The 72,089-nt window shown below is 41.2% G+C and overlaps 1 protein-coding gene across 1 annotated transcript; it reads right to left on the minus strand.

The window, feature by feature from the left end:
• Nucleotides 1-21,184: 21,184 nt before the first annotated feature.
• TLX1 (T cell leukemia homeobox 1) lies at nucleotides 21,185-46,499 on the minus strand (the record flags this gene model as incomplete). Its single annotated transcript, XM_081329919.1, has 3 exons — nucleotides 21,185-21,407; nucleotides 40,989-41,190; nucleotides 46,016-46,499. 3 exons carry the CDS (start codon nucleotides 46,497-46,499, stop codon nucleotides 21,185-21,187), a joined length of 909 nt encoding a protein of 302 aa, XP_081186045.1.
• Nucleotides 46,500-72,089: the final 25,590 nt, after the last annotated feature.

Consider the following 72,089-nt stretch of genomic DNA (forward strand, 5'->3'; position numbering starts at 1 on the left):
GTTGGTTATAGGAAATGATGAGAAATACGGTAATGAGATGGTCAGAAATGGGACAAAATAGTAAGGGGGGGGATAGAAAGAATGGGGTTTTCACCTGGTTTCACTTGCTGCTGTCTATCAATCACATCTTCCAGTGGATGACAGGTTCCTGCTAGGAGCTCTGGAACCTCTTTGATCAGGTTGCTCCCAGGCTTGGCTAAACATCAGAAGACTTCACAGTTCCAGTGTCTATAGAAACCAGAGACTGTGAGTTCTAGTCCTGCCCTAGGACTGAAGCCAGCTGGGTGACTTTAGGCCAGACATTCTCAGCCTTGGAAGAAAGCAGTGGCAAACCATTTCTGAGAATGTTGCCAAGAAAACTGCAGGGACTTGCCACCGGAATAAAGATTGACTTGAAGATACACCCACCCTCCACCCCCACCCCACCTGCCAAAGTTATTGTAGCTATTAGCATACAGTAAATAGAACAAGTAATGCTAGGCATGAAAGGAAAGATTAAAAGGGCTAGGATAAACACTTGGGGCAGAATAGCGATCTTGTGAAAGTTTTTAAAAGTAACAGGAGAAGGAATTCAGGAGAAAAGTTGGGGGGGGAAGAGAAGAAAGAGAACAGTGTTGAGGAGTGTATATACCTGCTCAGAAGAAGGGAAGGGGGGGGAACAGCCGGGGATCACTGTCAAAAGAGCTGAAGGAAAAAGAGATGATGGGAACCTAATAAGATGGAGAATCAAAAAGGAAGGAATGTGAAGGAGCAGGTAAACAGAGGCTTATGGGTGAGAAAGAGGGAAAGTGAGAGTGCCTTGTATCCCCAGGTTTCCCTTCCCAATTGTGTCAAGATCAATTTCCAGTTATTTTTCTATGTTAGCTTTTAATGTAGTTGTAATTATCCAGAAGAGATTTTTGCTTCATTTAGAAGTCCCCTTATACTCTTGGCTCTTGCTTGAGGAGCAAGTGGCATCCCTGGCCAGAAGAACTTTGGCACAGATTAATCTGATGTACTGGTTATGCCCTTTGCTGAGTCAGGAGACCTGTGTCATGGCCATGCATGCCATAGTCACTTTCCATTTGGACAACTGCAGTCTGCTCTGCATGGAGTTGCTCTTGATGGCCACTCAGAAGATACAAAGCTTCTATAATGTACAAGTGGAAATAGCGGTGGGCATATCTTGCTTCACCCATGTAATTCTTTGCAAGCTGCACTGACTGTCAAATGGCACCCAGGACAATTCAAGGGGCTGGTTGCCACCTATAAAGCCCTTCAGAGTTTAGGCCCTGGCTACCTACGGAACGACCTTTCTCTGTTTCTGCGTATTCAGAAAGATCTGGAAGAGTCATCATGTTCCAGGTCCCATCAGCAAGGCAGTTCTACCTTGTAGGATCTTGGAGATGGCCCTTCTCTCTGGCTGCCTGTCTTGGTACCGAGGGCCTGATCCTGGGAGGCAGGAGGGAGAGCTGCAGATGGGACAATCAGCAGGTAAACGATCTCTGTTAATCTAACCTTATAATAAAGATCAAGCTAATTGTTCTGTACCAGCCTGCTACCGGCCTTGCAGAAAGGCAACCCCTGTACAAACGGCAGAGGCTGGAGAGCGTCTGAAGCTGGAAGGCGTCTGCCAAGATTTATTACACAAACAACAGAACAAGAAACAAAACACTGAAACTGTGATCCTCAAACGGAGCGGTTGCTTTCAGCAACCAGCCCTTCCCCAAACACTCCCTTTATTAGAGTTCAGGGCGTGGCCTCCCTGTGCCTCCTTCCGAGGAGTCCCACAGCCTTTCTCTGCTTGTTCCTGCTTGACTGCCTCCTGCGTCGGGCGTCCTTGAACAGGGCCAGCTGTGGGTCATCATCCGCACTGTCGGGCTCGCGCAGCTGAGAAGAGGGCCCTGGCTGGGGGCTCTGCGAAGCCTCCAAGCCATCATCAGCAAGTTCGTCTTCAACACCCTCCTCCTCCCCCTCATCTGAGTCATCCGAGACATCCGAGCCGGCTGCCGGACCCACAGGCTGGCCCTGAATCACAACACTAATACTCCTGGCTGTGCTTCTTGTCTGGATTATTTCACAGGGCTAAGACTGTCCCATCCTCTGGCCCTGACTTCACTGTGTTTTCAGAAGGCCTTAAAGACCAAACCTTTTTCAACGGGTCCTGATTTATGGCGTGTGTCTCTCTGTGTGAGTGTGATTTATGGCGTGTGTGCTAGAGTGTGTAACAGGGTTTATTATTTCCCTGATACGGATTTTAGAAATTTTACTACTGTTCATTTGAGCTGTCCTTCCTTCTTCTTATTTTAGTCTATGCTCTATAAGCTGTCTAGAAGTATAACTGCGGCCGAGGTCACTCGTCTTGACTATTGCAATGCTCTCTACATGGGGCTTCCCTTGAAGACCACTCGGAGGCTCCAACTGGTACAGAATGTGGCCGCGAGAGTTGTCTTGGGAGTTTCCCGGTACTCCCATGTTACACCTTTGCTCCGTGAGCTGCATTGGTTACCAGTTGTCTTCCGGGTGAGGTTTAAGGTCTTAGTGATGGTTTTTAAGTCCTTACATGGCATGGGTCTGGAATACCTCGGGGACCACCTGCTGCCGGCGTCGACTCCCCTCCGCCCCGTGCGTTCCCACAGAGAGGGCCTCCTCAGGGTGCCTCCAGTCAGAGAATGTCGGCTGGTGGCCCCCAGGGGGAGGGCCTTCTCTGTGGGCGCTCCGGCTTTGTGGAATCAGCTGCCGGTTGAGCTCCGGATGGCACCGGATCTCCGCTCCTTCCGGCGCGGGTTAAAGACCCATTTATTTGAACAAGCTGGCCTGGCCTGATGGGGAGTTACTTAGGGTTTTAATATTTATATATATTTTCTATTGTTTTTACTGTGGACAATAATTTAATTCTTTTTTAACTTTTGTATTTTTGTAGTTTTATGATATGCCCTGTTCACCGCCCTGAGTCCTTCGGGAGAAGGGCGGTATAAAAATTTAATAAACCTAAACCTAAACCTAAATCCTAACAGGTTTTCTTAACCTTCTCATTTCAGTAAAGCAGTTGGAATAGTATTAATAATGCAGCAAACCTGTTTCAGTCAACATTAAGGAGGTTGCTTTCTTTTGGGGGGGGTTTGAGTCTCCCAGGGATGAATTAGAGGGGATTTGCTTTCCAATTTTTGTGAAGTCCCATAGTTTCAACTTCGTTGACACAAAGCTCTAGGAGCTGAAGAGGCCCCAATGGACTGCTTAGAGTAGACCAAAGCAACTCCTTAAATCAGAAATCCCCAATTAATTTGGGGGAATGAGAACCAGTATATTAGTATATTACTAATTGCCCCTGCAAGTAAATTATTGACTATTTGCTACAGAAAACACTCTTATTTTCCATTGTTGAGGTTGAGTCAGTAACACTTGGATCTTTTAGGCAGATAGACAGTTTTGAGAACTGCTATTTTCAAAGCCATATTTTCCATGGTTGTTTGTTCGATCTGTACTGAATTGTATGCATATTAAGAAATATGGCAATCCCATACTTTTCAGTTTGTTTTGATCACTTTTTTATTTTTGGATAGATAAGTCTTGGGGTTTCCCTGGGAGGCATGTAGAGAAGACTGATGTGGCAACTTTTTTTTTAAATGATCATGGGAAATTTGCTGAAGATATTTCAGGTTATATATGTCACCAATATTGTTTTATCTTTCTGAATCCGATTATAGGAAAATGGTAAAGCTTGCAGAATAACTAATAAGATGTTTTCTCCCATAAGCAGGTCAATCGGATGGGAGCTGCCTGGCTCCAAAGGGGCCTCCATGGGCCAGAAGGAATGAAATAGGAGCTGACTGCTAACATTTGAACTACTCCAGCACCATGTGCAGAGATGCTTATGGCATTACAGTGAAATTTATTGCCACAGGAGCTGCTGGGCAGCCCTTCCAAAAGATTGCTTGCAATCGTTCTAGAGTTTATACCTAGTTCTCTGCTTCAGGAAGGATTTGCAGCTTTGATTTGTACTATGTGTAGCTCTATAAATACTGATCCTAGCCTGTTATATATGATGACAGCTGTAAACCTCTCTGGTGATATATCTTCTGCCTGTGCATTGTCTGGAAGTACTTTTGCTTTGAACTGTGCTGCGCTGTGCTGCTGAGTACAAGAGGAGATAAAACAAAAAGGGTAATCCAAGAACAAGATAGTAGAATAAGCCATATCTAAGACCGATGACAACCTCCCAAGCTGCTGGACTCTTGGCTGCAGTCTTGGAGCAAAGCGGGTAAAGCTTATAAGAGTCATGCTTGCTTATTCAGGCTTGGGCACCTGCATCCCCACCACTCCCAAATTCCCGCACTCTCCATTCTTCAACCTCTCAAGCTTTGTTCAAAGTGGGATGATTTAATTTCAAATTAAGTCAAATTTAATGCTCATTGACAAGAGAGGGGTGATTTGGGAGGAAGTCCTCACAGACATTGTGCAGATTATAAGCAATGTGCCATTTTACAAAATTATTCAGAGTAACAAAGTTGGAAAGGACTTTCTAGATCTTCTAGTCCAACCCCCTGTGCATGCAAAAGACTATATTACATTCTATACATGGAAATTTATCAACTTTCTCAGTTTGATCCGGCACAAGCTATAAACCATGCTTTGGTGTGTTGCTGATGGAATGTTACACATATCTGGGCTGGTCCTGCCAAACACATCTAGGATTTCAGCTCAGCACTCAGCTCTCTCTCTATTAATTTGTGTCTGACCAATCCAGTATGATCCTTGGACCAAGCTTTATTCAAAGCTCAACATGATTAGCGCATATTTAACACTATTCATAGAGTCTTGATGCTCTCTGAGCTTCATTGTTTTCTTGCAGATGTTTTATTACCCGACTAGTTAAGATCATCAGCATCAAGGACCCCATTATTCACAATGAGTGAATGTGTGTTGTTCCCAGTGTTTCCTGTTTCTAGAATTGGTATGGCAAGGCTATAAATACTGTTGTTGTAATGTTTCTGTCTTTCTCTATGGCAACATATCTGATATCTATGCCAATCTGCTTTTACTTACCAGCTGACTGGCTGGCTGACTGACAAATTAATCCAAAGGGTTGTCAGCAAATCAAAGCCCTCATGCTACTGAGTTCTGCCAGTGATGAGGAAGTCCTTCCCAGGAGCCATCAAGCTTATTGACCAACGATGTCAATTTCATGGCACCCCCAAAATTCCACTGATCCAGAGGTAATAAATTCATAATATATAAGGAATCATGCTTCCCAGCCTTGTAAAGAAGAGGTCACGTTTTGCCATTTCTGCCTTGCCCAACTGGCCTTCTACTAAGCCCAGTAATGAAAGGACCTTCCCCGGGGGCAATATTAGCTTGCATGGGGCCACTGATATTATGCATGGGAAGATAGAATAAAGGGGTTAGAGTGTGACAATCTGGGTCAACAGAACACATTTCTTCAAAAGTAGCTTTGACACTTCTCCTCACATTTAAGAGCACTCCCCGAGTTTTCTGCTTTCTCCCTGGTGTTCCCTTGCAAGAAAGAAAGAAACAAGAGAAAAAAGCTTGGTTAGTAACTAGTAATGTCTGCTATGTTTTGTATCCATAGATAGGAGCCCCTGTGTGCATACATCTCTTTCTCAGTGTAAAATGGGAGTATCTCTGGCATCGAGGCATGTTTATTCAAATGGGCTGCTAGTATTGCTGATCTTGTTCAACCAGGCAGCAATACTGAGCTGTTAATTAGCTCCATGGGAGTAGGCAGTTGTTCAGAGAAAACGAGGAAAAACAAAGATAAATCCCCAAAGGCTTTATATGAAGACTTGGAGTTGGATTGCAAGAAATTCATCAAGAATCGTCTATTCCTCGTATGCTTCAGGGGAAAAGGTATTTGTAGAGATACAGTTCCCAGAGCACTAAGAATGGGTAACAGAAATAATTTCCATGAATTGGACATTATATTCTTCCTTGCCTAGTGAAGCCCGAGTACTTTTCCATCCACATCCGAGGGTGGACAGGTATCTGTCTTATCTGTGGGGAAAGGTATCATGGTGTGTTCAGTGTGTTCTTTCTCTGTGGAAATCCTTGAATTTGATGCAGTTTTGATGCCTCAAACACCATATAGTCTAGTTTTGTAGATTGGTTTCATAATTTCAGTTGAGGATGTAGACAGAGGACTTGAAATGGAGCAGGTGATCATCTACTTCCTCAATACTTCCACTACAGTCCAGCTGTGGACAGAAGAATGGTTGAGTCTTTGAAAAAGTTAGCTCCTGGACCACCTCCTTGGACCCAGCTAATTTGGATAACTACAATCCTGTTTTATATTAGCTTCTCTAGAGCAAGAACAATTCAGCTCCAAGCACTACAATTGATCCTTTTAAATCAAAATTAAAGCTGCTTTGCTTTTTGATGTCCCAAAAAACATAAAGGCATTTATAAATGGGGAAAAATGCACTTATTTATTTTTATTTTTTATTTTAATCCCATTTATATCCCGCCCTTCTCCGAAGTCTCAGGGCGGCTTACAATTTAAGCACAAACCAATGTGCTTAGCAATAGCCTTCATTCTATGTATATGCCTGCTTATTAGGGTTTTCGCCTCCCCCAAGCGGCATTATTACAAAGTCAGCTTATTGCCCCCAACAATCTGGGTCCTCATTTTACCTACCTCGGAAGGATGGAAGGCTGAGTCAACCTTGAGCCTGGTGGGATGCGAACCTGCACTAATTGCAGGCAGCTGGTGTTCCTTAAGGAGGCATTAGCCCACTGCTCCACCAAGGCTCTTTATTTACTAAGTTTTTAATGGTAAGTTTATTTGAATGACACTATTTTTATTGCAATAGTATTAATTTACTGTTGGTTTATGTTTTGTATTATAAGCCAACTCATACAGAAAGAATGGAATAGAGAGATATAAATGTAAACATAAAAATATTGTACTGCTATTACATCTTGTTGAAAAATGGTTTATCAGATTTGATAGTACTGACTTATATTTCTATCCCTCCACAATCTGGCTGATTTTGGAAACTGACATGAAACAAAACATTAAAACATCCAGTGTAAATCTTAAATGAAATTAAATCTCCAACAAACAATATGAATAACAACAGTGAAAAGAAAGAGCAAACAATGGTAAAACTCACTAACTGCCCCAAACTAACTCTCAAAGCAGCCGAGTCTTTCACAACCTTCTGAAATCCATCAAGGGTGGGGGAGAGCGGCATTTGCTCACTGTCAGAGATTTACTGTTTCAAAGCACCAACACTACAAACAACAAAAAGCAGGGTTCCCTGGCTTCAGCTCCCTCCCCATCACAGAAATGGAGGACTACAAGGAGTTTCTCCCTGGTTCGTCTAATAGGGTGGGCTGATTCAGATGTAAGGAAAAGGTCCAGTAGGGGGTCTTTGACAATTCACCGTGAACAACTCGCTATGGTCAACTCACCACAGCCAACTAGCCACGACGACCAACTTGCCGTGGCCAACTCACCACGGGACAACTCGCTGCGGCACAAGAGTTACACTAATATCAAAGAAATGGTGGAATGATTAAATAAAGGATACAAAAAGAGGGACAGAATGAAATGTGAATGACAAAAATTAAAATATTTTAAAATTTATTTTAAATGATTCAATTGTTAAATTGTCCCACGGTGAGTTGTCCCATGGCGAGTTGCCCCACGGCAAGTTGTCCCATTCTGCCAGTAGGTACTAATTGATAAAAAGCCTTATAGGTCAAAACCAGCACTTTACATTATACTCAGAAACCAAGTGATAGCCAGTGCTGGGTACCAATAGCATATGTGTGACTTTTTTTTTTTTTGGTGCCTTCAAGTCATTTTATGCCAGGTAAGTGCCTAGACAAATCTCTGCAGATTTTCAAAAGTAGTTTGACACTGCCTGCTCCTTAGGGCTGAGAGAGAGTGACTGGTCCAAGGTTGCCCAGCTGGCTTTGGGCCTAAGGCAGGGGTAGGCAACCTCGGCTCTTTTATGACTCATGGACTTCAACTCCCAGAATTCCTGAGTCAGCTGACTCAGGAATTCTGGGAGTTGAAGTCCATGAGTCATAAAAGAGCTGAGGTTGCCTACCCCTGGCCTAAGGTGAGACTAGAATTTATGGTCTACTGATTTCTAATCAAACGCATATAAACAAATGACTGGCAATTAATAAATTATTATTGTACATGGTGAAATTTTGCTTAGCAGTACAAGTTAATACATGTCCTGGAAAGCCAAAGGTCAATCCAAATGTTTCGTATCCAGACAAAAGTTTCCCATTCTTTCATACTTTCATACTAGGCCAGTTTTAATAGCAAGAGATGGGAACAGGGGTGACAGCACAGTTTGAATGTTAAACTGATAACGCTTTATTGTCATTAGAAGTCAGTCCTAGCAACCTCCCAGTTGGAATTCCAGGTGAAAATTAGGGGCAGAAGATAGCTCGCAGAATAGGAACTACAGATCAAAGCAAGTGGGGAAAGCTAGGAGGCTTCTCAGCAGGAAGCATAAGGAAAAATGACTGGCTGTAAATAAGATCAAAGATAGAAGGCAGATTTCAATTTTGAAAACTTTTTAACACTTCCTGCATCAATTACTGTAGCTATGGACCGCTTAATTCTGGATTAACGGTTTCCAAGGAAATATTAAAGATAGCTCTAGGTACATTTCAGTAATCTATCTGGATGGTAATGAGAGTGTGAGTCACTATAGACCGGTCCTCCTGCACCAGGTAAGGGGATAATTTGTGCACCAGTTGGGCAAAGGTCTCTATAGCCTCAGCCTCTAGCTAGGGCTTGAACAGAACTGAGAGTCCCGACGGATCCCTAAATCACAAACTTAGTGCTTGCCCATCCATAGAATAGATATTGGTTTGGCACAGCAATAAACAAATAGCACCACTGTCTTTATTACTAAGCTGAACTTCAGCCTATTCTATCCCATAAGACTAGGAGAAGACCCAGGAGAAGACTGGGATGACAGCATCCTCCTGCAACTCAGGTTATGATATGTAGATGGGTATCACCAGCACATTGATGGTACTGCAGTGCAGGCTGTCAGATGACCTCCCAGGAGGCATGTATAAATATCCAGCTGTGTCCTATAATTCTTGACCACTTACCTGGCCTAATGGTTTGGGGTGTGCTGCCTCCACAAAATGGATCCCTCTTTTCTGCTGCTTATCTTTGCAATGTATTGGGCAGTGTTGTTGGTAGGTGCTTGTGGACTGAGAGATGTAGCTTCAGAAAAGTTGGCCCATATTTTGTTTATAGAGGTGTCCCCGTTGTTGACTAATTAGATGATTGTGTTGCATAATTGCAGAATGAATTAATGAAACCCGATCGTATCTATGAACATAAGCTGACTGTTGGATCAAGACAGTGTCTCATTTAGCCCAGCATCCATTTCCCAGCAGTGGGCAGATTCAAGTATGTGAAGGCAGGCACTCCTTCAGCAACTGAAACTCATTTCACCATGACCCACCTTTTGCAGTGGGCCCAAGTGGCTTTTCTGTTCATAATTCTGCCATATTTCCTCTCCCCCTATTTCTTTTGTCTTTCCTGTTGCCCCCAAATGTTCATTAAACCAGAAAAGCTGGAACAGTTCCAATATGATTGTTTGCATAGAAAAAGTCAGCATTCAGAAGCCCAGTAAGCTGTGACCCTGGACAATTTGCAGCATGAATGATTCTCGTGTGTGTTGACCTGCTCTCTATGAATTTGTCTAATCTCCTTTTAAAACCAGGAGTCATTGCTATCCCATTGCTCAAGGAAGTAATTAATAAATTAGTATCCCTTAGTCATATCTTTACGAAGTCCGTGGGTGTCTTCAAAGTATGGCCATTTTTTGCACGTGAAGCATGTGAAAAACAAGCAGAGCTTCAATCACACATTGTAGCCCCCAACTATTTTTTTTTAAAAAGAAAGAAACCTTGTGGACATCCCCAACAAAATTTCTAGATGTTCTTTCTTTACAGCTTGCTTAAAAAGTAAGGATCAATGTACAGCATAAAAAAAATAAAGCAAGAGACAGATATACTAACTCACAGGTAAATAAAAACAGCAAATGGGGGAGAAAAGAATCAAGGGAAAAAGAAATTACAAAGTCAGCATCGACATAAACATAAACATGAAAACCAAGGATATTCATTATTCTTTTTTTAAAAAATCCCATTTATATCCCGCCCTTCTCCGAAGACTCAGGGCAGCTTACAATTTAAAGCACAAATGAATGTGCTTAGCCTTCATTCTATGTATATGCCTGCTTATTAGGGCTTTCGCCCCCCCCAAGCGGCATTATTACAAAGTCAGCTTATTACCCCCAACAATCTGGGTCCTCATTTTACCTACCTCGGAAGGATGGAAGGCTGAGTCAACCTTGAGCCTGGTGGGATGCGAACCTGCACTAATTGCAGGCAGCTTGTTTTTGTTAGGTAGGATGTCAGCATACTTTGTGATAACTGTCCTAGCAGGCACTCCCACAGTAATGTTGAATAAATGACTGACAACATCCCTGTAAATGCCACAATGTGCTACCATTTATCTGATGAGTTTAGCATTGTTTATGTGTAAACTTTATATCCTGTCTTTCCTTTGGGACCTGGAAGCAGCATTCTTTCAATCTCTCCTTACAATCCTGCAAGGTAAGCTGGACTTAACCCACTTAAAATGGTCTTGCAGACGACTCCCTGATCTTATTCCTATAGTATCTTTACCACCACAACACAAGGAGAGAATGAAATGAGAGGGATAGTGCGCAAGTGTGATCAGTTTGCCTTAGTTTAACTGTGACCTCAGGAATGGCCACTAGAGGGTGCAATACGCTTACCTGTTTTCTTGCAAGTTTTTTTCTCAGAACTGGGACTCTTCTTTCTCTCCTTTGCTTGGCAGTCGCCTGGAGAAAACTGTCAGTTACACTAAAAGGTATAAAAATGAATGGCTTCCCTTCAACTCTGTGTAAATAAAATGCAGATGAAGAATGGGGGGCCTTTTCTGCCTGCCTTATTTGTAATGCACCAATGCCTTCACAGAGCCAAGGCCACAACTGAGATTTGGCAGGTAATTGAGAGGCTCCACTCAGCCTTCAACTCTGAACAGACAGACAGCCTAGGAGGTATATTGGCACATATACACAGGCACAAGAGGATGAAGAAAACAAATCAAAGAAATTTATTTTATACTCTAAACAATTGTATTTTCTTGCATTATTGGAAGAAGAAAAGAGAACAAAATAATATGTTTTCCATGGTACATACTCAAATAACAAAAGTAAACAGGTTCTAGGCCTCCCCTAAGTATGAAAGCCAGCTAGGTGATTTTGCGTCAAGTCACTTTCTCTCAGTCCCACCCATCTCATAGGGTTGCAAAAACGTAGGAGATTCACAGGCCTAGATGAACATTTCATTAAGCCATTGTTTGATCATAATTACTGATTAAACCAGAAACTAAACTAAATCGGAATTTGGTGGTTTCATATGATACCCTAAGCCAGGTGTAGGCAACCTTGGCTCTTTTATGACTTCAACTCCCAACTCCCAGAATTCTGGGAATTGAAGTCCACGAGTCATAAAAGAGCCAAGGTTGCCTACCCCTGACCTAAGCCAACATCAAGCACATACTCTGACTCAGTGAGATGTATTAACCTAGCGGCCATCTCTAAAAGTGACATCCGCACAGGATGGAAAAAGGGAAGGAAAGAAAAGTTACTCCTGCAATTGCAAATGCCGTTGAAAACCTTACAGTCAAAACCTTGGCCAGTCTCTATCACTTTGCTTCATCTATTTCAGTTGCCAGTTCTGTTTAATTCTTGTCCTTTCTTGTAAAATTATTTGATGTCCTGACATTCCTGAATGTGTTGTCTTACTGCACTTCTTGCTACTCTGCCACATCTCCTCAACATTTGCACATTCACCTTTCTGTGGCCCTGCTCTCAGCTGCCTTCTGATGTGGGCAGGGGATAATGTGCTCAAAGCAGAACTGGAACTATGTTCACTGCATGCAATATAATGCAATTGGAAGTTTGGTAGATAAAAAAACAGCAGCTACCACAGGATGTTTTACTCAATCAATTAGTTTGTGAATGGAAGTTCCTGTTCTGTACCAGCTTGCTACCGGCCCTGCAGCAAAAGCAGGGACAACCCCTTTACAAACGGCAAGAGGCTGGAATAAAGCCTGCCAAATTTATTCACATAAAACAGAGCAAGACAAGACACCAACCATGAAACAGGAGCTAAGAAACAGGAACTATCCAAGCGGTTGCCTTCAGCAAACCAGCCCTCCCACACATTCCCCTTAAATACAGTTCAGGGCGTGGCCTCTCTCTGCCTCCTTCCGAGGTGCCCCATTGCCTTCCTCTGTTTACTCCTGATTGACTGCCTCCTGCGTCGGGCGTCCTTGAACAGGGCCAGCTGTGGGTCATCTTCATCCACGCTGTCAGGCTCACACAGCTGGGTCTGCGTCGTGACCAGATGAGAGGGGCCTGGCTGGGGGCTCTCATCAAGCTGTCCAATCCCCTCAGCAAGCTCTTCAACACCCCCCTCCTCCTCCTCTGAGTCGTCCGACCCAACTGCCGAACCCACAGGCTGACCCTGAATCACAACAGTTCCCTACGTTGCTCATGTGCCGGGTTCCATATGCCACGTAAGGATCAACTTTAGAAGTAGATTGTATAGATTCATTTCATGCATACTAATTCTAAGTTTAACTGAATTGCATGCATGGTGCATTTAATTACAAATTGGTTTTTCAATTCCTTGAAAAATCTCACCAGTCAAAACCCTTCATCTTCCAAACTAATTTTTGTGTAGCATTACCAAAATCAATAGCAGTTTCCCTTACCAGCAGAATGTTTGTTCTTCATAACAAGATTGGAAAGAACGTGTGATTTTAAATAATAAAAGAAATATGGGTACAAGGAAATGACAGCTGCTTTTTCATCTGGGCAGAAGACTTTGGGTGCTAAATCTAGAGCTGAATACCTATATAGCTTTTTCTGAGCAAATCCTATTTAAAACAAAAAAACAAAAATGATAGAAAGATGTCATTGCCCTATCCGGGCTGAGAAGGGGCGTTGTCTTACCTGAACACCTTTTCTCAGCATGATGATGGAGAATCCACGAATGGGCTAACTCTGTCTTCCTGCCCAATTAGACTAAGTCGGTCAAACTTGCCACGCCTCTCCTGGGCCAGGACATCTCCCAGTCATGACGAAGGTGAAGCAAATGATGACAGTCTGACGTGTTGGCTCCCATACCCCTGACACAGGACATGACGGACACTAAGGGGTGGGTGTGGATTCTCCATAATCATGCTGAGAAAAGGCGTTCAGGTAAGACAACGCCCCTTCTCCAGCATGATGGAGAATCCACGAATGGGACATACCAAAGCTGCCCTGTCCCTATGGGAGGGAATCAGTCTGGGCCTGTGTCCCACCCTGTGGCACTACCTGTTGCAGCACTCTCCGGCCAAATGAGGCATCTGCGGAGGCAAACCTATCCAGGTTATAATGCCTCATGAAAGGGGAAGGCAAGGACCATGTTGCCACCCTACAAATGTCCTCAATGGACGCAGAAGTTGCAGCACTAAGAGTGGAGTGAGCAGTGATACGCGTGGGAACTGACAGGGAATGAGATTGGCACACCCCTGCAATACAAGCCTTGATCCACCTGCCTATAGTGGAGTCAGAAACCTTCCGCCCCATAGTAGAGGGTTGAAAGGAAACAAAGAGGGCTTCCGACTTGCGAAAAGACACTGTCTGCTTAATATAGTGGTGCAAAGCCCTGCGGACGTCCAGATTGTGCCATTGCCATTCTAAGGCAAGAGATGGATGAGGACAAAAAATCCGGCAAAATGACTTCCTACGCTGTATGAAACAAGGTATTGACCTTAGGAATAAAAGAGGGATCCAATTGAAGGAACACCCTGTCAGCATGAAAAACGCATAAGTCCTGACTGACAGAGAGAGCTGCCAATTCAGAAATGCGTCTAGCTGACGTGACGGCTATCAAGAAGGCCACCTTAATTGTCAAGAACCGCAGAGTACAGGTCCTGATGGGTTCAAATGGAGGAGAGGTAAGGGCCTGCAAGACCCATGACAAATCCCAAGAGGGATACCGGTGAACCACTGGAAGTGTGGTGTTAGTAGCTCCTTTGAGAAATGAGCGTACCATAGGATGTTGAGCCAATGCCTCTGAATTGCCCCAAGTAAATACGGTGAAGAGAGTTGCTACTTGTCAGTGGATGGTATTGGGCGCAAAGCCCTTGTTAAGCCCCTCCAATAAATAGTCCAAGATCCTCAGGATAGTAATAGCTGAAAGATCTATCTGGTTCTTATCACACCAACTACAGAAACTCTTCCAAGTGGAGTCATAGATCCTGTTTGTTGTAGGCCATCTGGAGGCCTGAATCATCGTAATTACCTCCAATGAATAAGACTCATGTGTCAGGAGCCGCCGTTCAAGTGCCAGGCGGTTAACTGGAGCCACTGGGGTTCTGGATGATGCAGAGCTCCCTGGCTGAGTGGAACACGATCTGGAGGAATCCTCCACAGGGGAGAGTGACAGACTCACAAGGTCGGCAAACCACGGCCATCTTGGCCAGTGTGGTGCAACAAGTATCACTTCTGCCCTCTCTTGCAGTAACTTGCAGATGACTGCCGGAATCAGAGGGAGAGTCACAAAGGCATACAGCAAGCCCCCGGGCCAAGGGCTGCAGAGGGCATCCGTCCTCACTGCCCCCGGAGAGGGGAACTGGGAGGAAAACATCAGGAGCTGGGAATTCACCGGAGAAGCAAACAGATCCAGTACTGGCCAACCTAACCTCTCTGATATCTCCTCGAAGAGACCGGGATGCAGGCGCCATTCGGAGTGAGCCACTGTCGACCTGCTGGGAAATTCTGCCTGCTGATTTGCCTCCCCCAAGATGTGCTCAGCCCTGAGTAATGAGAGGTTGGTCTCTGTCCAAGAACCCAACAGTTGGGCCTTGGCCATAAGGGACCTGGAACAGGTAGCCCCTTGCTGGTTCACATGGCCTTTTGCCACTACATTCTCTGTGAGGACCAGGACATGTTGTTTCGCCACCCTGTTGCGGAAGTGGCATAGGGCCAGATGTATGGCTCTGAGATCCAACCAATTATGTTGTGCTTCAGGTCGGACCGGGACCACCGGCCCTGAGCCAACTGAGACTCTAGATGCACCCCCCCAGCCAAACGGGCTGGCGTCCATAGCCAGAGTGATCCGAATGGGCTCCTGGAACAAAGAGCCCCTGGCTACCCCTGGCGAGGTCCACCATTGGAGGGAGTTTAGGGTCCGAGACGGAACCCTTACCCTTTGGTTGGAGGAGCTGGTATCCAGTCTCTGAACGGGAGCAAAAGACCATTGCAGGTCTCTGGAATTGGGAAAGAATGGCCAGGGTGACTACATGCTCCCTCTGGACCTGAAGGACCAGGGCTCTGATGCTGTCCTGATGGTCCTGAGATAAACAGACCCTGCACAGTTCGGTGTCTATGACTGTGCCCAAATGAAGAAGGCGGGTTGAGGGAACTGTCTGGCTCTTTTGAAAGTTCACTGAGAACCCGTGGTCCTGGAGTGTCTTGATAGACAAAGCCAGGTCCGATTGAGCCGCCTGGACCGATAGGGACTAGATGAGAATGTCGTCCAGATAGCACTGGATGCATACAGGACAGTAGCCTTCATTCTATGTATATGCCTGCTTATTAGGGCTTTCACCCCCCCCCCCAAGCGGCATTATTACAAAGTCAGCTTATTGCCCCCAAAAATCTGGGTCCTCAAGCTGGTGTTACTCAGCTCACCTAAATAAAAAGCAATCAATATTTGAAAACGGGTTTGATGTAGTGGTTGAGGGACCAGGCTAGAAACCAGGAAACTGTGGGTTTTAATCCTGCCTTAGGCACAAAGCCAGCTGGGTGTCCTTGGGCCAGTCACTCTCTGCCTGAGGAAGCAGGCAATGGTAAACCACTTCTGAAAATCTTGCCAAGAAAACTTCAAGGATTAGTCTAGGCATTCACCTGCAGTCAACACTGACTCAAAAGGCACCAAACCAAAAAATAAAAATAAAAATCAACATTGTAGCACAATGTTCACTAATTAGTGAATGTGGGAGAAAATAAAAATCAGCTGATTTGTGCAACCTTATGCTACAACTTCTATAATTATGCTCCTTAAACTTATCAAACTGCAAATACAATATTTGTTAGAGGGTCCTATATTGTCATTGCTATCCCCAATTTATCCCTTGTCTATATTTTCTGCACTTTCCCCTAATTTGCTTCCAAACTGTTGTTACTTTTACTACAAATGAGAAATAAAATATGATAGAGCAGATTTTCTTGTGTGTACGCACAGGCGCCCATTTCTGCATTGAAGGTATACGCATAGGAAATTTTGTGTATGACAGAAGGTTGCAGGGTTGTATTGTTTTAATGACTGCACTAAATTAAATAAAATTATTGTATGGAAATTAATTTCTTTCATTCAATTAATGCCCATTCCTAATTTATTCCAAATTTGGGAATCAGGGTTCATTGTATGTGTACGTTTTTCTGTTAAATGTCATAGATTATTAAATGAAGTAATCAGTCACTACTTGCCTTCTAAAATCTTTTTTGCCCCACCCTTTTACAATGAGACAAACACACACACACACACAATTTAAAAATGCCCCCACACTATTTAAAAAGGCTATAGCAATCTAGTTCTCAGCCTGAGGAAACTGTGCCCTTGAGACGCCCAGTGACAAGGATGATTTGCTTACTGAAAGCCTTCACCGTAATGGAGGCAAGTCTAAAGGATATATTAAAAACTCACCGTATGATATCCATAAAAGAAGCACTTTTTAAAAACTCTCGAAATTGTTTACCCTGAGGATATTGCTGCCTTCCCTCTATTTTGACGAATGTCTCCCTTTGACACCATGTGTTTTCACATCTTCAGTCCCATCTTCCTTTCTCCCTCCCTCTCCCGGTCTTTGAAATATTTTGATTCTTATTGTTTTCCATCTGGAACAGCCTCAGAGAGGCAGGCAGAGAAAGCAGCAACTGACACATTCTTGGGAGGCCAGTTAGAGCAAGTTGTCTCAAGCTTCAGCTGTTACCCCAGCAAAGCTGAAGCAGCGCTGTGAAGCCTGTGAGATGGAGCGGCTTTGTCCTCGCTTTTTCATCCTCAGTAGCTTCTCAGAAAGGAGGCTTATATTGAGGCACATCTTCTGAATGGAGAGGGGTCTCCACAGGGCCTAGCCAAAAAAGTCAAGATGCATTGCACTGATAAAGCAAATAAGAGCCTCAATCGCACTGTTGTGGCACCACTTGACTTTTCTGACCATACCCTCTGGAGAATCCCTGGGATAATCATACTGTAATCCAAAATATTAAATGGCAAAGAATAAATCAAGCCACAAAGATAAAATAAATGTCTACAGATCCTGAAAATGTTAGTGTAGGAACTTACCAGCACATCCTATCTTCTCCCAGTAAGGGATTCTTTGGAAGAGGCACTTGGGACTGATGGAGCTTTGCACCGATGCAGGCTTGTGTTTTTCTTTCTGCTCACAGAATAACAGCGCAGCAGCTTGGCCATGCATATAGAAACCATGGTACTTTAGATGAACAATGAAAATTCTCTTTCTCTCTTTGCCACAGGGCATACATTTCAAGAGATTACATTGGAGCTGGCACTTTATTAAGGACAGTTCAAGTTCAAACTAGCCCACTCTGCTTCAGAACATTGAAAATTAGGTTGAAATTATACCCCTTCATCTCAAAATCTGGGATTTAGCCAAATCTGATGCACATTCTGAATGAAAGAAACAACTGCTGACTTCTTGAAATATCTTCCTGTCTTCTCCAGAAGGCTGATTTATAAATTATCACCCTGTTGTACAGTATACACTGTACAAGGCTGGCTGATAACTAGGAATTCATCATTAATCCTCCAAAATTGAGCAATGCCATCCTCTCAAAGTTCTGTCCTCACAACTTTATGAACTGCATTCATATGAATCTAAAACGAGAAATATAATACTGCAGAATTCTGAAGAAGAGCAAAGGAATGACCACAGCAGCCATACATCAGAATGATAATTTTTCCTATTGAATTAAAGAGCGTTCTTGGCTAAATCCAACATAATTTTCCATTATCCTAACTCAACAGAAGAGAATATATGTAACTCAGGGTTGAACTGTAGAGTTGTTGGTGCTCTCTGAGTTTGGTTGTTTGCTTGAAGACATTTCATTACCCAAGTAGGTAACATCATCAGCGTCAATGTAGGGAGCAAACAACTGCAAGCAAACAACGAAGCTCAGAGAGCACCAACGACTCCACCATTATCTTAATCATTCGACAAGTCTTGTAAAAATCACTTTAAGAATTTTTCTACTTGAGATAAAGGACAAAACTGTATCCTTTTTATTCTATGTACAGAAATGAACTGGCAGGTATTGGGGGGAGAGGAAACAAGGCACAAAATTTAAAATGTGATTAGCTTTTTCAAAACAATGTAAGGCATACACATCCATTCCTTTTCTAAAACCTATAATATTCATATAGAATTGGCTAGATTCATACCACATAGTAATCTATGGTAAAAATGGAATTACCCTACATTGTTATTCAACATACTGTGAAAATTCAGTCGTTGATTTAGCACATGTGAAACAGGCCATCATTTAATATGGTTTATTTTGGCTTAATATGTTGTGGGAACACAAATCTAGCATTCTGTTAATCAGATTTATTTAGGGTTTAATACATTATATGAAGCCAACCAATGATATTCCAGATAAGGCTATGAAGATGGCTGTTATCCTTAAAGATTAAATCCCTTCATAAGTGTGATTCCAAGCAACGCTTTAATATCTATAGTGCTTGATATCCAAACTTGTGCCTTTTATTTATTACAAACATTAATTCCTGATTGATTAATTATGTTCCCAGGCTTGGGAAAATTGTGTCTGTGGAACCCCCTGTTATGTTTTTATCATTATCATTGTTTATAGTTTGGGATCCTCCATTTTGTTTCATGCTTTTCCGTTTCAAATATAGATTAGGATTTCTAAGCTGCCCAGAGTCTTGTGGAGTGGATAGCTAATAAATAAATAATATTTAATAAACTAAGAAACCTAAAAAATAAATACCTAACATTTTTTATACTGAGGTATAATGCCAGGAAAACAAAAATAATTTAATATGCAGGCAGGAAGCTTATATAAAAACAATACATTTTGGAAATTGATGAGCCTCCCCCTAGACTTAATTTGCCTGTCACTCATGGGGATAGTTCTTGGAGCATTTTGAGCTGCTGAAATTAGTGCTGTGGTAAGTTTTTCAGCTTCTTCATTTATTTACATTAATGTTTGTTCACGGTTTATGTGAACACAACAGAATCATCATTCTTTTTAGGGTAAGGTTACCTTTTCATTAGAAACAACATAAACCACAGTTCTTAAAAATTAATTTAAAAAGATTAGAGCGTTTAGCATTTAAAGTTTACCTAGTATTTAATATTTAAATATATTTTATAATTCAATTTAGCCAAAACTGAAAATCTCCAAATGTGCTAGAAAAGAGATGATGGTTATAGTTTAACGCTTCTTGAAAGTCTCAGAGTGGGAAAAACTGATTAGATGGACCATGTGTAGCCTTAGTTAATAGCCTTAGTTAATTTTCAAGTTTAATGCTTGAAATTAAGAATATGCTTAAATTCATGGCTGTTAGGATACAAAATTTAAGTAAACTAAAAGAAGTAGAGATTCCCTCTCTATCATAACTCAAAATAAGTCTTTCGGTCAATGATTGTTTTATCTTTGAAACAACATTCCTCTAGAAAAATCCACACAAAAGTCAGATGAAGAAATGCCATTTAAAAAAAGTTATTTCTAATAATTGAGACTAATACTTTGCCCCTTTTATTCATTTTTCCACATAAATTACACAAACACTTTAGAAAATGATTACACAAAAGAGAAACCTTCTTATAAGTGCATAACTTAAAAACAAACCAAAGAATGCATTTCAGAAACTCACTAAAATATTTGTTTTTGATAAACTGGTTGTGTGCACCACCTCATTTTAAATATAAATGATGCATAGATTAAAAAGTAACTAAAAAGACCCCTATATATTTTAGATATTTTGTATCATCTTGGAATTTACTGTAAGAAGTGCTTAAATTAATCACAAGCTTTTTCTCAATACAATAAAAAAAAACTAAAATTACTGTTCAAGAAATGGAAAGAGAAGGATGTCGTTTGGTTCTCATCCCGTTTTGTGGAGCTGACTTCTTCAGCAAAAGTAAATAAAATATTGAAGAATATCATCAACAATACCAAAATAATCTATCAAGTAAAACTGCATTACCCCTTCAAAATGCCACAGATGCCTCAGAGTTATTAAAATATAAGCTGATCAATGCAGAGTCTGTGGGTAGCTGTGAAACTGATTTCAGCCTTCACACAAGAGTTTATGAGGCAAGGTTTGCCTTCCTCGGTAATTCTGGTATCAACATTCCTTCAGCAGAAAGAAAAGAAATAAATCAAGGAAAACCCAAAGAGTTCATCTTGGAAAAGACAAAAGAAAAAGGAGTGAGATTTTATTTATTTGTAAAATCTAAATGTCTTTTAAGAAAAGGGCTCCAGCTGGAGATGCAGGAGTTGTTAAAAAAAAAGTTCTTATTCTTCATTCAGAACCGCAATTTGTGTTTTTTCTTGAAATGATCAGCCTGAAATACTTACATGAAGTGGTGGGAAATATGTGAACAACCAGTCCTCTGTGTGGATGCCGCTTCCGGAAGTCCGTTCTGGGCCTGGGAAGCAAAAAAATTAGCTACCAGTTCTACCGAACTGGTGTGAACCGGCCGAATCCCACCACTGCTTACATGGGAGAACAATTCCTGTGTTACCAGCAGATAAAATGATATAGCAGTTGTTTCTTGAAAGTGGCTCAAAGGAAGAACCTTGGGTTGTTTTCTCTCTTTTTAAGAAGGTGGTGATAGTGATGGTGATGACGGTGAAGAAAGAAGGAAAGCGTTGCCTTTTATTAGAACTCCACTAGACCAGCAATGTATGACCTCTGGGAGCCTTGGCTTGCAAGGGGACACTGTCTGGTTGCTGCCACTGGCTCATTCACAGGTAACCGTGTCTTCTACGGGTGATGCTGAATAAGGCCAGCCACTCTGTAATACAAGAGTCCATGCATAGGCAAAGTTAAGATTTCACTCACAGGAAGAGGCCACAGATGTAACGCTGGTGATCTTGGAAGAGTCATCTGACCATGGCTGAAGGTTCTGGAGGGCAAACAGGGAGGAATTGTGAACACAGATTGGGTCTGCTTGGATGGGCTGATTGATGGTTTTCTGGAAGGCCTCTTGCTGGAGCTGCATGAGGATGCGATTGGCTTGCTGCCGCTCTGCTTCCCGTTCTTCTGCAGTTTGCCGCCTGAGAGAAATGCACAGAGTATGTCATGTTTCAGCAGGAAAACAGATCCTAGCTGAAAGCAGAATGCCCTTTGTAAAAGTCGACTCCCATTCCATTTCATCACATCTTCCCATCTTTTGGAACATTCTTATGCTCAAGGATTTTTTCTTCCATAATAGCCAAAATGAAAAGTCACATTTCAGGCAATCTGCTGCCCAGTTATATTAAACATATAACTGTGCATAGAGAATACACGGAATAATCAAAGGGAAAACCTCTTAAAAGACCTAGCCCTTTTTTGAAACCATATAAATCAATGACCAATTTAGTGGCAGCCAATGTTAACTATGGGTTGTCTGAAGCAGCACATTCTGTTTCACCTGCATCTATCCATTAACTATTAATGTCATTGGCTGAATGCTAGATTTTAGGATTATGAGTGATCAGCTGTATATGTTTGTGTGGTTGTGTGCATCTGACTACTCTGTCCTTACACATTCATATGAGGGGAAAATGTAAAAAAAAAAACAAGCTACAGATTCTAAACATTGCTCCATCTACTGAATGTTTTGCTTCATATTTATAAAAAGAATGCCTCTTGTTTTAAAACTGCACCACCATTTCACAGAACAAGCATTTCAAATCTTCCTTCCTTTGAAAATTCATACACTAATCTAGTCCACATCCACCACTCGTAGCAACTCATATGCAGAAAAAACAGATTGGTGCAGTAGATAAAAGACAAACATGCTGGGTACCAACCTGGCTTCCTGTGGTTGGAAGTTTCAAAATCTAGCTATTGTTAAAATAAAATCCTGTTTTGTTTCCTTTGCTATAGTTTAACACAAATCTGAGAGACAGACAAAGGCTGGTATAGAAGAATGCAAACCTTAAGGTACACTAAACCCTTACATCGTTAAGAATACTTTGAATTTTGCATAAAAAGAAACTGCTAAATAGAATTAATTTATTTTCAAATTTTTAAATGGATATTCTTCTTTACCATACAGTTCAAAACCAAAAAACTCTTTTAGTAGCAGGAGTGGAAAATGAGCAATAACAATAAATTGTGAATGTGTAGCATAGCTCACATTTTCTCTCATGGCACTTCAGGTTATAAACAGGCAACCAACTCTAGCATCTTGTTTTCTCTTTCTTAAAAACTTTCAGCACTGAAGCCCAAGTTTCATTAAGTTAGAAAAATAAGAAGAAATATGCCTTCTGAATGAAGATTCATGCCAGCAAGTCACTTTTGTATGATCCAGTTGGATATGACATGAAACATCCTTAAAACAAATAAAAGGAGTTTCAAATTACACATCAAAAATCAGCCCGGTATATTAGAGGGAAGTTGGTAGTGGTTTGGTCAAGAAAGAAACTGTGTTTAATGAAGGCTTGCTTTTTCCTAAGTAGCCATGGAACTATAACTGTTGTTACTACTAGAAGTTCAGTTCAGTCTATCAAATATTCCCCATAAATGTAGTTTTGTATAGAAAAAAATGCCCAATCTTTCCCAACAATTACATATTCCCTACATATTCACAAATATAATAATACTTTATTGATCGGACAATCATCAGAAATTATCATCATTTCTAACAATTTGGCTGTAACAAATTACTTTGTTTCCAAGGGAGATTTTCTACATGGAAAGCTCGTGGATTCTCATATGAACCTGGGAATAAGTAGAAAAAGCAAGCATAACCATGTATAAAAGAATATGAAACATTTGCCAACAATGTGTGTTCACCACCATTCTATTTATATAATATATTGGTGAATCAAAAATTCCAAAATTCTGGTCCCGTGCATAAATTTCAATGGAATTTATTTTCAGCGCATATATTGAGACCCGCATTACAAACTGATGCAGGCTTACATAGAAATAGGTTCCACAGAACTAAATGAGACTTCAGACTTAAGCTGTATGCACAAGACGACCCTTACCAAATAAGGACAAAGGTTCACTGGTCCAGCATACTGTGGCTGATCAGATTTATCTGGCAAGTTTGGATACAGAACATGATGGCAATTACCCTCCTAAACTTTGCTATTTAAAAACAGTATGTACTGTACATGCTGCCTTGAATTCTGAAAATGCTATCTACCTATGAACACTAATAGCCACTAATAGACTTATCCACAATTGTATCGATCTCCAGTGAAAAACTTCCTCATTGGTGGCCACCATTATATTTGGTGGTAGCAAATAAATATATAAAAAATAAGTGCTTTGGAATATTTTTTTAATGTTTCATTCATTGGCTTCTGATACAGGTAGTCCTCAACTTACGACCACAATTGAGCCCAAAATGTATGTTGTTAAGTGAGAAATTTGTTAAGTGAGTTTTGCCCCATTTTAAGACTTTTCTTTCCACATTTATTTATTTATTTTTGGGACTTATATGCTGCCCTATCTCCCGAAGGACTCAGGGCGGCTAACAATAATAAAAAATACAATAATACAAAAGTTAAAAAAGGATTAAACTAACAGCCCCAATAATAAGATTAAAAACATTTTAAAAATCCCTGTCGTCAGTCCAGGTCAGCCTGATGGAAAAGGAATGTTTTAAGGCTGTGGCGAAAGGACCGGAGATCCGGGGCCATCCGGAGCTCAAAGGGAAGTTGGTTCCACAGGGCTGGCGCTTCCACAGAGAAGGCCCTCCTTCACATTTGTTAAGTGAATCACTGCAGTTATAAAATTAGTAACACGGTTAAGTGAATCTGGTTTCCCCCCATTGACTTTGCTTATTAGATGGTCGGAAAAGGGGATCACATGACCCTGGGACACTGCAACCATCATAAATGTGACTCAGTTGTCAAGCATCTGAATGTAAATCACACGACCATAAGGATGCTGCAATAGTCATGTGTGAAAAATGGTCATAAGTTACTTTTTTCAATACCACTGTAACTTCAAACGGTCACTAAACAAACTGTTGTAAGTTGAGGACTACATGTATCAATAAGTTCTATGGCACAGATGTCAAACTCAATTGCGTCAGGTGACGTATCATGATATATTGCGATGTTTTTTTGCCTTTGCGGAGCTGGGGTAGACATAGCCTGTGTGTCACGCATCCGGCCCAAGGGCCACCAGTTTGACACCCCTGTTCTATGGTATTACAGAGATCCAGTATCTATACTGAGGATAGTATAACTTACTAATAAGAATATTTCTATCACAGGCATATTCAGTGAATACAATTTGGGATTTCTTTAAATAATGAAAAATGCAAACTTTTGGCAGTATATGGATATCATGATGTGTAATAACCACCTGATATAAATTTTATGAAGTATCTCATAATCATCAAACTATGATTATCAACAACCTACATCAGTCATCGAAGGAGAAGAAAAATAGATTTGCAATAATATAACTTTGGAAGGCAGAAGTACTGGAAGGTGACATCGTGTATAAAACAATTCTTTGAAGCAGTCAAGCTTTATTAGAATCTTGTTATTTTTGAATGCAAACAAGGTTGACTTAGAGTAGGGATAGGCAACCTTGGCTCTTTTATGACTCGTGGACTTCAACTCCCAGAATTCCTAAGCCAGCATGACTGGCTCAGGAATTCTGGAAGTTGAAGTCCACGAGTCATAAAAGAGCCAAGGTTGCCTACCTCTAACCTTAGAGTAATAGTGATGATCATGAAGACAGTTAAAACCATGTTTCAAAGGATTTATGCTAGAGTTGTGAAGAACTAAATGAAGGCTGCACTATTATTGTCAAATGAAACATCTTCAATGAGTCCTTAGCCAAACCAGTTTACTTCTGCCAACAGATTCCCAAGTATTATAATAAGGATAATAAGCTAAGTGGTCCCAGTGCTCCAGATGGGTTGAACTACACACCCCATTTTTATTCACTGTATGACCATTGGCTGTGGGTGAGAATACATGTGGTGGGAACCAGACCAAAAGAATATCATACCAATACAAGAGAATATTTGTAGCTAGGGATTGAACTGTGGGGTTCTGAGTGCTCTCTGAGCTTGGTTGTTGACATTTCATTACCCAAGTAGGTAACATCATGAAAGTCTGCAACAAAACACAATCAAGCTCAGAGGGCACAAAAGAACCCACAGAGTCCATTATGAACTAATGTGGGTGGCACTCAATTCACAAGAACATATAGAAACTCATGCCACTGTATGGCGCCCAAAGAGATATATAACACTTTTAATCTATTTTGCTCCAAATAACTTCCCTTAATTCTAATTTATTTAAGAACTAGGGAAATAATCAAAAGGAGCAAAGAAGTCTGTAAGAAGATGGTAGGGGGGGGGAGGCAAGAGAAAAGAAAAGAAGGGACCAAGAAAAAAAACCTGAGAGAGGCAGAAAAATAAATGGGTTTACAAGAAAATGGTCAGAATAGGAAGAAATATGAAAGGTGTTAGCAGTTCTCTTTCCAGCTCTGTAACTTAATATTATGGTCTGGCATGTGCCAGATCCTGCTTTTCTACCAGAAGAATTTCAGACAAGTAAGAAATTATTTGTGTTCATCTCTCTCACTTCTTTCTTTCACAATCATTTCTGATTCATAAAGGATAGATTCTGGATTTTAGAAATTATTTAAGTAGCAATCTTCAAACAGGAAAGGGAAGACTTCAGACTTGTTGGAGCTACTGTCATCAGATGTATCAAGTATTCTGCTTTGACAAGCTTACAATAAAACTGTAGTATCTTAAAATAAATCCTACAGTACTCTTAGCTGCCTTTTAAAAGCAGAAATCCAGAAAAAAATATTATAGATTACCTGTTTGTATTAATTATGTGCCATCAAATTGTTGTTGACTCTTAGTGACCATATAGTTCCTTAAAAATAAATACATTTGATGTATTATTTTAAAGCCTGAAAAGTTCACCAAATTTTATAAATTGTTAATGTTTCTATCTGAAATGCTTTTGAGATTTTGGACAAGAATGCCAAGTCACACAAAATTTCAGATGAGAATGTTAACATCAGGAAAGATTTGACTTTTTTCTTTGTTTCATACTATCATCTGTAGTTATCACCACAGTTATCAACACCCCCAGCCCCCAATTTCCATAAAACATTTTTGCTTTGACTTAGGCTTAGAAATTTGAGAAATGAAATAATACACAAAGAAGGGAATCAGCATGGCTACTTCTCCCAACATGCTGAGCTAGGCCAGAAACCAGTAATCCAGGGTTTATATAATGTATCAAAGCTAAAGCCAACAAGCTACCTCATAAGACCATTCTTAGAAAAGCATTCTATTGTCCAAATTTCTGGTGAAATTCCCCCAAATGTTAATGTTTCCAAGAATCTAGCCTTTAAAAAAAAGTCATTCTGATTGGAATTAGGAGAAGACTGATTTACTGTCCATCAAGCTATTAATTTCCTCTTTTCTTTTACTTGATAATAAACTGTTTTGAAAAGCATTTTATAATGAAATTCTAGGAGATTCTTTTTATTATCTTTATTGATACTGATCTCCTTTCATTGCTGCAGTTCACAAACCATCAGACTTTGGTAATAATATAAAACAATTTCTGCCTGGGATATTGGTTTAGTTTGATTCTATTGGATCTAGGATGATTATTGAAACTATTATCAAAAAGGAGAGTAGTGAAATGTGGTACATAATGCTGGTTTAACTTCTTAAAGCACGAGGAAATTATAAATCTAAAAACCTCAATACTTTTCAAGAAGAGTGGAGATGGGAGAAACAAACAGTATTTACTATGTCTTACAGGTAGTCCTCAACTTACAGCAATTCATTTAATGACCATTCGAAGTTACAATGGCACTTTAAAAAGTGACTTGTGACCAGTGTTCACACTTATCACCACTGTAGCATCCTCATGGTCATGTGATTAAAATTTGGCACATGGCAACTGGCTCGTATTTATAACAGTTGTACTGTCCTGAGGTAATATGATCAACCTCTGTAACTTTCCCAGCTGGCTTCCAACAAGCAAAATCATGAATAGGGGAAGCCAGATCTGCTTAACGACTACATGATTCACTTAACATCTGAGGTGATCCACTTACCAAAAAGGACATAAAATGGGGTGCAACTCACTTGAAAACTTCCTTGCTTAGCAATGGAAATTTTGGGCTTAATTATGGTTGTAAGTCAAGGACCACCTATATTTGAGAAGTTTACTTCTATCTTTCTGAGAATGACTTATGTTTAGATATAAACTGTGCTCCATTTTGCGCAAAAAAAGCCCTATTAAATATCACTGTATCTTACTGGAGATTTCACCTAAGAGGAAATACAAAAAAATATGCAAGGCCTGGACACAAACAGCTTTAGTATGGTACAGCATTTAAATCAATCTGATTTCAAGGCAGTTATGTAACCTGATCTTATGAATTCATTGTGACCTCAAATACTTAACTTTTGCTAGGTCATGACCAACATTTCTGTATTAATGGTGGAACCATCAATTGCCTATTAAAAATATTTCAGATCTCAGTGGCAGATTTGAAATTGCAACTGAGTTAATGGTACCTAATCTCTCCAAGGCACTGCAGCAGCCAAAACGTGAGAGGAAGAATATACCTACCTCCATGGCTAAGGAAGTACTAGCACTAAAAAAGACCACATGCTCAAATAAATGTGCAACAGCTTGGGAATAGATGAGCAATTAGATGCTAAAGATGTGGAATTTTACACACACACACACACACACACACACACACACACACACGTAACTGTAAAAGACTCCTTAGAGTTGATAAACACAAAACTGAAGACATGTGTATTGTGAAAGACTGTACCCTAGGACATAATGTAGGGGTTTTTTTTAGTTTTGATTTCTCCTAGGTGCTGAATAGGCATAACTACAACCATGCTCTAAAAATACCCCATCTTAATGCAATAAAGTGAAAAAACTGCATTTTACACACACACACACACACACACACACACACACACATATGGATGCATTTATGCCTTTTTCATCCTATCTGGTACAGTTCTCAGCAGTTGCAATGACTGAGAAGGATGGGAGGATTGATCTAATATTTCCTGAAGGGGATGTTTAGAATAAATACTTTAAATGCTTGTTAATTTTTTAGATAAAGCAACATCTTTTAAATTTTTGTATATGTGTGTGTCTACAAATGCACTGTGTGAGGGTCTGTGTGTGTACCGGGGGAAGGATTCTAAAGCCATATTCTGCTCATCCTCTAACAAAAAAAAAGTGCATGAATAAAATACCATTTTCTTTCCACTCCTGATGCATATTTAATATTGTTTTGACTCAGAGAAATGTAACCCAGCCTCTTCTGTGGCTGTTTAGCTGTGTTTGTAATTAGTGAAAACAGATTATTAATTTCAGTATGGAATATTTTTCTCAGTCAGCCAAGTTGTTCACTTGGCAGAGAAAAGCAGTAATTCGTTAAAGAACAAAAAACAAAGCCCAGGCTTGTGGGGTGGTCGGAGGGCAGGGGAATAAAGTTAGCACCGTGTCCCACCTCAATTTGTTTCAAGACTGCAACCGAAAACAGCTTAGTTACAGCTCTTCAGCCAGACCTCCATTGCCTTAATTGCAAATATGCAAATTCAAGTTAAGCTTTCCTTGCACTGTGAAGAAATGTCTCATGGGAGAAGTTCCATCCAGACTGCACTGGAACCTTGGAAACATTGTCATAAAAAGAAATATTTGCTTCTGAGTAGTATCCACCATATATTAATTACAAAAGGAATGAAATCCTGTGCACACCTACTCTGAAGTAAACCCTGGTGCATTAGAATACAGGTAGTCCTTGCTTGGTGTCACAAGTGGGACTAGGAACTCTGTGGCTAAGCACTGTGGCTTCTAAGTCAAAAATCTTATGACTTCAGAAAGAAATAACAAAAACTTAATACATTCTATGACAGGACAGAGTGTAACATAAGGTAATACTAATAGTAGTGTTGTAGCTAGGGAAGTTGAATCATGTCCACTTTTGTTTTTAAATGTACATTTAATAAAATTTTCTAAAAAAAAAAAGAGACAGGACTTCCGGGTGGCAAGGCTCCGTTGATGGCGGTCATTTCTGACCGTCAGCCCTGTTGTTCTGTTCAAATCGCGAAAGCAGCGACAATCAGCTGCTTTGCGGTTTGGGAACCCGCCTCCTTGGGAAAAGAGGGGAGGGTGAGTATTCAGGTAGAGGTCGAGCTCCCCTAGACCCCCTGATTTATTGATCTGGGGGTTGAAGGGTGAGAGCTCTCTCGAAGCCTGAATTAACTCCGGACTCGGGGACTCCTCTGTTCTGTACCAGCCTGCTACTGGCCCTGCAGAAAAGGCAGGGACAACCCCTTTACAAATGGCAAGAGGCTGGAATTAAGCCTGCCAAATTTATTAACATAAAACAGAGCAAAACAAGACACCAACCATGAAACAGGAGCTATGAAACAGGAACTATTCAAGCGGTTGCCTTCAGCAAACCAGCCCTCCCACGCATTCCCCTTTTATACAGTTCAGGGCGTGGCTTCTCTCTGCCTCCTTCCGAGGTGCCCCATTGCCTTCCTCTGTTTACTCCTGATTGACTGCCTCCTGCGTCGGGCGTCCTTGAACAGGGCCAGCTGTGGGTCATCTTCATTCACGCTGTCAGGCTCACACAGCTGGGTCTCCATCGTGACCAGGTGGGAGGGGCCTGGCTGAGGGCTCTCATCAGCAAGCTCTCCAACCCCCTCAGCAAGCTCTTCAACACCCCCCTCCTCCTCTGAGTCATCCGACCCAACTGCCGAACCCACAGGCTGACCCTGAATCACAACATCCTCTGTTTCAAGGCTTTGAAACAGAGCAGGACACTGCAACCATCCCTGTACTCAATTTTATATTTTGGATTACTTGGACGCAGGCAGAGCTGAACAGAACTTTGAAACAGCAAGTATATGATCTTTAACTCTGGTATACTGTAACTTAAAAGAAAGGGAGGAAGATGGCGCCGATGAATTTTTAGAGAAAGCGGAAAGATCTAAGGAATAACAAAAGTAAAATAAAAGATTAAGGAGGAAGACGCAAAGTGGATTTTTAAAGTTGTAAAAGACTTTGTTAAAATTTGGAGTTGCCTAAAAGTAATTTAAAAGACTTGGATATTTCACAGTTATGCTACAAAGTTGCAATTAGGGTGGAAAAGTGAAAGTGTGTAACGAAAATTAATTGGGTGTTAAAATGGCTTCCAAACCACCTAGAGTTCCTGTTTCTTAAAGTGTGGGGGCATCGCCTGTTCAACAAGCTGGAATTCAGTCTTTGGTGCCACCCCCGCAGCTGCTGCACCTGTATTGACTTTAAAAGATTTACAAGATGTTTTACAAGATGCTTTAAAACTTCAATCTGAACAAATATCTGAGCAAGTGGCAGAACGTATTGATGAGAAAAATAAGGAAATACGAAAGGATATTCTGTTGGCGTTTCAGGGGCTCTCAGGTTGTATTGAGAGTCTGGATGAACGTGTGGAAGAAGTGAATCAAAATAATTTGATGTTGGAGGCTAAAATGTGTGAAGCTGAGAATAAAATGGATAAAATTGATGATGCGGTGGTAATGATACAATACAGAGATATGGAGTTTGCCCTGAGGATAAGAGGTCTAAAAGAAAATCCACAGGAAAATCTGGAAGAGATGTTGGTGGATGCTCTGGCGCCTATTTTGGGATTTCAACCAGAAGATTTTATATTGGAGATAGATAAAATATTCCGTGTTAATTCTTGGATTGCTAGGCAAAGGAAATTGCCAAGAGATGTGGTTGTGCATTTTACAAAGAGAAAGATCAGAAATGCGATTATTCAAGCTTTTTATAATAGATTTAAAGTGGCTGATCAAGAGGTTTTGATTCTGAAAGAAATTCCCCCAAGAATTTTAAGAAAAAGGAAAGATTTTGGTTTTTTGGCAGATGAATTAAAAAGACAACAACTTCAGTTCAGATGGGAAATACCAACTGGGATAGTGGTGAATTATGCTGGTATAAGATATCGTCTTAATACAGTTCTGAAGGCACGAGATTTTTTTTCTAATGTATTGAAAGCAGGCTCACCGCCATCTCCAGAAGTTAAAAGAGGAAAGGAAGAAGGAGTGTGACAGTCACAATCAGAAGGCTTACAGAGAGGTGAAGAAATCACCTCGCTGATTCCAAAAGATTTACAGCAAACTTTGGAAATTGTTCACCCCTTGGTTCTATTAGAAGAATCAGAGACCCAAAGAGTGACACGGGCTGCATCTAGACGTAAGGAACAACAACAACAGCAACAGAAACAGTGTTCTACAATTACAAGTCAAGAATCTACTTCTAGTGAAGCAGTGGGAGGAGCTAGACCAAAGAGGCAGATGCTTGTGGATCTACAAGAAACGCTCCGAAAGCTTCAAGTCGCAAAAGATGGCGACAAAGTTTCTAACCTGGAATGTTAATAGTTTAAATTCACCACAAAAGAGAAAGAAAATATTTCAGTACTTGAAACAATTTTAAAATGATGTTATATGTTTGCAAGAGACGCATATTCGAGTATCTGATCAGAAATATTTGATGAATTCTAGATTGGGCATACAATTTATTGCATCTGCTCCAGAGAAGAAAAATGGTGTAGTTATTTATGTGAAGAAGGACTTAACAGCTAATTTAATTGAACTTTTATAAAATGTTTTATAGATGGCATTTAGATCCAAAAAAATTATCATGTATGTATCCAAATTATCAGCCTAAATGTTGGAGGTGTGGTTGTGATGATGCAACGTATTATCATGTATGGTGGACTTGTAAAAAAGTTAAAGTTTTTTGGTTTACAATTTGGTGGAATATGCAGAAGATATTTAAGAAAAAGATAAGGTTTTCTCCACAATTATTTTTGCTGGATATTATTAATGATTGTACTGTCATAGGAACAAAATTGATGTTGAATTTAATAACGGCAGCAAGACTTTTGGTAGCACAATATTGGAAGAAGGAGGATCTGCCTACTATAGAAGACTGGACTTTAAAAGTTTCGAACTTGGCAGAAATGGCAAAAATTTCAGCATATTTGAAAGAACATTCGCAACAAAGATACATTTCGGAATGGAGAAGATGGATTGATTATATTCAGAATAAATATGGGACTAAAAAGTTTCATTTAGCATATAAATGAGTATTATAATCATAAGCTGTATTATTAGTTATGTTTAAGGGGAGTTAAAGTGCGATAAGTTTTGAATTGTAATTATAGTTAGCATATTTTAGTTTAAGCTTGTTAGAGGTAATACCCTGTATTCAGCTCTGGGAAGTAGGGGTGGGAGGGGGTGGGAGGGGGAATTGGGTGGGGGTGGGGGGGAAGGGGTTTATGTTTAAAATGTATTGTAAAATGTATTCAATAAAAAAAAATTTCTAAAAAAAAATCTTATGACTTCACTTCCCATTCAGTTGTTAAGTGAGTCACCATAGTCTTTAAGCAAAACATCATGTAACTTATAATTTTACTTCCGCACTGTCCATTAACTCTGTTTGACACAAACTGATTGGGAAGCATGCAAATGGCAATCATGGGATCAGGGATGCTGTAATGGTCCTAAATGCATGCCAGCTGCAAAATGCCTGAATGATATAATGCAACTGTAGGATGCCAAAATAGTCACACGTGGATAGATCGATCACAAATCTGAGTTTTTTATACTGTTGTAACTTCAAATGGTTGCTAAACAAGGCAGTTGTAATGAGGACTACTTGTACTCGACTGATGAGACCCAGCTTCATGTCCTCACTGGACCAATAAGGTCACTGGGTAACTTGGGCCAGTCACTCTTTCTCAATCCAACCTGCCTAACTAAGTTATTTTTTTTAAGATAGTGTTGCACTTTGAACTCCTCTGATGTCCTCTTATTTCTGTTAGCCATGAGCCTTCCCAAGTTTTGCATTCTTAAAAGAGAGTTCACAAGTATCTGAAAAGCTTAAGGCATCCGTTTTATCCCTTAAAATCATCACAAAACCACAAACTGCAAAGAAAGGAACCAAACATTCTAGATCAGGGGTGTCAAACTGCCAGCCTGCGGGCCGGATGTGTCATAGCAAAACCGCACCCACCTCATTGCCAGCAATGGAAAAAAAGTCACATAGGTCACGACATGTCATGTGACGTTGCAAGTTTGACGTCCCTGTTGTAGATTACCTGACAGCCATAGAAGGCATTCTGGTGAGCTGTCTCTGGATCACATTTGTTGTATGCCTGATATCTTTACAAGATAAGCACCCTGTTTGAGAATTTTAAAAATATATATTTGCCCAAGTAAATATGGAGGCGGGATTATTTTTCCTAGCATTTGTTGCAACTAACTACAGTCTGCTTGTTTTGCACTGTATTCACCTAGTTCTCATAACAAAATCTATCAAAGAGTTTTTGTTTATTACCTAACTTGTTGCAGAACCTGACAGTGATAAGAGGAAGAGATTGGCTTCAGCTGCATTCCATGACTAAGATTAGGCTAGAAGTTGGGTTTCCTTGCTCCTAGCCCAGCACCTTAACCACGACAACACACTGACTGTCAAAGTAAATATGAAAAGGACTGCTCCCCTGAAATCTACACAGAAGTCAGTTGCTTGCTTGCTTGGTTATTTATTTACTTGGAAGACTCTGTTCTGGCCAACTGTGGATGGCTCACAATAATAATAAAAACCAAATATGGTAAAACCTGGTGCCTAGTCAACATCCAATACGTTGAACAGAACAATCTTCAGGCACTAACCTTACCTTTTCCAGTGCCTAGGGCAGGGGCAGGCAACCTCGGCTCTTTTATGACTCATGGACTTCAACTCCCAGAATTCCTGAATTCTGGGAGTTGACGTCCATGAGTCATAAAAGAGCCGAGGTTGCCTACCCCTGGCCTAGGGGAACAACCAATCCTTTACACTTTTCTGGAAAGATAAAAGGGTGAGGGATGCCAAATCTTAAGGGAAAAGTATTCCATTGGACAGGGGCTGCTATGGAAAAGGCATGCTTCCAAAGTCCCACTAGATGACACCATTTAAGGGAAGGGAGCTGGAGCATGCCCATCTTATCTAACCTGATGGGCCAGGCAGGTACCTCATAAAGAGGCAATTGCACAAATAACATGCTGTTGTGTAAGGCTGAGCCTCACTGGAAAGAAAGGGGGGTGGGAGTAGCTGCTCACGCAACAGCAGCATGATATGGGCAAACCGAGAGGTGTCCAATACTGCGCATGCAGGGTTAAAGATGTGCTATTCTACAGTTGTAAAGACCATACAATCCTATCTGAGAATAAAGTCTTTCAAGTTCAGTCTAGCAATTTCTGCCATAATAATTCTGTCTTTCATATAGAACAATCCACTGACAAAAGTGAATTTATAATCAGAGCTCAAGTAATGCATTCCTGCAGATTCCTATTCTTGGTCTCTGCAGAGCTACACTGATTATTTAAACCAACCATGTCCATGTCTCTTTCCTTGAAATAATTTTCCTGGCATTCTTTTCATTTATCTTGGCTGTGTACAATTTAGGCCAGGGGTAGGCAGAATTCCGGCAGGCTCAGGAATTCTGGGAGTTGAAGTCCATGAGTCATAAAAGAGCCAAGGTTGCCTACCCCTGATTTAGGTTTTGCCCTGGTGGCAATTGTGCAAAATAAGTTCTTTTTTCTGGCCAGCTTTCAGACAGGCTGAGTCTTTGGCTTATTGGATGATTCTGTATGGCAAGATACTAGTGGTGATTGACATTTAGCAAGGTCAAGAACAGTTCAGATTGGTGGCATCATAACACATAAAGCCAGGAAGCCTTCATAGGTAAAGGCTATTCCCTTTTTCATTTCAAAAGGAAACTTCCAAGACCTACCATTTACATCACTTTTCTCTAAACTAGGTGTTAGAAAATTCCCAGAATTCTCAGCAGTAAACATGCTATTTGGGGAATTCTGGGAACTGAAACTCACCTTTAAGGAAGGTATTAGATTCTTGGGCTGAGGAAAAAAAATGCCTCTGGGGCCTGAATATGTTGCCTATTTAAAGTATTATGAGAAGACACACTTCAACTCCTATCTCTAAAATTGAGATATAATATAGAGAATAAAACCCTTTGAGCCTACAAAACTCAATACCAATTCTGCTTACAATAATTAATTTAATTGTTTTATATCCAATTCTGCTTTTCCTCCATCAGCTTACACTCCGCCTATTTTCCCAACAACAGACCAGTGGAGACAGTTGGAATGATGGGCAATAAACGGCACGAAGTCATTCAGCGAGCTTTCACGCCTGGAGTCAGGCACAAGCCTGGGCCTCTTCTTACTTTAACACCTTTTTTGGCTCTTTTACAATATGCATTTCTCTGTATATATAATTTAAGCTAATTATCATGTTATACATGTTTATTTAGAAATAGGTGTTACTTATTCAATAGGGCTTACTCCCATGTACATTGGCATAGGACTACAGCCTTAATAGCCTTTTCAGGAGATATTTATAGTCTAAGACAGCTTATAGTGAAATTACACATGGACATATCAAATTAAAAGAAAAAATAGAAATGTATCCTTCATTCATGATTAAATGCCAATAACACAAATGCCCCGTTTGTAATGTTTTATTGCTCTTACAAAAACAAATAATGTACCCAGAGAGAGAAAGAAGATTCAAAATGTTCTATTAATAAGTCTTCTAACTAAATAGGGGCCAAGAAGTGTAACCCCAGATATCCTATGAGACACTGATTAATAGAAAAGTTTAACATGCTGTATTTCAGACAGAATTATAACATCTACCTGGGGCCATGAATTCTGCCAATGATCAATTATGGGCATAAATATACTTATAATGTCAACCACGAATCCTATCTAAATATTCTCAGCTTTAGACAAATCATTAACTCTCCTTTACACTTCACATTCTTTATTGTAGTATTGGCTGTATTGGCTGTATTACAGCACAAAGGCAGCAGTGCATAGGACATGGCTGAGCTGTGAAAGTTGAATGTCTTTATCCAAACTACCATTATGTAGAAGGACTTCCTCCCAACAGCAGGAAGCAATATTCTTGCACTGATTATTAGATAGTTAGCTAAGTAGCTGCCAGAAAAATACATGGAAGAGAAGGTACTTGTTCTAAAACAGACATGTCAAACACAAGGCCCGGGGGCCAGATCCGGCCCGCAAAGTGGTTTCATGCGGCCCGCAAAGCCATCCTGGAAACAGTGAGGGAACGGCCCCCACTGCCTTGGCACTGAGACCCTCCTCCTGCCAGAGACCCTCAGATCCGTCCCATTCCTGCCCAGGCCCTCATAGGCACCCTTGATGCAAACGATGTAGAGCTGGCCATGCCCACTCAGTAGGCCATACGCACTTTAGCCATGCCCACCCAGTAGGCCACACCCACCCAGGCCACACCCACCCGGCCCCCTGAGGGCAACCGCAATGCTGATGCGGCCCTCAATGAAATTGAGTTTGACACCCCTGTTCTAAAATGATGTACTGTTGATATATGATACCAGAAAAATATTCCAGGATATATTGGTTTGTGTGGAAAATGTGAAAAACATGAAGGGTCGTTTTATCATGCATAATGGACTTGTAAAAGAGTTAGAAAAATTTGGGTACTAATACATACAGTCATACAAAGAATTTTAAAGATTAATACACAGCTGAAACTTGTATTTTTTTGGTTGGGACTTGAAGAAACTCCTGGGAAATTGTTTTTTTTTTAGAATGGTTAACGGCAGAAAGGTTATTATATGTACAAAAACAGAAAGATTCTGAATGAACTTGCAAAAATGCAAAACCGACTTGTTTGATTAGGAAGAAGACAAATACATTACAGACTGGAAACTTTATGGACTTTCTGCTGAAAATGGAAAAAATAAACAGATGATTTATGGATTTGATAATTAGAAAGAGAAAAATATACGAAGAAGGAAATTATTATATAACTGTAAAGGGGGAGGATAGATGAAAAATGTCTAACCGCTATAAAGAAAATTGGAAGCCAAACTTTGATGTTTTTTTTCTTTTCTTTCCTCTATTTATGTCTTGTATTCACTTGCTCTGCTTTCTTTATTTTTTTTCTTTTCATTTATAATGTGTCTTGATTTTTATTAGTGTATAAAATCTCTTAATAAAAATAAAAAAGAAGGTATTGTTTCAATTTGGAATGCATTTGCAAATAGAGTAAAATGCACTATGTGTGTTTGTTTTCAGTCTGGTTGGTTGTAGCTTTTTTTAAAAAAAGATTCAATTTGTTAATATTTGTATCCCTAGATAACTGATATCCATTTGCGTTGACGATTACAAGCCTAGCCTTAATATGCTAGTGCATGGGTCTTCAAACTCGGCCCTTTTATGACTCATGGACTTCAACTCCCAGAATTTCTCAGCCAGGCATGCTGGCTGAGGAATTCTGGGAGTTGAAGTCCATGAGTCATAAAAGGGCCGAGTTTGAAGACCCCTGTGCTAGTGTATAATTACTAGCATTACAGACATAATAATGGCTTCCTACAGGTAGTCCGCTACATACAACCACAATTGAGCCCAAAATTTATGTTGCTAAGTGAGAAATTTGTTAAGTGAGTTTTGTCCCATTTTACGACTTTTCTTTCCACATTAAGTGAATCACTCCAGTTATTAAATTAGTAACAAGGTTGCTAAGTGAATCTAGTTTCTCCATTGACTTTGCTTGTCAGAAGGTTGCAAAAGGTGATCACATGACCCTGGGACACTGCAACCATCATAAAGTCAGTGAGTCAGTTGTTAAGCATCCGAATGTAAGTCACATGACCATGGGGATGCTGGTCATAAGTGTGAAAAGTGGTCATAAGTTACTTTTTTCAGTGCTGTTGTGAACGGTCACTAAGCAAACTTGTAAGTTGAGGACTACCTGTATTCAGGATATTAGCATTTTATTCTTTTTATTGAACTTCAATATCACTAACTCCTTTCAATCCATATCTCTATTCTGAGAAAATACTTCATATTTGTTGACTTTTTGTTCAAAGGTGAAACTGTTTATTTTCCATCCTAATGCCTATGCAGATGTAAGAACCAAAATTGTCAGGACTGTAAAAAGTCAGAATTAAGTAATATACTGTATGTCTGTTATAGCATATAACTTTCCTGTGAAATGATTATCCCCTTCTTATGCTGAGAAAAGATCAAGTATACTGCCTATGTTGCCTCCTTAAGTCCAGATAAAGACAAACTATCTACCGTAGCTTGTTTGCCTCCCAGAACTGTAGTCATTCTCAAGCAGGATATTAATATCTGGCTTCATGGTCGGTGTCTGGAAGACTTTTTATAATAAAACCGCTAGGAACTTTATACATTTCAAGGGTATATATTTATGATGGCATACATGGACAATCTAGTTGATCAGATTACATTAAAAAGTATTGAAACTGGAACATAAGATTGTAAGTTATTCTTTCAAAGGACTCTGTTCAGTCCTACCTAGTTCATCTATCCAAGAAGCTGCTTTAATAAAGGTTAACTCCTAGGCACCTCTAGCTGCCATGAAAATTCTCTCTCTTCTGCTGCCCACATACTTTATATCAGTCCTAGCAAAAGAAAGAAAGCTCACCTCACTAGTTCTAGATCAGTCCTAAAAATGAAATTTTGCTCTCAATACCTATAGGCTGCTCAGTACAAACCCTCTCCTATTACCGGTACTTAAATCCAGGAACAATATTTCAAGCAAGGATAACACAGGCCTACACAACTTAAAGATCAGACATAGAACAAAGAACAAAAAATGTAAGAGCAGCTTATCCGATATTTTAAAGACAACATTGCTAGAAATAGAGAACATTTATGGGTTAAGCCACTTCTAGCCATCTTCCTCCAATCTGTTGCAGAGTCATAGGATAGCAAAGGAAATGGCTTGGGATTCTCCTGTGGGTGATGGCAGCCCCACCTCTATTCTGCTCAGTTCTGGCCCATGAAGATGAAGGAAGAGTCTCCGAGAATGAGACATGGTATATATAGTATGGCCTCTGAAATTCCTTGCTTGTTTCCAGAGACCGAAGACCGGATGCATCAGACCTCACCATCCTTCGTTTGTTTCTCTTGCAGCTCTAACAACGGAAACTGTCCTTCCACAACAAACCTGGCTGTCTTGGTTTTGAATGGCAACTCACAGGAACCAGTCTCTCCCTCCCATTTCCAGTCCATCAGCCAATAAACCAAGACACAGCTATAACCAATCAGTTTTCAAATCGTCTGTTCCAAGCTTTAAATAGATCAGGAGGATTACTGGCTTCCAAAGCAAAACAAATGGGAGACAGCAGCTAATATATGATGACTGAAATAATTTCCATCAAAGTCACATGATGGACAGGAAGGCTTGTCCTGTACATGTATCTCAGTGGTTAAAGAAGATGGACTCCGTTCCCAACTGTGTTGTCTAGGAATTATGGGCATTTATATCTAACCCTGGGCATGTAATAATAATAATAATAGTAGTAGTAGTAGTAGTAGTAGTAGTAGTAAAGTTGGAAGGGACCTTGGAGGTCATCTAGTCCAACCCCCTACTCAGGCAGGAAACCCTATACCATTTCAGACAAATGGCTGTCCAGTCTCTTACAAGATTTCCAGTGTTGGAGCATTCACAGCTTCTGGAGACAGGTTGTTCCACTGGTTAATTGTTCTAACTGTCAGGAAGTTTCTCCTTAGTTCTAGGTTGCTTCTCTCCTTGACTAGTTTCCATCCATTGCTTCTTGTCCTGCCTTCGGGTGCTTTGGAGAATAGCTTGACTCCCTCTTCTTTGTGGCAGCCCCTGAGATATTGGAACACTGCTATCATGTCACCCCTCACCCTTCTCTTCATTAAACTAGACATACCCAATTCCAGCAGCCGTTCCTTATATGTTTTGGCCTCAGGTCCCCTGGCGTAAATAAGACACAGAGATTCCTAATTTAAACATTAGAACAATCTTGACCAATCAGAGATCTTGAGGCAAAGAGGCTTCTTTATCCAGAAATAAGAATGTGCTAGCTTGAGGTAGACAACATACATTAATTGGAGGAGAAGCAGGTGAGGCAGGTATATGTAGTAAAAATGTCTATGTATTACATATAAAGGGGCACATTCAAAAAGAAATTATGAATACTCAGTGATATATATGAAAATAAATAGATATTAGATATCAGATTGGGTGGTAGGATCAGATAAATAGTCAAAATACAAAAAATCTGAATTCTGACACAACTCTCAATCCCTTTGACATTAAAACTGTACGCCATTCATCATTTTTCCTTCAGATATACCAAAATTGCAAGACACATATTTACCACAAACTTCACTACTCCATTGCTAAGCACTTGGAGGGACCATACTGGTGAAGGCTTCCTACAAAGAACTTTTAAACAGGAACCACACAAGCTCTTTGATTCCTGAATGACTCCCAGTGGGAGCAACCTCTTCCAAGAATGACTGGATCTCTGCCCAGCAAATCCTTGGGGCATGCTTCACATTTGGCAGACCAGGTCTAATCATGCTCACCCCAGGAACTCACCCCTGTTCCTGATCAACTCCCACTGAGAAGTTTCGGGGGGGGGGGGAAACCCTACTGGATGTTTCTAGAGAGTCTGGCCTTGATGGCCCAGGAGGTGACCCAGCCCAGTGGGTGAAAAACGTGTTCCAGCACAGCAGCAACAGCTCACTTGCTTGGTGTGCTTACCTCCATTTTGTTCTCCGGTTCTGGAACCAGGTCTTGACTTGGGCATCAGTCATTTTCAGAGCCTTGGCTAAAGCCGCCCTCTCAGCTGAGGCCAGGTACTTCTGTCGGTGGAAGCGTTTTTCCAGTTCACAGATCTGCAGACGGGTGAAAGAGGTGCGTGGTTTCTTCTTCTTGGGGGGCGTCCGGTTCTGATAGGGGTGACCTATACGGCGTGTTACAGTGAACGGTGAGAGGGCCACTGGAGGGGGAGACAGGGCGGGCAGGGAGGGGCAAAGAAGCAAGCGGTGACATGATCAGGAAGGACTGCACAGAGCAGCAGCAGAGGAGAGACAGAAAGACACACTCCAAGAGTCAAACAGAGAAATAGGAAGGCACAGAGAAGGCTTGGTCACAGGGCTCACAATCTCCTCCTTGCTTTTTCAAGAACAAATCTCTGTTTAGGAACCCTCCAATATTTCCCTATTCATGTGCTGCTGTGGAGGAGCTTTCCCATGTCCCCAGGTGGATCCCAATATGGAGGCACCAGACTCTCTGCAAGAAGCGAGCTCTCTGGCAGAGCAGTACATGAAGGGTATATATGAAGTGGGCAGGGGACTGGAATGGGGCGGGGAAAAATCCTTGTTTGGAGCACCAAATCTACCTTGCAAACTAGGAGCAGGGTGACTGAAACTGTGGACATTTATAGCCCTATCCCCTGAATGTTATCTGGGAGAAACTACGTAAAAAGAAAGCTTCAAACTGCTGCAGCCTGAATAAGAGCATTACTGAACCACTGTTATTTAAGACTTTGGAACAAAAGAGAGCTTGAAACCCTAACCCTATAAAAATCCAAATCTGGGATTCCAACTCACCCCACTTTTTGTTGTTTTGACAACCTTTTTAAAATTATGAATTTTCATATCCATGGGTAGTTATGTAACCATCAAAGTACATTTTGATTTTTCATTTTTGTGGGTTTTTTATTTTTTTGAAGATTGTTTTTACTGCAGTCCATAACCCTGGTTAAAGTTAGTGCTCTCAGAAAAATTGACAGGAGTTAATTCAAAATAAATCTAACTAAACAGGCAGTTCTTTCTGAAGTTTGAGCCATTCTCTCTCTAGATAAAAAGGTATGTATTATTTAGCCTGTAAATCACAATACACTTCATATGAACGAAAACTGCTTTTTAAATATTGGGATTATGTCTAAGTAAATACACATTAGATTGACTCCGATGTTAAAGATGAGCCCACTTTGTTCAGAATTAAGTGCTACTGAACTCAATGGAACTGTACATCACATAACTCGGCTTGCAATTACAGTGGGCACAATTATTTGTAAATGTGTGTGCAACTGGATGAATCTGTCCCTCTCTCATTAAAATCTGTTTTTGGTATTTGATTTATTCATAAATGTCCACGCAATTACCAACTGAAATAATGCTTATGGAAATATATATATTGCTATTTGTTTATAACCTTAAATGTATTTGCCTCCCAACCTCACTCACTTGAACTCATTCCCAAGAAATGTCAAGAGTAAATCACAAAGCTAAGGAAAATATTTTAACTCATAAAGCTAAGGAAAATGTTAATGAAGGAAGGAGGTAAAAGAACCAGCACAGGAATGCTTTCCAAGAATTATTCTAGGCATAATTGCTCTGTTACTTTGACATTCTTTGGAAATCCTTCATTTATGGCTTTAATTTTAAATCTAGGAAATGTGACCTGTTATAAATGTTGTACCATTGTTGGACTGAAACTATCAGGATAATTATAGTGTACACCACAATTGTAGTGTTTTGTTTTAGATCGCTTTACATGATTCTACACGAGGAAATTATTTTTACAGTATTAGGTCCTTTGGGCCTTAAATTTTCCCCTCTTTCAATTAAAGAAAGCTCCTTTTAAATTTCTCTAAGAATATGCTGCATGTTATATTTCATTTGTGACAGCTATAATTAACAAACCTATTTTCCAAAATCTTCCTAGCTTAAGTAGATGTTTACAGTTCTATCATGGACGCAAAAGTCACCAACAACAGCAACAAAAAGAAATCTGATTTAAGACTCTCTTGCAGACATTTTATTTTGGTCCGATGTATTTTGTCTAATGGTATCTACCTGTACCTTCTCTCTAAGGGGAAGCGTTAGCTGGAAAGAGGCTAACCAGAGAGGCATAGAAAAGTTTAGCTGGGAAGTGGGAGAAGAAATAGAAGGAAGGTGAGAATATTGTTTAAAATGGAATCACTGCAATCTATCTCCAGCTCTCCTGGATACCTGATTGTTTGCATCTCGTTTAGTGGCAGCGGATCTATTTAAGAATACAGCAAATAATCCCCAAACTGAAATTGGCGACTTTGGGTTAATTTACCGGCAACACCCGTTATCTCACCTGAGATGTCCCTTAGCTCGCCTGATCTGGGTACTTGTGCTTCCCGTAATGTTCAGCAGTCTCCCAAACCGAACAAGGAACGGAGGGGCATTCTATGAACCTTGTTCGGCGGTGCCGAGGCTGATTTTGCCACAAATAGCCCTAGCAGCTCCGCGCAGCCTTCGCTCTCCACGCCAATACGGCTCGCATTTTCCCAGCGTAGGCCCTCGACAGAAGGACGGCGGGAAAGTAAAAAAAAAAAAAAGGCCAAGGTTAGGCCTCTGTACCGAGAAGAAAATCTGTTCTTTCCGAAGAACGAATTGAGACTCGGGATAAAAATTCTCTTAAAAAAATATCTAAAGCCCGATGAGGACGGGCCGGAAGATGATTTGTTCCGAACTAAAACGAGCCAGCCTCTTTTGTAGCAGCCCCCTCGGCAGGGAGAAGAACCAGGAGAGGCCTTTTCGGGCGGCAAGGCCCTAGCCGCATCTGCGCCATTGAGAGTGGAAACGTCGAAAGACAAATTCTAGTCCGGCCTTGCTAATCGGCGGCGAAGGCGATGCAATCCAGCAGGTCTAGAGACACCCCCCCCCCCGCAATCTGGCGGCGGCCAGGCAAAAATAAATAAAGCGCCCGCCTGGGTCGTCTCGTCTTCGGGTTAAGCCGCTTCAAGACATTGCCCGCGATGCCGAAAAGCGCTGGTATCCCTTCTCCCCAGCTTCCGCTGCTGTTTACGATTTCTCTCCGCCATTCAAGTGAAAGCAACCAACTCCCATAGAAACTGAGGCGTGGCGGGCAATTCAAAACTCAGCGCAACCAGGATTACGGGCCTCTTTGCGCGGACCGGGGCGCGGATGCCTAGAAACTGAAGGGAAATTTTCCTCCTTCCTGGCCGCGTCTAGTCCGAAATTGGCTCCACTCGTTCAGTGGTAATGACTCCCGGTTGGATCTACAATTACAGGCCGGGAGTTGCTGCCATTGAACTCCGTGGAGATCCCTTCAGAGCAGAGCGTCAAAGGGCAAAATCGCGCCGCGACAGCCTCGATCATCTCATCCGTCTTGCTGGGGACATCGCAGCAACCATTACTCTAATCTGCATGCAATAATTTGTCGGCCCGGCTGGAAGCCAGGTAAAGGGCTAGCTCTGGGGAGGTCGTAGCCTGCTCCGAAGCGGCAGATAATGGGGCCTTTATTGATGAAGGTCGGAGCTCGCTGTTTAAATTAAAATTGAAATATAATTACCATTATTGTTTGTGGCATCCTGGTTGGAGGGGGGGGGATGAGCGTAAATCTGGGCGATTCGGAAAGCATTGGCTTGCTAAAATTTATCTTCCAATAGATCTGCCATTAAACGATGAATTGACATTTTTCTCTCTTCTCTCCCTCCCCTTTTTAAGGCACGTCGAATAATGTAGGTGCCAATTTATGGGTCACACATGCCCCATACTTCTAGGAAAAGATGAACCTGGCCGGTGGGGTGGGGTGGGGTGGGGGGAAGGGCATGAGTTTCTTGGACTCAACTATACATCATCTTGGGCCACTTTCCCCTTCAGCGCTACCAGTATATTTCTGTACTGTCTGAAAGATACATTTCTTTTAAATGTTTATTTTTATCCGTATTCCCACGCTCCATAATTTATAACAATAATTGTGAGGGATGCACACAAGTACGCAGAATAAACTTGATCAGGAAACATGTAGACAGAGGCATTATTTGTTCAATGTATGATTCATAAGTTTTGAAAATTCTAGTTATGGTACATTTTTAAAACCTAGTTATTTTTCAACTATATATTTATATACTACAAAAGTTGGTGAACTATATATATGAAATCGTTTGATAACTCTATGTATGTGTACGTAAATATATGTAAACATACATACACATAAAAATATACAGAGATAATGATGTTGTGGATGATAGTGGTGGCTATAGGGTTATTATAGTATTTATAGTATGGATTCTTGCTATATCTGTAATGTTCATAAGAGATGCGTTACCATAGGTGGACGTGTTTTACTAGCGGAATTGAGGTGGGCAAATATATATCTATTCTTGAACGAAGTATAGAAAATTGGAAAATAACCTACAATGCGGGGAACCTGGCTGAAATAAAATTTAATTTTAAAACGTTGAAAGAACCTGCTTAACCCAAGGTAAAATGGAATGTTTAAATGTTTCTAAAAGGTTGCATAAAGGCTAGGCAACGAGATTATTTGCTCGCCGTTTGAGCTTCTGAGAGAAGCGGTGAGAGTTTCAGAAGGTGGTACGGAATCTCTTCCGTGGAAGTTCTAATCAGTGTGAAAACTCGTACTAACTATGCTATAAAATATCGTTAATTTAATAAGGTGAATCAAGCCGCCGTGAAAATTATTAGGAAACGCTTGCTACTTGACGTGTGTAGCCTTCTGAATATCTGGCATCGCTGCACTTTCGGGCCATACCGCTAAGGCACATCCGTCAACGTTGTTTATAAATCAAACCAATCGATTCAATTAAAGCGGTTGCAAATCGAATCCGAGCACGCCCGGGATCCTCTCGCTGGAGGGCAGGAGAGGGAGGCTATACAGCGAACTGACTTGCGGAGGCGGGAGCAGGGAAGGCAGCGGGGGCAGCGCTGGAAGGCGCCGGCAACTCGCGCGGGACAGAAAGAGCCCCGGAGCGTCTAACTCACCCGTGAAGCGGTCCTTGGTGTAGCGCCTGTTGCTCTCCATCCAGGGGAAGGTCAGCCCCGTCAGGTTGTTCACGGTGGGCACGGCCGTGGGGAGTGGCTGGGGGACGCCGCCGGCCACGGGTCTGTGTGCCGGCACCCGGATCACGCCTCCGGCCGCGTTGAGGTTATTTCCATTCATGGCCCCGACCCCGACGTTGAGGTTGTAGGAGCCCGCCAGCGAAGCCATGCTGCAGGCGCCGCCGTTACCGTAGCCCCCGGCGGAGGAAGACCCTCCACCGCCGGGGGCCGAGCCGTAGTGGCCACTCATGGGGTTGTAGGCGCTGCTCACCACGCATCCTCCCAGGCCGTAGTCCGCTGCGTCCTGCAGCCGCGCGTTGGAGATCATGCAGCTGCCTTGGTCCGGGTTGTTCAGGATCTGGTCGATTCCAAAGCTAATGGGCTCGGCGTGGCTTGGGTGGAGGTGGTGCGCCCCTAAGTGATCCATGCCGGGCCGAGAGCCACCCCAAAGAGGGCGACTTCCCCCCCTCCTCCGCCGCCACCGCCACCACCTCCTCCTCCTCCTCCTCCTCCGGATTCAAAGCTAGAGATTTTTTAAAAATACGCGCAGCTTTTCTGGTCTCGCTTCACTTACTCCCGAAGAGGTAAAAGACGGCCGGAAGCGGAGGAAGGAAAAGCGGGGGGAGGAGGAGGAGGAGGAGGAGGGAGGGTGAGGAGGGGGAACATGCGCGCCCGTGGGCTCCCTCTCTCGCCTCTTTCCGAGGGCATCAATCACGTTGGCCCAAAGCCTGGCGCTGCTAGGCCTGCTGCCCCATTGGTGGAGCCCCGAGAAGCGAGGAGGGAGAGAAAGAGACGGAAGCCAAGCAGCTTCTCCCAGCAAAAAACTAACCGGGAGCCTGGCAGTAGCAAATCAGCCGACCACGCGCGGAAAGCAAGGGGCGGGTGGGCAGTGAAAGTGCAAGGCTCTCGGTCCTCTGTTCTAATTCCCCGCGGAAACTGTTGCCTCCGAAGCGTTTGCTCCGCTGTTTTGAACCTTTGAGCGCCACGTGTGTTCGCTCCTATTAAAAAAACAAAAAAGAATTCCCTCGTCATAGCTGTTGTCTTGCACCTTCCCTCTTTCCCCTGTCTTCTTCCTTTCCTTTCCTTTCCTTTCCTTTCCTTTCCTTTCCTTTCCTTTCCTTTCCTTTCTTTTCCTTTTTTTTCTTTTCGACCCACACAAAGTAGGGGAAATTCTTAAGTCTAAAAGATCATAATCATCATCCCTGGACTTAATTTGGGCCAGAACCGCTTATCATTAAGTGTCCTCAATACCGGGCAAGAGTAGCGTGCGAGAGTAGTGTGAGCCTTCAAGTTACTGTTGACTCCTGGCTGCTGCCTAGACTCTAGTCTCTGCAGAGTAGAGAACCATTTTCTTTTAATTGATTGAGTCTTTCCAAAGCATATATTTTCGGAAAGTTTTCGGGATAAATTTCTATAGAAATCGGTATGCTTTAAACATCTCAGCACTTTTTGCCCTAACCTCATTCACTAAAGCCCCACTTTTAGATAAAAGAAAAAGGAGAAAATACCCACTTAATATTTTGGCTCTTTGGAAGGGAGGAAATCGAAATATAAAAATATTAAGGATGCATGTTGGAAGAAATTTCACAACGTTGCGTTGACCATAAGAAGTAACACATTGAATGGTTTTTCTGTACAAAAATGAAATGGCCCAAAAGATGACTACTACTGCTTATAATCCTCATCCTCATCCGCAAGATTGTACAGTGGGGGGGGGGAACAGAGAGACAAGAGGAAAACATATTTGGTAGCCATCTCCTATTTACCTAGTTCTATCAATTTTTTTCTGATCTGATTAGGAGAAGTTTGTGTGTCTGTCTACTCAGAGGCACAGAATACAAACTCTTCATTAATGGCCCCACCTAATTGCTGCATATGACTATGTGTTAAGTGTGGAAGTAAAAATTTCAGCAAGGGTGAGGTGGATCATCTCCAGAAGTTACTCAGTTCTTAGTTGTCTCTGTATCTGGTCCCCTCTCCCTGATAACAGGTCCAAAAGATGGAAAATCCAGGAAAATCTTTTTGGTTTCCTTTGGAATCAGGAAAAAGAAACCCTCTCAGACATTTGGGGCTGGCTGCAGATTCCGGAATCCTCCCTTACCTCCATCCTTCTTCCATTTTGCAAACAACGTAGGCCCTCAGCATTTGCTATCCGAGCCCCCTCTGCTTATTAGCTGCGTGCAGTTCTATTAATAGGCAGTGCTTTCCATGGAGAGGGATGGGAGTGAGCCCTAAGGTGGACTCCCAGCCTGAATGGTTTGTGTGGGGAGGCAAGACTTATTCTACAGCTCTTGAAAGAAGCAGAAGATGCTCATGGGAAAGGGGGGGGGAACTAGAAAGCAGGTGGGAGGAGGAGCTGGGCCTTGGTGTTCACTTTCCTAGTTGCTTCACTACAATCAATGTGCAGTTTCTTTCAATCTGTGGTAAGTTGTGCTGGAGGCAGAAAAGAATAAAGTCAAGGGCAAATGAAGATCCTTGGTACAAATTATTGATACAATAATTATCAAGGCTCTTCTGAAAGTGTTTCCAATATTAAGAGTAAATTAGAATCCTCATCTCCCAGAGCTGGGAATCTACACTATTTAATGGTGCTGCCCCTTCTACAATCAATCCCTCATACAATGTTCTTTAAGAAACCTGGGGAAACAATTTGCATTTTAATGTTAATTCTAGGTTAAAAGCATTTAAAATAGTAGCCAGGAGGATCCTTTCCTTTAGCTCTGATGGAAATTGGGTCTATGTTCAACAGCTGCTATGACTACCAGAAATCATTTGACACTTTGACTTTGCGATGTTCACACACACATCCACACACATCAATTACCCTGACATTTTATATAGATCAAATGATAGATTATCAAACAATTTCAAAATCAACAAAGTAGGTCCTTCCGTAAGTATTCACCTATGTTTGTTCACGTTTCCCCCACCGGTTTCAACCACTCATGAACCTTCAAGTGAGTGAACACAAGCCAAAATTACTGACATTGTAATTTGAAGTGACATATGCATAATATTTACTTTTAAAATGCAGGATGGCAAAGTAGATGTGTTTTATTTTCAAAATCAGTTGAGACATACACAGTATATAGACACTGAAATCATTTTCTTTAGTTGGTTGAGAGAAACCCTTTTTTAGGCTTACTGACTTTCAGGGTTCATAGCAATTTTTTTGCTGGGTGCTGCGTTCATTGCAACCAGAACTCTCTTCCTGTGGCTATTTTTTTTTGTCCCCTCTACTTTTACTTTTGTATATCATAAGGTTGCAGCAGCTTCCTTTTGCATTTGTTTGGAATCTCTTTCCCTTAGGAAATTGGTGGCATGTTTTTGAAATCTATAAATTGGTATGCAACTTCGTGACATTAATTAATTGGTTGGGTGGGTAGGGGAGTTAAGCAGGACAGAAAATTTGGTTAATTTGAATCAAAACATTTTTGACTACATCTTTCTCAATCCTGTAGATCTGTGCCGTGCCTGAATATTGTTTAGAATAACAACAATAGCACTAATTATAATCAAAGCAAGTAAGATGTAATAGAGTTGTCAAAGTAGTTTAAAATGACTAAAAAATACCCTCCAGTTGATCCAAAATTCTATATTCAGAGACATCTGCAATTGCTGGAACCTAATTGGCACCAAATTCCCAAGTGGAGTGGCTCAACTTTAGCACCACTTCAGCAAGAGCAGATCAGACAGAAGGAACAGATTTTACTCGAGCCCAAGAGATTCCTCCATCACTCACGTGGGTTCATTAGTGCCTTTGTAGAACTGTATGTATAAAATTAAAAAGTATTTGTACACTGTGCCTTAGTCTGGAGGAATTTTCACTAACTTTAACAGAGTTTAGACTAGGTTTGATATTGGCAGGATTGGGATTCAACTGTCTGGAAAAACTTCTCATCTTTTCAATCCAACCAATTTTTAAAAACAAGTGATGCCTTCCTCTCCAACTATAATTATGTTACTGTGTTTGTTATGTTTGTTATGGAAATCAAGGACAAAATTCACAATAAATTTAATTCCAAATGTTTCTTCCAAACTAAAACTGAACGCCTTTTTTTGTGGTGATGGTAGTAAAAATACAACTTTCATTGCAAATATATTCCCACGGTTCTCATAGAAAGTCTCACTATTCTTCAGCAGAGTTATCAGTATCAGTATGCTCTTCAATACCATTATATTCTAGTAGCTGTCTGCTTCCAAAACTCTTCTTTTCTGCAGCAACGTTTAAAGCAAACCATAGATACTTCTAAAATGAATACACACACCTGAATTAAATTTTATTTATTTTTTCCTTTTGGGGGGGGGGTAAACGATGTGTTCAGCATTAGTCAGAAGGGGGCAAATGGAGGAAGTTTCAGTTCAACACATCAACACACGAAGTTTTGTTTTGAGTGCATGCTTGCTTGCTCTCAGCTCCTTCCTTCTCCCCATCTTTCTTGCCAAAGAACTTTTGGCTGTCTTAAAATTGACCAGATGCTGCGGTAGTTTCAAGAAATTTCAGATTAAAATGATTTTATAAAACAGTGTGCTACGTCTGCTAAACTAGCATCTGAAGAAGTTTATGGTGGAAAAGATTAAATTCCTTTAATACTCAGAATATCAGAGTGGCACAAGCAAAGCCTTTCTGATTAGAACTGCGGACAGAACAATGTTTTTTCTCTTCTGCAAAACTGGGAGGTGGGGGGGGAAGAAGCATACTGTAAGTTTGAAAAGCATAAAGTAATTGGAAGATCATCTCAGCAACCAGGAGCAAGGCTGAGTGCCATATATAGGACAGTCTTTTGGCACTCAAATAATCTTTCATTATACAATACAACTGTGCCTGTATTTGATATACTTGTGTAAATAATCCCAAATATGACAGCATTTTCTCCTTTGCTGGGAAGATGCCCAGTTTACAAGGGCTGCTTTCATTCCATTTCTATTTCGTCTTCAGTTAAGAACCCAGAAGTGGGAAAAGTTGCTTGGAAAGAGTCTCCCATCTGGACTTTGGGTTTCAAAAGTCTGAAAAACAATGGCTTGAGATCATGAACTCTCTTATTTTTGAAGAATGATTATAGTAGTTCATTTTTCAAACTATTTTGAAACCGGCTAGAGAGCACAGATGGACATAAATCCCTTGCAGTGATTCTTAATAATATTAAAACCACGCACATTTATTTATTCGTTTTCTGCTGTGGAAACATAACTTTTCTATCACTTCTTTTGGTCAGAGAGGTCTGTCCAAGGGCCATGAGTTCAAGGTTCAGTCATTGGCCCAGACTGAAACTTTATAATGCTGTTCACCCAGTAAGTGAGCAAGTGCTCACCCAAAAGAAGGCTCTTCCAAAAGAGTGCCACGGAATTCCGTGGCATTTTCTTCTGAGTACACAAGTTCAGGATGGTGAAGTATCACGCTGCTCCCCAGGATTGGGAAAACACAAGTGGTACAATCCATTGCATATTGGTTTTGTCCTGAACTCTTGCACAGGCACTGTCTTACTAGTTTATAACAGACTTTTTACAGGGGGTATAGATTTTGAACCGGTGCCTCTAAGACTTCTTCCTAAGACCTGTTTCGGAATGCTGCCGCCATCATCATCATCATCATCATCATTATCATCATTATGTATGTATGTATGTATGTATGTATGTATGTATGTATGTATGTATGTGACTTAGGCTACTGCAGCCTCCTCCAACCCCTACCACAGGTACATTCATTGGGCCCAACTACCAGCACTCCTCTTCACCAAGATCAGAGCCAGGGCAGGCTGAGGTGATGGGAATTGGAGTCGAAAACGACTGGAGATCTTCGGGTTGGAGGAAGCTGTTCCTGGACGCCAGAGAGGTGAGCGCCGCCGTCTCCTTGCTTCTCTTTTTCCTCCGGTGGTCCTAGGAAGCTGGCTGGCCACTGTTGCCCGGGGCTCTCCTGCGGCCCAGAGTTCGCCGCGGGCCTCGCTCGTGGCGTTGGGTTTGTCCGGAGCGGAGCGGTTCGCCCGCTTGCTCCCTTCGAGGAAGCCTTTTCCTCCTCTCGCGAGCACTAATTGGGCAAGCGACTGACAGAAGTTAATAACGGCGTAAGAAAAATGTCTCCGAGCCGGTGGCCAAACGAGAAGAGCCTTCTGGAGAATTGATTTAGGGCCCTCGGGGGCCTGGCTTATTTCACTGCAAGCATTAAAGTATTAATATTTTAGATGGGATCCGAGTCTATCTTTTTTATGTCAGGCAATTGACGGACATTAAATTTTAATGAAATGATCTGCTGGCCAGATTTAGAAGGCTCGTCGGCCCAAAGGAACAGAACCATTAGCTCCCCTCCAGGAGGTGGAGGGGAGAGCTTGAAAAAAAAGGGGAGGGGAGAGCTTGAAGAAAGGGGATGTAGCCCTCTCGCTAACAGGTAAATAATTAAAATGAAATGTTCCCCCACCAGGTCGGGAAGATCCTTTAGAGAAGATTCGTGGACGAACTGGGCAGGCCGCGGGAGGACTAAGGAATGAGCGAAGCCAAGACCAGACCGGGTCTAAACGCCGCCTAACTTCCCGGGGCGGCTGGTGGCCGAACGAGCGAAGAGGCTACCGTCCACTTTTCGCTTCAGAGTTATTTTGGAGTGTTTTTAGTCGTTTGTGGGAGATGCTGCGATAAAATCAACAAATAAGGAACCAAAAATTTGGGGAAAGAAGAAGAAATGAGTGGCCAGCGATATCTTTTGGATGAAAATCGCTGAGGAAGAAAATCAATTTAATCCTTCGTCCGAGAAATAGTTGGTCCTGAGGCGACACCTGTATGAAGCGGGCTCCGTTTTTCCTGCAGCATCCTTGGAAGTTCCGACTTGAAGCCATTTCATTACCTGACTCAGAGGAATCCAGTTTTTAGAAGGAAGGATACGAATTTAGACAATGGGTTTAAAATGATCTCCTTCGTGGGCAAATTAGCGGGCAAATTAGCGGTACAATTATATTGCTAAACTGTATAGATCTATCCACTGTATAGTCTGATATGTCGCAGAATTAGTAGACTTTTCAGTTAAAAATGCTGGAAGGATCCATCAGTTAATCAGTGAAGTAATCCAACTGTTCATGGCATTGAATGTGAATTATAAACGTAATTGTAATACATCCGATTTGTCCTTTCTGATGAAAGCCTATGAGCACTTCATCCATAATCTTCCCCTATGTGTGTAAAGGAAACTGTAATTTATGAGTTTGTTTTTCTTTAGTGAAATTGTTTTCTTTAGTGAAATATTCTCAGATATGCAGTGAGTTGAAGTTGTCGAAAATATATGAAAACAAGATAATCATCCTCTTCCCTAGAGGCCTCCGCACTGCTTTCCCTAACTGGACCTACAATCCCGTATTATTGGCCAACATGGCCAAAAATAGGAATGATGGGAACTATAGTGCAATTTATCTACAAGCCATCACTTTGGACAAGATTACTACAGAGATGAATACCTAATTTTAAGTTTTCTAGCTGCACTAGCAGAAAACATCCAATAAGTGCTATGGCTCTGGATCAAAAAATTCGGGGCAGAAAATGTAATGGTGGTGACTAACCATGAACCGGAGTATGGAAGGAAGAGATTCGAGATACATTCTTTTGTGATTGTGAAAATATTTGCGATTCCTTCAGAAAGAATTTAAAATTAGCATTATTCCTCCCTCTCGACGTGCGCTTCATAGATACGTGTATCCCGTGCTTGTGTTATAACAACGCTTCAATTCCCAGTTGGTCCCGGGCCCCCCAAATACAGCCCTTCCCCGCTATAGAATAACAGGCCAGATGGCCTTTGCCTTGCCGCCGCCGCTAAGTGATCGGGAGACGATCTTATTGGGAAGAGCATCTGTTCAGCCCCACTTCCCCCGCCTCTTCACTTAGGACGCGGAGCCCCACCGCCTCTCCTGCTGCCCGCAGCTCTCCTCGGGGTGAGCTCAAGTGTCCCAGGGAACCCAAGCCGCGGCTTCTCAGAAGCTCCGAATAAATATTTGCAAGGCTGTTTTTGTTCGATGTCAGATTCAATTTAAACCAAAGATCGCGCCTAGTCTGCGTCGCCCAATGCACAGATTCCTCCGCCCCCCGAAAGAAGAGGGGTGTGTGTGTGTGTGTGCGTGCGTGTGTGCGTGCGCGCAGAAAGTGGAAAAAGAAGAGGGGGGGAGAAATACCCATTAAGATCCTGCCACGTTGAATTTGTTTTTTTTCCCCCAACTGTACACTTTCCCTATTTTATTCCATAGTTTTCCACTTGTGGCAACTACATTTGTAATTGTTAACACAGTTTGAAGGAGGAGGCTTTTACTACACGTCTCACGTATGCGCTCTTTGGTAATACGGGCTCGCTCCCACGGTAAAAATGTAAATTCTTCCACCTTCTCGATGCTTTTTTAATCGGAGCCAAAAGCTGTGAGTAGTGGATAGAGAAAAGTTAAAATCTTAAGTGTACCGTTAAATACACTGTTTTTACTACGATGAAAACTACGTTAACTTTCGAATTCTTCTAAGTTCTTCTTCAAAACTGCCCTGCTGTCCGGACGTAGCAGCAGGTATGCAGGTTAGCTCCCGCCGTACCAGCTTCCAGACATTTATTTATTTGTTCGTTGGTTGGTTGGTTGGTTTATTTGAAATAAAGTTCCCCTGGGAAGCTGAAGCTGACAAGGGCTCGCTCACTATCGACTCTCCGCCGCTTACCGATTGGCGTGTTTCTGGAAGGGTCGTTCACACGCGGCGTTTAGAGGAATGCCCTGCCGCGCGAGACACAAAAAGGAGGCAAGCAGGCCTCATGCGCCCAAGAGAGGAACCGTCTGCACCGGGGCTAAGGCGTAGGATGGCGGCTGCCCCATATACTCCAGATCGGGGCATTCCCAGCAGGCTCAAAGTCAAGCTTAAGATTCCCCACTCCTTCCGCAGAGCTCCGCTCCTCCGGCTCTACACCGTTAGGCAGGGCGAGAGTGAGGCTGCTGGAAGGTCAGCCAATCGTGAGTTGTGCAGTCACTACAGCGTATTAGGGGAGCGTCGGGAACGGCAGACTTTCTTCCTGCGCACACGGCTGGGGGTTCATCCAAGGACCGTCTAGGGCAGGGGTAGGCAACCTCGGCTCGTTTATGACTCATGGACTTCAACTCCCAGAATTCCTGAGTCAGCTATGCTGACTCAGGAATTCTGGGAGTTGAAGTCCATGAGTCATAAACGAGCCGAGGTTGCCTACCCCTGGTCTAGGGTCCACTCTGCCTTACCCTATATTGCCTTCAGCTTTACCTTTGACCGGTGTACATTCCTGAAACTCCTGAAAAAAGAAAGTCCAGCTGCCTGGGGGGGGGGAAGTAACACCAGCTGCCTGCAATTAGTGCAGGTTCGAGTCCCATCAGGCTCAAGGTTGACTCAGCCTTCCATCCTTCCGAGGTAGGTAAAATGAGGACCCAGATTGTTGGGGGCAATTAAGCTGACTTTGTAAAAACGCCGCTTGGGACTTTGTAAAAACGCCGGTCGGGGCGAAAGCCCTAATAAGCAGGCATATACATAGAACGAAGGCTATTGCTAAAGCACATTGATTTGTGCTTCTTAAGATTGTAAGCCGCCCTGAGTCTTCGGAGAAGGGCGGGATATAAATGGGATTTTTTTTTTTTTTAAAAAAAGCACCTTTGGGACATTCCTGAAACTCCAATCCACTTTATGTACGGTACTTGGGCTGCAGCAGACAAGACTGGCCTAAGAGCAGGACTCGTCTGCTTTCTCTCCTCTTCGCTGTGGCCCAGCGCTGTGCCATCGCCGTCGGGTGCGCTTACTTTTCGCAGGGATTGGACAGCAGAAGTTCAACCGGGTCAGCTTTTTTACAGGTTTTCCTTGACCACGCCTGTTGAACTGTTACGAAGCGCTGCTCTCTGCGGGGCGCCGGTAAAGAGGCAGGGGACCCCTGCGAGAATCCAGCGAGGCTCCCACTCGGCCTTTTCCTCGGCTCTGCGAAAAGAGCCGGCTGCCTTCCCTGCTCTCTGCCGGGATTTCTTCTTCCTGGGGCGCGCCTTGTCTGCAGGTGATCGGATTTCCCCCGCTGCGCCGCCCCCCCCCCCGCTCCCACACCTGCCTAAAGTTCTTCTCAGCTCTTTGGGGAATGTGCCGGCGCCAGCTCCATCATCCAAAGTCCTTGTGGTTTGTTTGGGAGAGCAGGCGCGCTTTTTCGGAAGGCGCTGACGGCTGCTTGGAGAAGGAGAGCCCTTTAATGGCCCTTCCCAAGGGCTGCTGCGTGGAGAGGAGGGGGGTGGGCACGAGTCAAAGAAATACTATTGCTCTTCCACCAAAGAGGCACTCGGGGTTATGTTTGGCGTGGCAGGTTGGCTGCCTCACTCAAACCTCTTTCAGTGTTGCACAGGACTTCCAAGAGTTAATTATTTTATTTCATAGTTTGTATTTTGAATAATACCATTTTCTCTGTGTGGGGGGGGGGGCGGGGGTGGTGGTAAAATAACGACTTGAAGTTTCATTGCGTTAGGAATTCGATTCCTTTAAGTATGATTAGGTTTAGCATAGTGTGTTTTTTTTTTCAAACGTGGGGGAAAAAAGGCAGAGAGTTCAGTTTAGATTTAGATTTTATTAGATTTATATACCGCCCTTTCCCCCCCCCCCCAAGGACTCAGGGCGGTTTACAGGGCATTTTAAAATCACATCAATATAAAATACAAAGTTAAAAGAGAATTAAAAGATTAAATTATCCCTGAAAATAAAACCCCAGTTAAAATTCTCAGCCTGGGTCAGAGAGCTCAAAGAGCCAAGTCTTCAGGTCCCGGCGGAATGAGCGTAGGTTCCCAAAACTGGCTAGTGAATGGGCAAAGGGAAAGTCCATGCAAAGTGAAGTCCATACATCTTATATTTATCAACTTTGAAAACACTGGTCTAATATCACAAGTCTGCTAAAGAGAAATAATAATATTCCCGATCTGAATCTGGTTAGCACTTTGAATATATCAGGTGACCTGATAACAGAATGACAGAGTTGGAAGGGACCTTGGAGGTCATGTAGTCCAAACCCCATGCTCAGGCAGGAAATCCTATACCATTTCAGACAAATGGTTGTACCAATCCCTTTTTAAAAAACCTCCAGTGTTGGAGCACCCGCAACTCCTGGAGGCAAGTTGTTCCACTGATTAATTATTCTAATTTTCAGGAAATTCCTTCTTAGTTCTAGGTTGGTTCTCTCCTTGATTGGTTTCTTGTCTTGCCTTCAGGTACTTTGAAGAATAGGTTGAACCCCCCTTCTTTTTTGTGGCAGCCCCTGAGATATTGGAACACTGCTTTTATGGCACTCCTAGTCCTTCTTTTCATTAAACTAGACATACCCATTTCCTGCAACCGTTCTTCATTTAGTTTAGCCTCCAGTCCCCTATTCATCTTTGTTGCTCTTTTCTGCAGTCTTTCTAGACTCTCAACATCTTTTTTTTTAATCATGATGACCAAAACTGGATGGTGGCACTAAACACTTCATGTGATTCTACAAGTATCCCTCTGTTAATGCAGCCTAGGACTGCATTGGCTTTTTTGGCAGCTGCAGCACACTGCTGGCTCATATTTAAGAGTCCACTTGGACTCCAAGATCCCTCTTGCAGCTACTACTGTTGAGCCTCTTATCACCTATTCTATACCTGTGCATTTGGTTTTTCTTGCCTGAATATAGAACCTTATTTTTCTTACCCTTGAATTTCATTTTGTTAGACAGAGCCCAGTGTTCAAGTCTCTCTGTATATTGAGCCTATCTTCAGAAGTGCTGGCTACTCCTGCCGGCTTGCTGTCATCTCCAAATGTCTATATGAAGGTCCATTAAGGACTACATGTAGGGTACAGTTGGTCAGCCAGTTAAGAATCCATCTGGTGGTGATGCTGCCCAGTTCACATATTTCTATCTTGTCAAATAGTAGGTTGTGGTCTACTTTATCAAATGCCTTACTGAAGTTCAAGTTAACAAGCTCCTCCCTCTGACTCAGTCCCATCTTCCAATTTGCTAATAAGATTAAATTCCTGTGTGGTGCTTTGTAAGATTTACAACAATAGTTATGCATGGGGAGAGCCTTTTTTTAGGTGCATCTTTCACCCTCGTCTTAAAGGTAAAGGTAAAGGTTCCCCCGCACACGCGTGCTAGTCGTTTCCAACTCTAGGGGCCGGTGCTCATCTCCATTTCAAAGCCGAAGAGCCAGCGCTTGTCCGAGGACGTCTCCATGGTCATGTGGCCGGCATGACTAGACGCCAAAGGTGCACGGAACGCTGTTACCTTCCCACCGTAGTGGTCCCTATTTTTCTACTTGCATTTTTACGTGCTTTCGAACTGCTAGGTTGACAAAAGCTGGGACGAGTAACAGGCACTCACTCTGTTACGCGGCACTCGAAATTCGACCCGCCAAACTGCCGACCATCTGATCGACAAGCTCAGCGTCCTAACCCACTGAGCCACCCTCGTCTTAAACATAGGTAAAAGAGTCCTTGCAGATTTTACTCAGCTAGTTATTGCTGAAGGGACGTGGTGGCTCAGTGGGTTAGGATGCTGAGCTTGTCGATCAGAAGGTCGGCAGTTTGGCGGGGTCGAATCCCGAGTGCCGCGTAACAGAGTGAGCGCCTGTTACTCATCCCAGCTTCTGCCAACCTAGCAGTTCGAAAGCATGTAAAATGCAAGTAGAAAAATAGGGACCACTACGGTGGGAAGGTAACAGCGTTCCGTGCACCTTTGGCGTCTAGTCATGCTGGCCACATGACCACGGAGACGTCCTCGGACAAGCGCTGGCTTTTCGGCTTTGAAACGGAGATGAGCACTGGCCCCTAGAGTTGGAAACAACTAGCATGCATGTGCGGGGGAACCTTTACCTTTTAGTTATTGCTGACTGTAGGGGGCAGTGCTTATCTCCATATCAAGGGCAGTTGAACCAGCATTGTCTGAAGATGTTTCCATGGTCATGTGGCCAGCATGACATCACGGAGTGCTGTTACCTTTACCACTGAAATAGTACATATATATCAACTAGCATTTACATGATTTCAAACTGCAACATTGGCAGGAGGTGGAGCTAGAACAGAAGATGACTGTCACATGGCATTCGGGTCCCAAACCTGAGCTGTCACTTTTCCAACCAACAAACCAGCATCTTAGCCATGGAGCCACTGCACTGCCCCTGAGCCATGGTATGCTTAGGAGAGTGCTCACTTTTCGATCCTGCCTTATCTAAGTTTCCTGGGAAAATAAATGGAAAAAATACCATTGAGGGGCAAATCCCCTTAGGGTTGGTGTTAGGGCTCCATGAATTCAGAAAACAAAATAAATATAGACGAAGGATTCATAGTGCATCGGTGTGCTTAGGAGGGCGCTGACTTTTGGAAACTGCAATAAAATAAAAAACATACTGGTAAAATACATGGGAAAATACCATTGCAGGGAAAATCCACTTAGGGTTATAGTTAGGGCTCCATGAATTCAGAGAGCAAAATGGACATGGCCAATGGATTCATAACACATCAATATATTTAGAAAAGTGCTGACTTTTTGAGCCAGCCTTATCTATGTTTCCTGGGAAAATATATAGGAAAACCTCATTGGGCAGGGTTAGAGTTAGGTCTCCATGAATTCAGTGACTAAAATGGATATCGCCAACATGCCTGTAGGCATTTCTATCCTTACAAGGACCCTGACTTAGTTTTTCTAGGAAAACAAATGACAAAATCCTTTGAAGGGCAATTCCATTTAGGATTAGAGCTATGTCTCCATGAATTTTCTCTGCAAAATGAACATCACCAATGTTTCAGGGTAAAATATTTGGGAAAATCACATTAGTGGTGCAAACCCAACTAGGGTTAGGGTTAGGACTCCATGAATTCATAGAGCAAAATGGACATTGCCAACAGATTCACAGTGCATCAATAAGCTTAAGTGGGCACTAACTTTTCCATCCTACCTTATCTAGGTTTCCAGGTAAAATACATGAGAAAATCCCTTTGAGGGGAAAATCCATTTAGGAATAGAGTTAGGTGTCCATGAATTCAGAGAGAAAAATGGATATCGCCAATGCATTTATAGCACATCAGTATCTTTAGGATGGCTCTCACTTTTTGATTCATATTTCCTGGAAAAATACATGGAAAAACCCCTTAGGTGAACAAATCCACTTAGAGTTAGGGTTGCATCTCCATGAGTTCAGAGAGCAAAATGGATATCATCAATAGATTCATAGTATATCAATATTCTTAGGAAGGAACTGACTTTTCTATCCTGCCTTATCTATGTTTCCTGGTAAAATTCATGGGAAAATCCCATTGGATGGCAAATCCATTTAGGGTTAGGGTTTTGTCTTCATGAATTTGTCAGCAAAATCAACAATGCCAATGAATTCATAGCTCATTATGATCTTTAGGAGATTGTTGACTTCCAGCATGCCTTATCTATGTTTCCTGGTAAAATCAAGTTGGCAATGTAAATGACCTTGTAAGAATATTGATGTGCTATAAAATTGTTAGGGATCTCCATTTTACTGTCTGAATTCTTGGAGAGGTAACCCAAACCTTACATGGATTTCCTGCCAAACGGATTATCCCATGTATTTTATCAGGCAACGTTAGATAAGGTAGGTTGGAAAAGTCACTAAGCAGACTGATGTACTATGAATGCGTAGCAAATGTGCATTTTGCTCTCCGAACTCACAGAGACCTAACCCTAACCCTAAGTGGATTTACCCCACAATGGGATTTTCCAGTGTATTTTACCAGAAAAATGAAGATAAGAAATCCAGAAATCCTAAGCATACCCACGTGCTCCAAATCCATCAGCGATGTCCATTTTGCCCCCTGAATTCCTAGAGACTTAACCTTAGCCCTAAGTGGATTTGTCCCCCAATGGGATTTTCCCATGTATTTTACCAGGAAACCTAGATAAGGCAGGCATGAAAAGTCAGCACCCTCCTAAGTGTACCCATACACTGCAAATATGTTGGCAATGTCTATTTTCCTCTCCAAATTCATAGAGTTGTAAACCTAACCCTAAGTGGATTTGACTCCCAAAGGGATTATCCCATGTACTTTTACCAGGAATCATTGATAAGGCAGGCACAACAAGTCTGTGCCCTCCTAAGCATATCCATGCACTCCGAATCCATTGGCAAGGTCCGCTTTTCTCTCCAAATTTATAGAGATCTAACCCTAATCCTAACCCTAACCCTAAATTGAAGCTTAAGCCTAAACCTAAGCCTAACTGTAACTGTAACCATACCTTAACCCAACACTAATCCTAACTGTAAATCTAAGTGAATTTGCCCCCAGTGGGATTTCCCCCTATATTTTACCAGGAATCATTGATAAGACAGGCACAAAAAGTCAGTGCCCTTCAAAGCATACCCATGTGCTTTGAAGCCACTTGCAATGTCCATTTTGCTCTCCAAATTCATGGAGACCTAAATCTAACCCCAAGTTGTTTTTCCCCCAAATGCAATTTTCCCATATATTTTGCCAGAAACCTTGATAAGGCAGGCACAAAAAGTCCGTGCCCTTCTAAGTATACTCAAGTGCTGCCAATCCATTGGCGATGTCCATTTTGCTCTCCAAATTCATGGAGACCTTGTCCTAACCCTAAGTGGATTTGCCACCCAATGGAATTTTTCCATGTTTTTTACCAGGAAACGTAGGTACGCCAGGCACTAAAAGTCAACACCCTCATAAGCATACCCATGCCCTCCGAATCCATTGGCAATGTCCATTTTGCTCCCGGAATTCATACAGCCTTTTTCTTTTAATTGTATGCACTGTAATCAAAGAATAATCCCCAGTGAACACAAGGGAACTCTCTAAGCTTAAAGAGTAAATATATAAGCTACATATATAATTGCTAATCTTAAATTTGAAATAACCACCCATAATGTTCAAATAGAAGAAAAAAATGGAATTAAATACTCTCAATGTGCTGTATCTTGTCAGCATATCTGCTTGTCATTGGCTTTCATTGCTCTTTGATTCTGGTTCTCAGGACTTTAGAGTCTTGAAATTATTGCAATACATAACTTGTTAAGCTGTGAGAAAACTTTTGCATAAAACTTTATTTGTGTAAGTTGTTGTTTCTCTCTAAATTATGGATGTACACTTCCATAATGTATTATTAGGGCCCAGCTTAGCTGATTTTAGAACAATGAAACTCACTGAATGTGTTCACTGAATAAGGATTTGAGTGTTAGACACTTCTGTCACAGAAAGAAAACTAACATGATTGTTGACAACTTTATGCCAGTGTGATTGACCCCTCCTAACAACACAATTATCTCATTGGAGTACACAGCTTTTTAGAATGGCTCAAAACCAAGCTGCATACTGCTTAGTTTATAATGGCCAGGCTTCCAGAGAAACATTTCCTGATTATTATTTATATTTTATCTTCTTATCAAGGAGCAGGAGAGTTTGGATAATCTTTTTATAAAGTCACCACAAGTGTTCTAACCAAATACTGTACATACTTTATGACATGCAACAGTTTTTCTCATTTCTCTGATATATTTTTTTAACAAAAACTGCAAGCATCCTCCAGAGGCTGCAAGTTTCAGTAGAAAAAGCCAAGGAGATTGGTAACAAAGGACAATTTATTCTTCTAGGTAGAAAACTCAGCATAATACCTTCTTGGTAGAACAGAAAAAAGAATGATTGCCCTTTCCTCCGTTGAATATTTCTGAAAGGAAATGGTGTAGAACTGAAAAACAGATAGAGGGGAAACACACATCCTACAATTTTACCACTGAAATATCAGCCTTCAAAAGATGGGTTTTTAAATGTAAAAACATTGTATGAAATATTCCCTTTTTCCTTGGACTTCAAAATAACATACATAATCCTTCATTGTTTTCCCCATCTTAATTAAGCCTGTGAGGTTGGAGGAAGGAAGGAAGGAAGGAAGGAAGGAAGGAAGGAAGGAAGGAAGGAAGGAAGGAAGGAAGGAAGGAGGGAAAGGAAGGAAGGAAGGAAGGAAGGAAGGAAGGAAGGAAGGAAGGAAGGAAGGAAGGAAGGAAGGAAGGAAGGAAGGAATATTGGCTCCAGATACCTGACTGTAGTATGAGTCTGGTGAGTTTGGATCCATTGAACATATTTATGTTATATATAAATTGGTCTTCAGTGGTAAGAAAATGAAATTTAGACTTGCTGATGCTAAGGTTGGTTTTAGATGTACCCATTGCTTTCAACATTTGAAAAAAAATAGCATTTAGGGGAACACATAAGTATATGATCAAAGAGTGTGAAGGCTATCCCAGGATAAGTCAAAACCATAAGAAACAAATTATCAGCAATGAAAGGAGGTCTAGTTTTGCATTATTCTGCAATAATCTCATAATATCAATGAGTAACTGGACTAGTATAAATATATACTCTATTCCTTCATTCAAAAAAAGCTCTAGAGGAGTTGGGTAACAATTTGTAAAAAAAATCTTGAGGGAATCAGATAGAAAAATGCTATGTAGTTGTGGGATGTGTCCGATCCTGCCAGCCTAACTTTGAGCCAGTAATTTTTTCAAATATCAATGCTTTTCTAGTAGAGAAAAAAAATCACAAATATTTTCAATTATTGAAACTAGCTAGCTAGCCAAGGAGTCTGCTCACACACATACATTTTTAAAAAACTTCAAAGAGGAGTTTAGCCAAGTCAGGGACTCCAAGCCTAAAAGCAAAGTATTGAAAATCAGTTTGAAGAAGGAGGCAGAGCAAAAATAGAAATATTCTGATTTGCTTGTTATTCTCATATAGCTCACACAGCATTTAGAAAATGCACTTACTGACCTTTAGAGCATAAATTCCATAGTTGCTATTCATTTGAACAGATCTTTACATTTCCAAAAAATATTTCAGTTTTAATCGCAAGAGTAATAAACTCTAGAAATATAATTCAGAGAGAGAGAAAGAGGGAAGGACGGGGGGAGGAAGATGACAGACAGATGCTTGTCTGATAGACAAAGCACCTGAAGGCAGGACAAGAAGCAATGGATGGAAACTAGTCAAGGAGAGAAGCAACCTAGAACTAAGGAGAAACTTCCTGACAGTTAGAACAACTAACCAGTGGAACAACCTGCCTCCAGAAGTGGTGAATGCTCCAACACTGGAGGTTTTTAAGAAGAGACTGGACAGCCATTTGTCTGAAATGGTATAGGGTTTCCTGCCTTAGCAGGGGGTTGGACTAGATGACCTCCAAGGTCCCTTCCAACTTATTATTATTATTATTATTATTATTATTATTATAGATCAAGATCTCTTGAAAAGTCTACTTTGGATCTGAAATAGCAGTGTGATAAACCTGTCAAAATAATGGCATTTAATATAAAACTACTATATTTGGACTGCAAAAAAACCCCAATAAATGACAAGAAAGAGACACTAGGCTGTTACTTAGTAATCGTCCAGATTTCTAGAGTCCAAGTAGCCCTAATTCAATACTTGTTTGAAAATCGTTGTCTTTTTAATACAGTTGATATGTATCTAAATATGTTCCTCATAGAGTATGTAAAGTTAGGAATTCTGATGATAAAACCACATTTAGAGGGAATATTCTTATTCTGTTCATTAATGGCAGATGTAGAAGACAGAAAAATAGTTGTGACAGGGTTGTTGTTTTTTTCTGGTTTTATAATTATTTGTGGACTATTTAATTTTGTTGTATAGTGTATCTTGGTATTTTGCTTGTATTTTGTTTTCTTTTAACATAAAGAATAAATTTAATTTAAACATTGTGATTCTACATAGTAGTAATTCTAATGATTAAATCACTGGAAGAAGTTCTTATGACTAAATAATATATTTTTAGCAGATGATTTGGAAGAGAGAATTTAAAAGACCATTAAAAATACAGCCATGACTCAGTCGGTTCACCTAATACTTGCACTTCACCAGTCCAAGTTCAACTCCAAAGCCTTGTCTGTCCTCATCTTGTTAAGTCTAACTGCATTGGTGGGGGGGATCATTTAATAAGCCTATACACCTGTTGAAAGCAGCATGTCTGGCAAGGCTGTTGCCAATAGCCCATCCCTCAAATATCTTCTACAAAAATAACTTGGTAGTTAATTGGAAGTCTCTTAAGAGAAGCTCAGAAATAGCAGGTAAAGGAGAGGTTGGCAACCTATGGCCTGCGGGACAGATATGGCCAACCTCCTGAAATCATCTAGCCTATGATCCCAAAAATAAAGATAATTATCTGGCACAAAAGGAAGAGGGAGAGAGTGCTTGCCATATCAGCAATGGCCTCGACAACTCCTCTGGAAATGGCAGCAGTCCAGAATGAGGTAACATTTGGAAGTGGCTCAGGTAGATGCCTCCCTAATTCACTGAATTATAAGTAAAAGAAGGTTGTACACTACAGTCAGACTGGCAAGATTCTGTTATTATAGCCAAACTCAATAAAAATAGCTTTAGCCTTCCTGTGGAATTGATATCCTGCTCTGGCACCTAGTAGAGGTAATATTTGGCCTCTGATATCTATGTAGAAAAAGGGACGCAGTGGCTCAGTGGGTTAGGACGCTGAGCTTGTTGATCAGAAGGTCGGCAGTTTGGTGGGTCAAATCCCGAGTGCCTGTTACTCGTCCCAGCTTCTGCCAACCTAGCAGTTCTAAAGCACGTAAAAATGCAAGTAGAAAAATAGGGACCACTACAGTGGGAAGGTAACAGTGTTCTGTGTGCCTTTGGCGTCTAGTCATGCCGGCCACATGACCATGGAGACGTCCTCAGACAAGTGCTGGCTCTTCGGCTTTGAAACGGAGATGAGCACCGGCCCCTAGAGTTGGAAATGACTAGCACACATGTGCGGGGGAACCTTTACCTTTTTATCTATGTAGAAGAAGGTTGCCGACTCCAGATGTAAATGTTCCTACCAGAAGAAATACAACCCTGGTGTAGCATGAGATTGATTATCAGTATGGGTGATAGGTATGAAGTACTGAACCTTAGGAGTACCTTCAACTACAGTAATCACCATAAGCTACAACATGACTGGTTTCTCCTTATTGGGACTCTCAGACATGGGTAGTCAGATGTTATTCTATGGAGTTCCAACCCTCTGCTAGGAATTGAACTCACAGACCTTCGTACTTAAACAGAGTGAAAGATATTCTATGTATACTGGACCATTCTGATAGAGCTTATGATCATTCAAAAGAGTCCCTGAGCATCTTAGTTAACTATTTAATTAGAAAGATATGTTTATTAAAATACACACCTAGATTGGTATTCAGCGGGACTCAGTTAAGGATGCACACTACCTTTGAGTAATAGGGTAAGAGGACAAGGCCAGGGTAGTATTCAAATTGACTTAATTTGAATGAAAAATTACAATTTATTTACAATGTTTGGAACTACTCTGAGGACCATTTGGGGGGATGAGTTGCAGCCATGGAGCCCCCCAGATTGTTCTCTGCTGAGCTAGACATTGAGTTGATAGGCCTGAGCAGAGTAATATTTCTCTAGCTTCACCCTCTCAAAACAGAGATATTTACTCTCAATAAGCTGGGAGATCTTCATAGTCTAATCATATTTTGTGGAGGTGGCAGATTTTTAAAAAATATTAGACATACTTGTAGATACAGCATATCAGTATAAAGGTAATTGACACTTACAGCACAACTGAATAAGGCCAGAGGTTTTTTATTTCTGAGATTTTTCTTGGTTTTCTTGGTTTATTGCTCTCTTTGAGGGAGGGGGTGATTTTCAGCCAATTACTATTTCTCAGAAAAACCTACCATACAGAGTTATTAGGGAGAGAGTAGAGAACAGAATACCATGCCTTGAGTTCCTGGAGAAAAGGTGCTATATAAAACAAATAAATCAAACATTTTTTAATTCCATCACATAGCGGAATTATTTATAGCAGCTAATGTAATCTAGGTAAAGGTAAAGGTAAAGGTTCCCCCGCACATGTGTGCTAGTCATTTCCGACTCTAGGGGCCGGTGCTCATCTCCGTTTCAAAGCCGAAGAGCCAGCGCTTGTCTGAAGACATCTCCATGGTCATGTGGCCGGCATGACTAGACGCCAAAGGCACACGGAACGCTGTTACCTTCCCACCGTGGTGGTCCCTATTTTTCTACTTGCATTTTTACGTGCTTTCGAACTGCTAGGTTGGCAGAAGCTGGGACGAGTAACAGGCGCTCACTCTGTTACGCGGCACTCGGGATTTGACCCGCCAAACTGCCGACCATCTGGTCGACAAGCTCAGCGTCCTAACCCACTGAGCCACCGCGTCCCTAATGTAATCTACTTGGTGCAAATATTTATTCAGAAGTGCTAATAATATCCTGGATGAGCACACCAGCGTGGGAAAAAATATTTATAATGATGTTTATATTTTCTTGAGGATAAATCAAGGAAATTTTTCTCTTTCTCTCTGGACTGTCCTGAGATAGTTGACTTTTCTAGTGTTAACACCTACAACTTTCCCCAGCAGAATTGGAAAAACAAAACCAGAAGAGGTGATAGGATTTAATTGCCCATTGGCATTTTGCCTGGTTAGAAGCCAGGACAATGATTTCACTGGACAGATTGGCTCTGCTTCCCTATTGTGTGATTGGAACATGTTTAATGAAAGTGAATTTGGGTTTCAGAATACAACTCAAATGTTCATTAACTCATCATGGATGCTCCCTTGGAAACCCTTAGTGGGCATTATGTTCACAGAAGGTTTGCTCAAACAATCAAAGCAACCTGCATATTTATAGAAACAAACAATGGGCCATTAGGAAAAGTAATTGACATCTACTGTCACTGGCAGGTAGGTCAGCTATCATTGGATTACAAACCACCCATTAGCAATCTATTTCTATCAAATATGGAATAAGATGATCTACAGGCAATTTTGCATAATTGGGGACTTGAGTATTAAGGAGCCAGAGGGCAATAGGCAATCTGAGTGGGACAAGTATTTGAAACTCTAGTAATGATGTGCCTTACTGCTTCTAATAAATGACTAGTCGGGCAGAGCCTCACATCAGCATAGTACCTTCGTTGAAAGTGTGCCTATTGCAAAGAGCTAGCAATCCATTGCTGGCCTCTTTGTTTATTAGCTCCTATCAGCTCTTGTGGAAGTCAATCATTGGCTAAGGTCCTGACTCCCTTTTCTTCTCACACACACATACCATCTCAAACTCCTAAGGGGCCGTTTAGAGTCCCTCCTTCAATCTGGATTAATAAAGACACTGGAGAGAAATCCATCAGTTTGATTAAGGCTACCCTGAAAGGGCTTCTCCGTGAATTTTCCACTGCAGATGAAGAATGTTGCAAAGTAGGGTCAATTTATTTTGCCAAAATGCTAAAGATGTCTTGGACAAACCAGTCTCCTTGAATTACTTACACTACACACAAACATAACATTCCTGCATAATGGCATTTGTGTAACTGCAAGCAGCTTTATAACAGTTGCTTTGCAGAGGCTGCACAAATCCTCCTCAGTCCCCCCCACAGCGTGGTTCTTTCACACCTTAACCATCTAAGCAGGGAGCATTCCAAAGTATAAGCATTGTCTTAGGGGTCTGCTTTCCTAGGATTAGGTATTGGATGTTTTATTCACATATATACAAGTCAAACATTCACAATATTAAAATTCCTTTTGTTCCTATTCAATTAAATTATAATTGTAAGTAATTGTAATTTTTATCCTGTCCTTCTGGTATCTAAATATCACTCAACTTCCACGGGGCTCTTGTCTCCTGAAGAGGCTTTGTGTATGAGAGAGTCTTAAAGTCAGTGTTGACTCCCGATGACTGCCTGGAAAAATCCCTCAGTTTTCCTATGCAATGTTTCAGAATTGGTTTGCTTCCTAGGGCTAAGAGAAAGTGATTGGCCCAAGGTCACCCAGTTGGTTTTGTGCCTAAGGTGGGACTAAAATTCCCATCTCCTGCTTTCCAGCCTGATGCCTTAAATACGACACCAAACTGGCTTTCTGAAGATGTTCCAGCCCTCTAATAATAGCCAATTCCTCACTAGTTATTTATAGCTTCTTTTAGCATTTCCTACCCATTATTAAGGTGATATAAAGTTTTATTGCCATCTATTTTTATTTTTTCTTTTATTTTTAAGGCCATCTACTCTCCAACTTGATTAGTGCAGTGATGCTTGGATGCCCCTCCCTCCCCCGGCTTTTGATGGCTAACATTTAACCCTCAATAACTTTTCTGTTAGGTATAGCAAACCATTTTGTGAAATAATTGCAAAGTCTTCATATTCCTTTAATCAACAAAACTTACGTTTACCAAAATACTTAATGTCTGAACATGTACTCTGTTTTTCTAAACTGTGTTGCTTAAGGGTGATGGCATTGTGGTTCAGTGTATTTGGAGGATAAAATGTGGGTTAATTGCCTAAAATCTTAAATTGAAATCCACACACATATAGATCTGTAGTGGGAGAGGAGCCTTCTCTCTGTGCTGCTGGCTACATCAACCACAACTAACGCAACTTTTACTTGTATACAGATATGAAGGGAACGTATATTTCACTTTTAATCCAGTAAATTCCCAAGATTGCTTATAAATTAAGAAACATTAGTAAAATAGTATTAAAAATCACAGTGTAAATAAAACATTGCATATTTTTTCCCCTTGTCTTCATTACTCTTTCACATTTCAGTGTTGTTTTCCTATTCCTCTTTTGGGGTCAAACCTGCTGTCTGTAAGCTGTTTTCTATACATGCATTGTGTTAAATGAGTTACAAATGAATGATTTACCAAAACCATTCAGGCTAAGCTCCTAAAGAAAATAATTAAAATCTGAAAATTAAGAGTGTTGGACATGTTTAGAGAGAAATTATGGCAGCATCAATAATTTCCCAAGAAAAATGGTCTGTAATAGTCATCTGCCTAAACTCAAAACACAGGAGCAACAAAGCAGGCCTCCCAAAGATCCTAATATTGGGAGCAGGTGATTTTTTTTAAAAAATAGCCACCTTTGGCTATTGATTGCATGGAAACACATAGGAAGCTAATAAAAATCATTAAATCCTGGTATGCTACTCATCACTGATTATAGTTAATAATCTTGCTGCCAAGTTTGTATCAGCTGATGTTTCTCAATTGTCTTCAAATATATTGAGGCTATCTAATTGGGATGATATCAGAACATAGAGAGTTGGCAACCAGTGTACAATTGTGTTTCATACATTTATTTTCATCAATGGAAGCTCCTCCTTTCTTAATTCCTATTTATAAGGAAGTAATCCTTGTAGGTTTGGGCACAGTGTATAGGGATTTTTGCTAATACCAACAGTGAATTGTTGCTAATCTGAAAAAGTGGTTTGAAGAAAACTGTGATTTGCCAAAGCCAAAAGTGTGGATTTCGTTTGGAAGATTGAATATGTACAATTTGTTTCAATCATCCATACAAGTATGCATATATTTACAAAAGAAGAAAAGGGTTACAAAGAGATTCTAAAGAACAAAGTTTAACTTGGAAAGGTATAGAAAGAAACGCTTCCTTAACAACAAAACAGCCAGGGCTTAGTGACTGACAAAGAAGAGAACAATGTGTTGCTCGCATGAATGGTGGTGGTATAGGAACATTATTGATGTGGACAATCTGGGCGTCTTTCATCCTCATTTAGGTTTAAGATAAACACTGCAAAAACATTTTTAAGAACATATGAAGGGGGAGATTATTGAAGTTGTGTGAGTTTGAAGTGATTTATTGTTGATGTGGAACATGACATAGTCTCTTCTAATGAGGCCAGCAAGAAATGACCTTACAAGGTTTGGGACTATCTAATCAGTAGAGGATGAGTAAAATCAACCTACAGTTCCAGTGGGGGACACTACCGAAGCTTATACCAAATTGTGAACTGGAATACAACTTTCAGAAATCATGGCTTTCAGAATTTTGTGAGTAAGCATGAAAATACCAAGCCAGTTCTGAATCAAATCAAAGATAACTTGTCCATCAATCAATCTAATCAAGTAGAAATTATGCTCTGAAATATTCACACCTGCTGAGATATTCATATATGCTGCCAAGTTTTGCTTTGGTTTGTTGGTTAATTTTCATCCAGAAAACAAAACTAAGATTTGGTGATTTCAAATTTTTTTTATCAGTATATGAAATCCACAAAATTGGACAATGGACATTTCCATTTCTATTTGTCAATAGAAATGACATTGAGTGAAATTGTTTGTTCCATATAGTCTGCCCATATTTTCCAATAATTTATTTTATCCTTTTTTCATATTAGGGAAAAAACTGTAAGGAAAGACAAAATAGAGGAACTTGCAGTGGTGGAGAAGCCTTTTTTTCCTTTTAGAAATCTAAATGATTTCTGATGTTGAATTTTAACAATATACTGTCAAGCTTCACAGTTGCCTTACATAGTGAAATGACTGAGGGGTATGTGTCAAATTAATACCGTAGTTGTTTTCCACAGGTGTTAAAGATAAATTTTGAACTTTATTGCATGGAGTGTCCTTCCAATTCTATAGCTCTGTATTCCTATAAACTGTAATTTCAATTTGATATGTTAATTACTTTGATGATTGTGCTTGAATTAGAAAATCCAGATGAAGGTGGATTCAGAACAGCAATCTTGTTTTAACAAGCACCAATGACACAGTTGCCTAAAATGACAGAAATTATAAGAGCTAGTAGTTTAGAAAGTAATATTTTCTTTGCAAAAATAAACAGTCCAACAGAGAAACATTTCTGCATTACATCCTCTTGGAGCCCAGACAGAGCTTTCTGCACATTAAAAGCAATTAACACCATTCAGGGAATTTTTAATTGCTCTATAAAGCATGCTGTAAATAATTATTCCCAGCTCTGTGGATCCTTTGAACTCTGTTCCTGACAGTTGTAATTTATGGAGCCTGAAGCATGGCTCCTTTTATTCAGCATATATCCTTATTATAATAATGACTTAGCACTCTGGAGCTCTTAATGAGTATAAAGAGCCTTGTGCTCAAGGGATGGGAATAAATGCATGATTTTAAGAACCTGACCAAACACCATTTTTCCCTAGTTATAGTTACAAATTGTTAATTGGTTCTCCACATTACTAAATGATCAAAACTTTATGGGGATGGAGTCCAAGAAAAC

Source organism: Vipera berus (genome assembly GCF_964194415.1).
Source record: "Vipera berus genome assembly, chromosome: 5".
NCBI lineage: Eukaryota > Metazoa > Chordata > Lepidosauria > Squamata > Viperidae > Vipera > Vipera berus.